At 49.9% G+C, this 70,768-nt stretch overlaps 1 protein-coding gene and 2 long non-coding RNA genes across 4 annotated transcripts; 1 reads left to right on the top strand and 2 right to left on the bottom strand.

Moving 5' to 3' along the window:
• Positions 1-4,158: 4,158 nt before the first annotated feature.
• Positions 4,159-18,179, bottom strand: LOC122369340. Its single transcript, XR_006254391.1, has 4 exons — positions 17,894-18,179; positions 11,699-11,744; positions 9,948-10,049; positions 4,159-4,513 (listed from the first exon to the last, which is right to left on the bottom strand). It is a non-coding gene; the product is annotated as an uncharacterized LOC122369340 (long non-coding RNA).
• Positions 18,180-27,930: 9,751 nt separating this feature from the next.
• On the top strand, positions 27,931-66,041 carry LOC122369332 (methyl-CpG-binding domain protein 6-like). Of its 2 annotated transcripts, none has more exons than XM_043344000.1 (9): positions 27,931-28,082; positions 35,531-35,980; positions 58,279-58,402; positions 61,054-61,189; positions 61,804-61,877; positions 62,428-64,039; positions 64,319-64,422; positions 64,752-64,864; positions 65,189-66,041. In XM_043344000.1, exons 2-9 carry the CDS (start codon positions 35,574-35,576, stop codon positions 65,262-65,264), a joined length of 2,646 nt encoding a protein of 881 aa, XP_043199935.1. In that variant the 5' UTR covers positions 27,931-28,082; positions 35,531-35,573; the 3' UTR covers positions 65,265-66,041. The 2 variants fall into 2 exon arrangements, with proteins under 2 accessions (XP_043199935.1, XP_043199936.1); XM_043344001.1 differs by having other exon boundaries at positions 27,941-28,003.
• A 527-nt stretch (positions 66,042-66,568) lies between these two features.
• Positions 66,569-69,342, bottom strand: LOC122369333. Its single transcript, XR_006254390.1, has 3 exons — positions 69,198-69,342; positions 67,861-67,968; positions 66,569-67,470 (listed from the first exon to the last, which is right to left on the bottom strand). It is a non-coding gene; the product is annotated as an uncharacterized LOC122369333 (long non-coding RNA).
• Positions 69,343-70,768: the final 1,426 nt, after the last annotated feature.

Genomic DNA, 70,768 nt, shown 5'->3' with positions numbered 1-70,768 from the left:
ATAGAACACTTAACCATGTAATTCTGTTAACATTACATGGTTATGCATGAGAACATAAATTTGGCCGGGGCGTCGCAAGTCCATCTACGACACGTCGCAAGTTACGACACATGTCCCGTCGCAAGTTGTGTCGTAGCGAAAAAGGAGGGATGTTGAGGAAAGAGGGGTTTGTCGGAGGATACGACAGAACGTAGCTACGACGAGGCTTAAATACCCGCTTTACTCGAGAATTTAACCCGCGCACCGACGGGGGGGGGCGGATATCCGCCCCCCTGAGGTTTTTCGCGAATAGCGGGAAAACCGTGGCGCGTAGCGCCGCGAAATTTGGTATGACTATTCCCTTATCAATTTTACACATGGTGTGCAAGTTTGAACCTCCTACCTTTCAAGGTCAGGTCACCAGGTCACTTTGAATGACCCAACCTCAAGTCACTTTTTTGCAACTTTGTCACCGTGCCAGAGCTACAGTAGATGTCGGAGGCCTTTGAAAGTCGCAGGATGTTATTAGGTCATTAGTAGCTACAATTTGTATATCTCGGAATTTTGATATCGGTGACCTAAGGTCAGGTCAATTTCGCGACCTCCCCATTATAAGTCAATGGGGGAAAAATCAACTCCCTGTTTTTACCACTAAAACGGGTCGGAATGGCCCCATATACCATACATGACTTCATATACGATCAACCTTCACTACCTTGAGGTCTGTTTTGCTGTTGGGCAGCTGTGAGGTCATGTGACGTCATCAAAGGTCACCAAAGGTTTTTGGCCAATAACTCCGTACAGGAACAAGATACAGACGCGTGGATGGTCTCATTGTGTTCAGCTCGTCAAGACGCATCGAATGATATACATGATGACCTCGAGGTCACGTGACCTGAGGTCAACCTTTGACCTTGACCTTTCGAGGTCAACATATATCATTCGATGCGGATTGACGAGAGGATCACGATGAGGCCCTTAGTTTGTTCCTATCTCGACTAATTCGAAAGTTATTCGAGAAAAACTATCTCCATATTTAGCGCCGCCATTTTGACTTTTTCGACCCCTGTGACGTCATTTGACCTGACCTGAAAATGACCTTAGTAAAAATTGTAGATCTTGACCGTGCGTATCCGATGCCGTTTACCGCTTGTCGCTATCTTGCTTCGTTCTCGAGATCTCAGGGGGGGGGCGGTCATCCGCCCCCCCCCCCGTCGGTACTAAGTTGGCGCAGACCCCCGTCGGTGCGCGGGTTAAAAGGCTACACGATCAGCTGATCCCGTAGTAAACGTCAGTAAGGTCGAAAACTCTATCACGCATAACGGAACATTCGCCTTTCTGGTTTGAGAGCTTATGAGACAGCCAGGTCAAGCATGTTCTCTGATTCTGAAGCTTTGTCTCAACTGGGTGACTTGTGATCGCTAACGCTCACATAATTTGCCATAAAATTTGGGGTCGATCACAGGAGATTCGTGGCTAAAGAGCATCTAGAAGCTATGCTTTAGAAGAAATGAGTTCAGAGAGTTTGAAGTCACAGAGAGGTAAGAGAGTTGAAGTTGGAGGTCACAATTGGAGGTTACAGAGGTCATCTGGGACACGTCAGGTCACAGAAGTCAACTTGGGGACAGTCAGGTCACAGAGGTTAACTTTGGGTCATCACAGAGCTCAATTGGAGGTCAACTGGGACACGTCAGGTCACAAGAGTCAGCTTGGGGTCATCAAAGAGCTCAATTGGAGGTCACGGAGGTCATCTGGGACACGTCAAGTCACAGAGGTCAACTTGGGGTCATCACAGAGCTCAATTGGAGGTCATATGGGTCATCTGAGATACGTCAGGTCACAGAGGTCAACTTGGGGGTTATCACAGAGCTCTATTGGAGGTCATGGGGGTCATATGAGACACGTCAGGTCACAGAGGTCAACTTGAGGTCACCACAGGGCTCAATTGTAGGCCATCTGGGGACACTTCAGGTCACAGAGGTCAACTTGGGGTCATCAGAGACCTCAATTTGAGATCAGCTGGGACACGTCAGGTCACAGAAGTCAGCTTGGGGTTATCAGAGGTCACTTAGAGGTCATAGAGGTCATCTGGGACACGTCAGGTCAGAGAGGTCAACTTGGGGTCATCACAGAGCTCAATTTGAGATCATCTGGGACACGTCTGGTCACAGAGGTCAGCTTGGGCTCATCACAGAGCTCAATTGGGACACGTCAGGTCACAGAGGTCAGCTCGGAGTCATGAGAGAGCTCAATTGGAGGTCATATAGGACTCGTCAGGTCACAGAGGTCAACTTGGGGTCATCACAAAACTCGGAAGTCATCTGAGACACGTCAGGTCACAGAGGTCAGCTCGGAGTAATGAGAGAGCTCAATGGGAGGTCACGGAGGTCATCTGAGACACGGCAGATCACAGAGGTCAACTGGGGTCATCACAGAGCTAAATTGGAGTCATGGGGGCCATCTGAGACACGTCGTTTTTGGAATTGGGAGAATCTTTTGGGGGATGCCCCTCGCAACGTCCAAGATCGCCTTTCTGGACTCGCCAGTAGTTGCTGAATGATATAAGGCTGCTTTGTATCCCTGAATACCCCAATGAATTTGAATATAACATATTATGCACCATTTTTAACACTCGCTGGCACGGATTGAGGCCTCACAGATGACCCGTCGGTTCAAGCTCTATAACTCGCGTTAGCGTCAACGGATTGTAACCAAATTTTAACTCAAGTTCAAACAATTTTACACTAACCATGTAAATTTCGTGACCATGGCCCGAATGACCTGTGACCTGTGACCTCTTCCTCAAAGCAAGGTTAGCTTACGACACAACTTACGACTGCTATTTCAAATTCGTAAGTTGTGTCGCAAATCAGGCAACTTGCGACAGGCTTTACTACTTAAAGGGACTATCCCACCTTTAACATGGGGTTTGAGTTGAGATAGCCAAGTTTGCGGCGAGGTTCAGAAACCTATATCTATCTAGGTTGCAACCCCCGCGGCCTCCTGGTGTTGAAGAAATTCGTTCCCTTCATTTGAAAATGGGCCTTGTACAAGGCCCTATCTTCAACATGGAGCGACCGTTAGTGTGACGTCACCTCGTTTAGTCGTTCTGATTTAAATGGGTTTGTTCGTTGAAAAATCGCTTAAAACTTGGTCTGAACTTTGTTGTGGTGCCTACAAAGTAAAAAGAATCTGCTTTATGACAGTAATGTGGCCTGGGGAAGGAGGTAATTTTGGGCTGTGACGTCACATATTTGAAAGTTTGTGTTTGGAATATGGGAAGTCTAAGATGTTTAATGAAAAATAAATGCCAGAACCGTGTTCCTGGTCATCCAATCTATAAAGTCGGGCACAATTTAACTGGTTTTAATAACATTTTAGAAGGTGGGATAGTCCCTTTAAGTAACGCTACTCATCGATTGATCCCTCCAAAAACGACTTACTACACAACTTGCGACACGTCGCAGTTACGACGAGGCTTACGACGCTCTGGATTCCTCCGGCCAAAAAGATCTTTTCGCTTCATGTCTTGTTAAAGATTTTGAGTTGTCGTTTCGTTAGCACGACGTCCCCTAAACCTGCACCTGTCTACTGCTTTTTTTTTGCCACCCCGAACAAGAACGACTGGGGGGGGGGGGGCTTGATACGACCCCACTTACGTTTCGCTCCCATGGAACTAAAAACAGCAAATTTTCATGGGAAAGGGGCTCATGAGTCCTCGCTCCCTAACTACATCAATATTTAGAGGGTTTGCATGATAAAAGCCAGCATTAAAAATAAAAATGGCGCTTTTCAGCACGAAACGCTACGTGTCTCGAAAAAAAAAACATAAAAGCTAGAACAATTAAGATAGCATTCGATAACTTAGAACAAGCCCTATCGAGCTTTATCAAAATATTTTGTCTCAATACGTTAAGCTCAAGATTTCACCAAAGGAGACGCAGTGAGTGTTGCTTAAATACTTTTTTTGCATATGACATTTCATATGTAACAGATTTAGCAAAATTGCAAACGAGGCCGAGGGTAGACGAGGTTGGGTGGCGGGCGGCGCTTCACGCCGCCATCGCTGCTATTGCAAAAAAAAAAATCACCCATGGGTCGGATTCCCTCCCTCCTCAGACGGACGTGAGTAAAGGCATTCTCGCATGGACAATGCAGTTATTGAGCGATACGCTTATTATCCTGCATCGATCGCAGTGCTTCAATAAATGCATATGAACTCACCTATGCAATTGCCCTCCCACTATAAAACTTCAGGCCGGACTATAGTCTGTTCCATATCAAGCTTGCGGTCGGAGTCCCCTTGGCAGTTCCAGGCAATTCGCTGAGCGCGCTACTCCATTCAATAATTTGAGTCTTAGAATGTAAGATGTATGCACAGAAATCACGCACTGCCTTCAACAGAGCACTTCAGCCGCAAGCTTGACATGGAACACACTATAGATGTAGTGAATGCGCCTCACCTCCTTCATCGTCCTCTTGGCGATCATCAGCCGGACCGCCCTCATTTCAGAGCCTGGCTCGTCGAAGTCCTCTGAAAAACCGTCTCTGTCAGATTTAAGAATATGTGTGATGCAAAATAAGTGCCTGCCATAATGGGCAAGCATTTCTGAAAAAAAACGCTGAACGGAACATATGTGCTACGGTGGTACCCGGACTGCTTTGGCTATCCGCGCTCGTCCTTAATCTGAAGTACAGCACCATGGGTCTGCATATAACCTAGTAGTACCAGTGAACTTTAACGGTCTTACATTGCCTTCGCTCTGTACGATTCTCTTCATGGTGTTATTGCATTGCCTCTTTAACACTACATTGCAAAAATGCTTTAACTGCATGAAATGTCTGCTAAAATGACAGACGAATGGTGATGTTACGATTAGCACATGTACAAACGATTAGTTACCTTCAGTGAGCATCTCCTCCAGGCTCCGTCCGCTAATTTTGAGAGGCATCCTTCGTCCAGCTTCATCATCAGGATGGAGGCACGCGTCAGTTCGTGAGTAGCGTCTGACAGTCTGTAGTACCCACGATGCACGTCTTTGTCATGTCCCATGTGCCGGGTGAGCACCTCCATATCGAATTCACCCATCTCTAGAATCTGGGACGTTGTAGCACAATATTTCCGTAGTTTTGTTGCATGGAAGAGATCTGCCCTGTTTAGTGCCATGTCCGACAACTGCTCTTTAAGCACCACGCCTGCGTTGTAGTGTCCTGTAGTCCTCGCCAGAGGGTTTGCGAACAGATACTTGTTATCCTTGTCAATGTACGTCTCCCGGTTGTCTACCAGTAGCTGCAGCGGAGCCGCGCAGTCGCTCGGTATCAGGGTGGGGACCTTGTTCCCGCACTTGCCGCGGGACATGACGACGTCGAGCTCGTTGAACAACTTCTTTTCTGTTTCACCCATTGACTTGTTCACTTCTTCTACCGTCTCTTGTTTGTACATCTCTCGGTTGATCCATGATTGCAGCAGGATGCTGCTAAGCTCCTTAGGACGGCGTTTGTTGAATACTAGCAAACGGGCGAGAACCGCTTTGCTCAGCCTTGCATAGTCTGTCATGCCATGTATTCCCTTTTCTGTCATTTCTTTCACTCGTTCCTTCATTTTTTCGGTGAAAAGCTTCAAATCGCTGGTAAAGGGCAGCATGTCTTTCTTGTCATACTTGTTCGACTCGCGGTTCTTCAGCGCTACGCTGCTGATCTTCACATTCCAGAATTGGTCCACGTGATACAAGAACGCCTCAGCATCTTTCACTTCGCTTTCTTCTTTCTTGATCAGCGCAATGCCCTTCTTGAGAGCAGCCAGCTGTCGTAGTTCGCCTCCAATCCGCATGGCCTTTGAAGGAGTTTTGTATGTGGGCAGCCCCGTGTGGGCGTTTAGCTTGTCCTGCTCAAACCCACAGACGGATTTGGTGGCACTTACAACCGTATCAAATCCTTCGCCATTGATCAGCTCTTGCATGCTCTTTCCGGCTGCTTGGACAACTTCGCCCATCATCCTTAGGCGCTGGCTTATCTGCGCAAAACCCGACCTTCCAAGTTTCGCGTGCAAGTTGGCACCCCACTTCTTCAGGAGTTCATCGTTCTTTATGGTCTTCGTAACTGCATCGTCGTGCATACGAGACAATATGTCCTTGTGATACCCAGTATTTTCTTCTTGGCCGTCACTCAGGAGCGTCCGGCTCTCTGCCAGCACCGTGGGAATGTCTGGGCATTCTGTTTTGCGAGCCACACAGTGATGTTTTATGTGCTGCATCATGTTGGTTTTAACCACAAAAAGATAGCAGTAAGGACATGGCACGTAGTCGTCCACGGACGCCTGGTCCGACTTCCTTCCCAAGATCATGTCACCTTCACCCCTTTGTAGGACGAGTTTGTTGTGCTCCATGTTGCCTTTGTTGATCATCACGGTGATTTTCATTTTTCGTTCCTGCTCAGAATCACACTCCTGTATATCCTTGACTTCCTTCTCGTCACGGTGGACCGTCTTGATATGGCGCCATATCAGATTTCTCTTTTGCTTGCAATATATGCAAACATTTTTTTTCCGCACTTCGCCGCACGATGCGCCGTTCCTCGCCGACTGAGATGTACGCGACTGAGAACTGTGCTGGGGCGGAGCCACCTCAACACCGTCGCTGACATCAGACTCAGCTCCCTGTTCTCCGTATTCGTTCTCCTCCAAATGGTGGTTCTCGGGAGCCGTGATCTCTGTTTGATTGCACATCAAGTGCTCAGGAAAAGTCCATGTGCCATGGTCCCCTGCATCCTGGACTGAAGCCCTCGAAGTAGAGCAGGTGGGTGACATAAGGTCGTACTCGCTTGCAGAGAACGGCGTCATGTCGATCAGTTCAGTTGGCAGTGCTGTTGAATAAGAGGTTTTTACTGACCCACAAACTCCCGTCTCAGAGGTAGGTGGGGAAACACGAGACGGGGCTCCAACCGTCGCCCCAGTAGTTGTACACAGATGAAGAGCATCCCATCTTCTAGCGTCCGGGGTCGGGACGGGCGGCAGGCCTCCAGCCGCAGTCTCGGAAGTCGCACGCAGATGACGGGCATCAGCCCGCCTTCCCGCTTCAGAGGTCGGGACGGGCGGCGGGGCTCTGGCCGCAGTCTCAGAAGTCTCACGCAGATGATGAGCACCCCACCTTCTAGCGTCCGCGGTCGGGACGGGCGGCGGGCCTCCGGTCGCAGTCTCAGAAGTCTCACGCAGATAAAGAGCATCCCACCTTCCAGCGTCGGGGTCGGGACGGGCGGCGGGGCTCCGGTCGCAGTCTCAGAAGTCTCACGCAGATGAAGAGCATCCCACCTTCTAGCGTCCGGGGTCGGGACGGGCGGCGGGCCTCCGGTCGCAGTCTCAGAAGTCTCACGCAGATGAAGAACATCCCACCTTCAGCGTCCGGGGTCGGGACGGGCGGGGGCCTCCGGTCGCAGTCTCAGAAGTCTCACGCAGATGAAGAGCATCCCACCTTCCAGCGTCAGAGGTCGGGACGGGCGGCGGGGCTGGCCGCAGTCTCAGAAGTCTCACGCAGATGAGCATCCCACCTTCCAGCGTCGGGGTCGGGACGGGCGGCGGGGCTCGGCCGCAGTCTCAGAAGTCTCACGCAGATGATGAGCATCCCACCTTCCAGCGTCGGGGTCGGGACGGGCGGCGGGCTCGGTCGCAGTCTCAGAAGTCTCACGCAGATGAGCATCCCACCTTCCAGCGTCCGGGGTCGGGACGGGCGGCGGGGCTCCGGTCGCAGTCTCAGAAGTCTCACGCAGATGAGAGCATCCCACCTCTAGCGTCCGGGGTCGGGACGGGCGGGGGCTCCGGTCGCAGTCTCAGAAGTCTCACGCAGATGAAGAGCATCCCCCTTCTAGCGTCCGGGGTCGGGACGGGCGGCGGGGCTCCGGTCGCAGTCTCAGAAGTCTCACGCAGATGAAGAGCATCCCACCTTCTAGCGTCCGGGGTCGGGACGGGCGGCGGGGCTCGGTCGCAGTCTCAGAAGTCTCACGCAGATGAAGAGCATCCCACCTTCCAGCGTCCGGGGTCGGGACGGGCGGCGGGGCTCCGGTCGCAGTCTCAGAAGTCTCACGCAGATGAAGAGCATCCCACCTTCTAGCGTCCGGGGTCGGGACGGGCGGCGGGCTCCGGTCGCAGTCTCAGAAGTCTCACGCAGATGAAGAGCATCCCACCTTCCAGCGTCCGGGGTCGGGACGGGCGGCGGGGCTCCGGTCGCAGTCTCAGAAGTCTCACGCAGATGAAGAGCATCCCACCTTCCAGCGTCAGAGGTCGGGACGGGCGGCGGGGCTCCGGTCGCAGTCTCAGAAGTCTCACGCAGATGAAGAGCATCCCACCTTCTAGCGTCCGGGGTCGGGACGGGCGGCGGGCCTCCGGTCGCAGTCTCAGAAGTCTCACGCAGATGAAGAGCATCCCACCTTCCAGCGTCCGGGGTCGGGACGGGCGGCGGGGCTCCGGTCGCAGTCTCAGAAGTCTCACGCAGATGAGCATCCCACTTCTAGCGTCAGGTCGGGACGGGCGGCGGGGCTCTGGCCGCAGTCTCAGAAGTCTCACGCAGATGATGAGCATCCACCTTCCAGCGTCCGGGGTCGGGACGGGGGCGGGCCTCCGGTCGCAGTCTCAGAAGTCTCACGCAGATGAAGAGCATCCCACCTTCCAGCGTCCGGGGTCGGGACGGGCGGCGGGGCTCCGGTCGCAGTCTCAGAAGTCTCACGCAGATGAAGAGCATCCCACCTTCCAGCGTCCGGGGTCGGGACGGGCGGCGGGCCTCCGGTCGCAGTCTCAGAAGTCTCACGCAGATGATGAGCATCCCATTCTAGCGTCCGGGGTCGGGACGGGCGGCGGGCCTCCGGTCGCAGTCTCAGAAGTCTCACGCAGATGAAGAGCATCCCACCTTCCAGCGTCCGGGGTCGGGACGGGCGGGGGCTCCGGTCGCAGTCTCAGAAGTCTCACGCAGATGAAGAGCATCCCACCTTCCAGCGTCCGGGGTCGGGACGGGCGGCGGGGCTCCGGTCGCAGTCTCAGAAGTCTCACGCAGATGAAGAGCATCCCATCTTCTAGCGTCCGGTCGGGACGGGCGGCGGGGCTCCGGTCGCAGTCTCAGAAGTCTCACGCAGATGAAGAGCATCCCACCTTTAGCGTCCGGGGTCGGGACGGGCGGGGGGCTCCGGTCGCAGTCTCAGAAGTCTCACGCAGATGAAGAGCATCCCACCTTCCAGCGTCAGAGGTCGGGACGGGCGGTGGGGCTCTGGCAGTCTCAGAAGTCTCACGCAGATGAGAGCATCCCACTTCTAGCGTCAGGGTCGGGACGGGCGGCGGGGCTGGCCGCAGTCTCAGAAGTCTCACGCAGATGATGAGCATCCACCTTCTAGCGTCGGGGTCGGGACGGGCGGCGGGCTCCGGTCGCAGTCTCAGAAGTCTCACGCAGATGAAGAGCATCCCACCTTCCAGCGTCAGAGGTCGGGACGGGCCGGGGCTCCGGTCGCAGTCTCAGAAGTCTCACGCAGATGATGAGCATCCCACCTTCTAGCGTCCGGGGTCAGGACGGGCGGCGGAGCTCCGTCCATCGCATGGGTAGCCGGTCGCAGCTCATGAGTCATAGTCAAGTCAAGTCCAGGATATTTGTGGTATACATGATACTCAGTGGTGTGAGGAGGGGTTTCATCCACGCGGCCGGCTGACCCAGGAGATGAAGGGAGGACTTCTGGAAAGAAAAGATATGGCAACGCATAAGGAAGCATGGCGGTAGGAGGATGAATGCTGTCTTGATTTTTTAACCATCACCAGTGATTCGGCGAGTGATTTTAAAATGTAGGATCAGGTAGTGAGCCAAAAAAAGAACAATGTCTAAAGAAAAACCAGAAAAACGATTGAATTATGATGTGTTGATTAGCATAGATACAAGTAGATTTGGGTGGACTGAGTAACTGGTAACAACACAAATGTAGGCACCATAGTCACGTCTTACCTCGTCCATTTTTACGTGAGTGACGCTGCGCGCCTTTATGTCTGCCACGGGAGTGGAGAGCAGCAAGCAGCATCCTCTTCCCATATGATCCAGCTATGCGCCCTGTCAAATATTGATAGCTATTAGCTAACATAAAATACTAAAGGAAGTTTCCCAGCCAGCAATTGGTTTGGCTCAAGTCCGTTTTGCCCTAGCGACTCCGGCACGCCAGATTTGGGCCGGTGTAAACGGAACGCCGTCGGAATAAGAGTTTGGGTCGATATGGCTCTATTCCGGTTAACCAGTCTTTGCCGTAGCGTTCCGGAGCTAGTATGGCTTCGGACCGACAAGTCCGGCCGGCACTAGCGAGCGGTGGCCTGACCTGACCTTGCCGGAGGGGCCGTGACGTCACCGGCGGGCGGTCAGAGCGAGTCGGCAGAGCCTCACTCTACGCGGCCCGAGCGAGCAGTGAGGATCGGTGAATAGGACATAGGGGAGGGAGGGGAGGGGAGGGGAGGGGGGGAGAGAGAGGAGAGAGAGAGAGAGAGAGAGAGAGAGAGAGAGAGAGAGAGAGAGAGAGAGAGAGAGAGAGAGGAGAGAGAGGCGGCCGGCCAATAATTAGGCAGCCAACACTGAGTTGAATGAAGCACACGATGCTGACAACGTTACGGAGTTAACTATAAGATAATGTCATGCGTTTAATGTGATTGGATTTTTCACTTAAATGCTTTCTTCCTTTGTGACCCACAACCCCTAATTTGGGGAGGACAAGCTGCCCCAACGGTTCCTGACCTTATGAAAAGTTGTGGGGCACCGCCCCCACGGCCCCAGAGTTGTGGGGGCTAGCTGCCCCACTGCCCCCGGTTCCCGCGCCTATGTATGAATCTATGAAATTATGTTGGTATATTTCCGATTTCGATCCCTCCAGTTGGAGGGGCTCAAATACCTTACGAGCCCCCTTCCCAGCCGAAAAGTTGGAGGGGCTCAGCACCCCCTAGCCCCCCCCCGGCTCCCGCGCCACTGCCCCCCCCCCCAAGGCAAATCATGGGCATCATAGCATTTATTGCCCCCCCCCAAACTAACCGATGAGCCCCCATGGGGGTATGGGGCCCTGGCCCTTATTCGATTATCACGAGGCTCAAGAAACACACGCCAGCTATTCGCACAGCTCCCATACCGGTCTTTGAGGGTCCTACAATGACCTCTGAGGGTCCCTCAGTGGCGGTCATGCGCCCACCTTGACCGCTGAGCCCCCAGCATGACATTAAAAACTCAGACCACCAGCACGGCGCAGGTTAATAGCATCTGCAAATTTGAGCACTCTACTAAGCTATGCCTTCGTCGATTGTATTTACATAAATTTTGAACATGAGACCTAATACAGCTCTGAGGAACCCCAATCAGAACATTTTTCCCACCTTGCCCTTCACCCATTTAGCACTATACGCTGCTGGCGTCCTGTCAACCGGGTCTAGTATATTCCCCTTCATGCCTTGCAGCTTCAATTGCAATACTATCCTTATGTGTGGTACTTTATCAAACGCATTATTGAGGTCAAGGTATGCTACCTACATCAAACTGCTTTCTTTGCCAAAAGTGTTTAGGATCTGTCGCAGCTTCAAAAAAGTCTAGGTAAACTAAACAGCCTTTATTTAACTCATGCTGGATATTGCCTATCACACTTTTCATCCAAAGATTCTACCACTTTCCCCTAGATTATGGATTCCAAATTCTGCAAACCAAGGAATACTTCGACAGTGACTGTAACTCACCTCGTTTGGTATCCATCTGTGATTGGATAGTGGGACTGACGCCAACCTGGAAAACAAGGTTATTGGCAGTCAAGGTGTGAGAGGTGCATCACTAAATATTGCCGCTTGTATCATTGAAACTTTACATCCGTCCGCCCGCTCATTGCCAGCAACACCAACATGACTAGGGATCCAGCAAAAAGTGATTGATGTTCCCTCTCGGTCGAGGGCTGTCAGACGGAGAAGAATCTCCTGTACGAGGAGGTCGGTCGAATAGAATTGTGTCAAGGCCTGGAGACCACTCAATGAGTCAGATGGGCTCCTATGTAGCCACACTTATCTCCATAAAGGACCAATGCGCCGGTTTCTGAGAGACCTTGCCGGCTTCTGAGGGCCCTAGTAACGGCCAATGAGGGATCAGCTGCAATGGCTCCACACCCGTCTGTGATAGCCCCACGGCCCACACCAGTGTTTCTAAAAGCCACCACATCGGCACCTGCGAGGCCCCTCACGCCATCTCCAAGGGACCCACATCAGCGCATCGCCCGTAACCCTCGCCGTATTGTAGTAACATTAACCCTCGCCCGTATTGGTGTTTTTCCAGCCGCGAACGTATAGGTAAGGGGGCGGGGGCCCGTTGCCCCCCCCTTGCCGTTTCGCCTATGATTGAGCTAGAGTTTCGCAGAAAAAAAAACGAGCGTGTTGCCCGTGACGAGAGGAAACCGATGACACCCAATATTAAGGTCCTAGTTCATTGGTTGACCTTCCAGGTCAGGTCAAAGACCCAGAAGTCGGGAAAATCGGGACCTGTTAGAACGTCGTAGTGTGGCAGTGTGGCTGATATGGGGGCTTTCGGGGTGTTGATCACGAATATCATGTTAATTTTGATCACAGATGATGTCCTCATGCATTTTAACTGGGCCGGGTCAGGTCAGGTCAGGTCAACCAGTAGGGGTCCTGCCGGGTCTTCGCAGTAGGTGTCAACCGCCTCTGACAGCTTCGTAACATGTTACGAAGGCACCAAAACTACTTCGTTAATGTTCATATGGTTGCTAAATTCGAATTCAGCTCCAAAAACTAGCCTAGAAACATGTAAAACTCGAAAAAGTGAACCGAGGTCATCAAAGGTCAATGACCTGACCAGACCTTCAGGTGACCTTGACACCCACCCTAATGCATGGGGGCAACATCATATCACATGTTTGAACGCCTGAAACCACGAAAAGACTGGAAACGCGCGGCTAATGCGAGCCGACATACGCCGAACCGCGATTCCGGCCAAACATGGGCTCGAAAAGTAGGTCACAGGTCAAAGGTCATTTAGGTCAGGGTCATGAAATTTTTAGGGTAGGTGTAAAATTGAATAACCCGAGGGTACTGAAAGTTTCGTCGCGATCGGCCGCTTTTTACGCGAGTTATTCGCGAAAAACCGAGGGGGCCGTTCGACCCCTCCCCTACACGAACGTGGGTTAAGGGCCTACATCGGCGGCTCTGAGAGTCCCCAAACCAGCGTCTCTGAGGGCCACGTACCAGTGACTGGGCCAGTACCAGTGATGGCCTCTTACCAGCCTCTGAGTGTCCTTGCCAGTCTTAGTCTATGAACTATGAAAGGCCACTTTCCACTTTCAGGCCACTGTGCAGGGCCACGCACATGCCAATGATGGCCCCACCAGTGTCTCTAAGCCCTAAGGCCCCGCGGCCCGCAACGGCGGCTGTGAGGACTCAACACCAGCGCATCTGACGGCCTTTCACACCGGTGACTGAGGAGCTCGCTTGCTTCGTTTGCTCGTAAAATACCATGCACATTAGGCACACTCCTTGGGCATAAATGGTATTTTTACGTGCCAATTTTTAACATTTTCTCAGGGCAGACCGTTTTAAAGAGGCCTGTCTGCCAGTGGGACCGGACCCACCGTGCCCCCCTCCCATCGAAAGGTCCTGGATACGTCCCTGCCTGGGCTGACCCCGGGCCCCCGGGTGACTCGCGGGCCCCTTCAAGAGCAGGTGATCCCCTCGTGGGCGAAATCCTGGGTACGTGTCTGACGTACATCGTGCATAGTTAATCCAACAACTATTTGTCATGTTGATTTGATTTTTTAAAAATAAATTTAGTCCGAACCTTTTGATGGGAACACGGGCGTAGGAACGTCATGAAAAGTGGGTGGGCCACCCTGTCAAGGGGCCTCCTTTTCCAGGGGGCCTCCTATTTTCAGGGGCCTCCAACTTTTGCCTCGTCCTGCCGGCTGCTTTCAAGTATGACCTCCAAATCTAGCTTCTGAGATCGAGCAGATGTACCCAGGGGCGTAACCGCTTCAGCGAACAGTGCGGGAAGTCCGCACCATTTTTAAAACTTATTCTCCCTCCGATTTTTTTTTAGAATCTATATGCCGCAAACGGTGCATGACCCCTGAAAACCCTTACACAAATGTCTTCCTCGTTTCCCAGGTGCCCCCATTAGCTTTATAGGCGCCCTCTTTGGCATATAAGCGCCCTATGTATAGTCATCAGAGACATCCCTATATGTCCCACAGTCGCCCCGTTGTCGCATACAATGTGCGCTTATCATAGGCGTCTCTCTTTTATGGACACTTGAAGGCGCCTCTCTTTGCCATGCCGGCGCCCCTGTTTCTTATGAATGCACCCTCATGGCATCGATCCATTGCAGTGCAGACCTCTATTGCATGTGGACGCCCATATATGTAGGCCTCAGAGGCACCCCTCTTTCGCATTAAGGCACACCTAAGGGCTTCATAGGCGCCCTTCTATTGCACGTAGGTGCCCTACTGTCTCAGAACCGCTCCCCTTTGGCATGCAGACGCCCATCTTTCGACAGAGGAGCCGCTGTGGTTCTTAAGACGGCATGTTACTCCCAGACGCAGATGGGGCTCTCGGAGTCGGGACCTTCAGTCGATGATGGGTGCCCGCCAGATGTGGACCCTCGGAGACGCCGGTATGGGGCCCTCTGAGATGCCGGTATGTGGCCCTTAGAGACACCGGTGTGGAACCCTCAGATACTTCAGTGTGAAGCCCTTACAATTGCTGGTGTGGAGCTATGAATGCGCTGGCTTAAATCCCTCAGAGGCCGGTACATGGACATTAGAGCTCAGTGAGAGCTTGGCTTGTGTGGTGCCTTCAGTGGCCTTGTGGAGCCGTTAGACATCAACATTCAACATGGTGCTCTCAGGAGCCGGTGAGTCCTCAGAGTCACCGGTGTAGGGCCTTCAGAGCTCCGAGATACTGGTGTGGGGCCCTCAGAGGTGTCGGTGTGGGTCCTTCATATGTACTTATAGAGCCTTGAGATGCACAGGTGTGGTGGCCCACAGAGGCGCCGGTGTGGGGCCCCCAGAGCCACCGATATAGGGCCCTAAGAGACACTAGTATGACCCTCAAAGGCGCCGCTGTGTGGCGCTCATAAACACTGGTGTGGAGCCATCACAGGCGGGTGGAGCCGTTAGAGGCCGGAAAGGGCCCTTAGATGCCTACAAGGAGCCTTCAGAAGCCGGCGTGGCACCCTTATGGGAATAAGCGTGTCTACTTAGGACCCCTTGAGGTGCTCTCATGTGCTCTGTGGGGCTCTACCGAGCCGAAATATGGCCACGGCAAGTTGCCGCCACCTGGCTCTTCGGACTATCATTCTCAGGGGCCTCATCTGCCTAGTTTGAATAGAAGGGCCTCTCAGAAAATCAGTCTCATGGGCCTCCTCTGGCTAGTATAAATAGAAGGGCCTGTTAGACCATCAATCCTAGGGCCTCTTCTGGTTAGTATAAATAGAAGAGCCTCTCAGACCATTAATCTCAGGGGGCTCCTGTGGACAGTATAAATAAAAGGGCCTCTCAGACCATCAGTCTCGGGGGCCTCCCTAGAAAAGTGTAAATGTGGATAGAAGGCCCCCTCAGATTCATTAGGAGTGAACCTCTCTGACTATCAGTCTTAGGGGCCTCTTGTGGCCAGTATGAATATAAGAGCCTCTCAGACCATCGGTCCCAGGGGCCTCTTCTGACTAGTTTGGATAGAGGGCCCTCCCAGACCACCGGTTTCAGGGGCCTCCAGTGGCCAGTTATATGAACAGAAGGGCCTCACAGCCATCAGCCTCGGGGGCCTCTTCTGACTGGTGTGGATATGAGGGCCTCTCATACCATCAGTCTCAGGGGCCTCCTCTGCCTAGTGTGAATATAAGGGCTTCCCAGGCCATCAGTCTCAGGGGACTCTTCAGACTGGTGCCGGATTGAGGGACCTCCCAGTCCCAGACAGAAAGTTTTGGGGGGTCTCCTGTGGCCAGTATGAATAGAAGGGCCTCTCAGTCCATCAGTCTCATGGGCCTCTTCTGCCTGGTGTGATTATAAGGGCCTCTCAGGTCATCAGTCTCAGAGGCCTCCTCTGACTACAGTGTAGATGGATAGGCCTCCCAGACCATCAGTCTCAGGGGCCTCTTCTGACTATTGAGGATAGAGGGGCCTCCTCTGACTAGTGAGGGTAGGGGGCCTCGGCTAGACCGCCAGTGTCAGGGGCCTATTCTGACTAGTGTGGATGGAGGGGAGGGGCCTCCCAGACCACCAGTCTCAGACCTCCGACTAGTGTGGATAAAGGGGCCTCCCAGACCGCCGGTGTCAGTGGCCTCCCCAGACCAGTGTGGATATTGGGGCCTCCTCAGATCCACTAGGGCCTCTCAGGCCATCAGTCTCAGGCGCTTCGACTGTCAAGTATGAATAGAGGGCCTCCTTGGATCCATCACGGCCCCTTGGAGTCCGTGCGTGGGGATTCGTGGAACTTATTTTTACCAAGTTTGTTTATTATGGGAGGTGACGACGTCCTCTCAAATCGAGACGAGGGCCTAGAGTAAAAAGTGGGTGGGCCAAAACACATGGTTGGCCCCCACTCGAAAAGTGGGTGGGCACTTACCCACCTGCCCACCATTGGTGTACCCTATGTTCCAGTGTTGCAAAAGTTGCCGCTGATTGGTGTCTCCAGACACCAAAGATTTTTGTACTCAGTACTCATCATAGAAAAAAATATAATTTTGTACTCACTTTTCAGGGAAACTGAAATCAATGGGTAAACCCCATAACGATAGCATGCCAGTCAAAAGTTAAGTGTCCACTGAGTTAGAAATAAATGTAATGTAACAAAAACAAGCATTACCCAGCCACAGCCCACAACAATCACAAAGTTTAATTCGCCGAAAGTAAAGTCTTTCAATCACTGGAAGAAATTACCCAATCTACAACCACAACCTACAACCTAAAACCTACAATCTACAGCATCACATATGGTAGCTCGTGCTATGTCTGCCCTACCAATGCCAAATTTATAAGCATATAGGGAGTGACCATGTGCTAATTTAGTAAAGGAGAAAATGTAAGCAATTAATTTGTGCAGTAGCATAAGTCACAACTAAGAAATTGGCCAAACATGTCAAAATAGCAATAACAGCAGTGTCCAAGAGCTAAGTGGATTTCTTAAAGGCAATTCCGAGCATTCCGAGCCATTGCTAGATTTTCATTTATCTTCTTTGATGGGGTAAGAAAATACAAATGACATTTTGTAAGCATGATTTCAGAACCTATCCATACAACTTAATGTAAATAATAAAATGATTACAGGCAGTAAAAACAAAATTGTTTAAGTTTTTTAACCATGCAGGTTATCTACGAAGGTAGTCGTAAAGCAGGCGTCACACTTCTTTTTGCAACCAAGGAAAGGCGCTCTACCCAAAGTTGCTTTCTTATCGAACCAAACCAAACCAAACTGAACCTAACCTTACCTACAACCTACAACCTAGAATCTACCACCTAAACCACCTAAAATCTACAACCTAACCTAGTACCTACAGCGCCTCTCCTTGGTTGCGAAAAGAAGTGTGACGCCTGCTCTACTACTACCCCTACGAAGCCCCGAAACATCAATACCCAATAGGTACCCATATCATGCAGATATTATTATCATGTAAAACATTGGACCCAGCCCAATACCATCAAAGGTAAAGTCATTCAATTGTTAACTAGCATACCTACTTAGATTGAATTAAAATATTAAATTCAGTTGGTTTCTATGGAGCATTTAATCAGTAGGTATTTGATTGCATCTGGTTGCTTAGTTTGGTGGGTAAATTTGCAAAGGATGGCTGTCTGCATGGGGATATTGCATAAATTTATTAATATTTTCCGAAGTTGAATTGCGATTGAATCAACATTCAACAATGAAAACCCTAAAACTTACCTGCAACATCAACATAACCTCCACACTGACACCAACTCCACGTCCACACCCTCCGAAGTAATCGAAGTAACTTCACTTCAAAATGGGTGCAAAATGGCACAGTGTATATAAATACAAAATGGCAGATGCATGCTGCATTGCATAACAGGTTGTGCGCCACTTTGGCCTAAGCTGAAAGAGGCCATATAGGGAAATGCCCTGCGCAAATGTTCAAATAAACAGGATATTCAAATCGTGATTTTCAAATATGGTAGCTCTTCATATCAGAACAGCGACGTCTTTCCACTTTGTTCAAAATCTGTGCAAGTCGCGTGAGGTAATAAACCCGATTTATTACAACGTTCTCAGATGTCGCTGTAAATTTTTTTCCCGACCTTTCACGTTAAATCCTGACATTTCAATTTATTGCATCATAAGATGATGTAATAACCTGAAATGTTTTGAAATTCCGGTTTATCGCAACAAAATGATACAATAAATCGGGTTTTACAATGCACCCATAGAGCTTGCACGGTGGGACATTTTATCTGGAACACACAGTCAGTCATTAATGTCAATAGCCAGCTTAGAGGAGGTGCCCAAAGTATGCACCCCTCGCGGACCGCCGACCAGCTGAGCTCCGCTCGATGCCGGGTTTGTCTGACCATTTTCTGCTGATTATCGCCGTCCCATGCTCCGGGTAAAGTATCCTTCTACCACTATTAAATGTACAATTGTCTTCAGCTCACATCTGAACACACCTGTCATTTTGTGAGGCCAGACACTCAAGTACAGTCACGAGAAGTCCGGGCTGTACGACGGGCGGTCGTGCTCGCTTATTCGCAAAACTGCAGGTTTACCAGCTTTGGGGCACGGGAACTCAATGACAGGCGCGGATGTGTGTGGAGAAGCATTCTCTTGTTGAAAAGTGTTGGAGATGCGTGAATTGGTGGTACAAAGCCGGCCAAACGACAGCTGACAGCATCCTCTAGAAGGCGGTACTGTCTCCGGGTCCGCGAAACCAGTGCACTCGAAGGCACTTCCATCAACAATGTCCTTTTCAGATTTTTTTGTTATTCTTAGTGTCTCCGTGCACTCCAAGATCGATCCTTTGCAGGCTCCAGGAAGCCCGTATAACCGTGCTATTGCCTTTGCACATGCGCCATGAACTGAAATTTGTTGTGTTGCAAAGCCATCCAGCTGAGATATTGCATCGTTACACTAAGATGTCCAAAAAGTGTATGCTATAAAACGGATGATATTTACCGTACCTAAGGACAGACTTGAACAATGTTGATAAAAAACAAAATGTCCAAATATCCCTCATGTAAACCAGCACGTGAAATCAAAATATCTTGTCCAATCTTTGCACGTGGCGACTTTCTTTTTGTATCATTCAAAAATGATCACCCGGAACAGGTGATCAGAAAAATTAATTTTGCGGTAGTTAGGCGTATTACGCCCACCTCGTTTTCCACATGTTTTTTTTTTTGCATGATTTATAGAATTCGTTCACCGTCATCTCGCCTATTTCACAACTTATCGACATTTTTAGAAAAATTATGGAGTCTATAGAGAATTCAACCAATGGACGATGGGACCGCGACCGGAATTAGCGCGACATTGGTGGATTTGCCGACCTTTCACAAATTTATTTAAACTGTGTCACATAGTTCAGAAATGTCCATGGACCACGAATCTGCAAATATTTTTCGTCCATGGTGTACAGCGTCCACGCCACATCAGCCCAAACACAAAGTTCCGTGACAAGCATCGTAGACCCGTTTTCGTACGGAGAAAAGTAGCAGCTAATGTAGGCAAGAACAATATATATTAGACGGCTTTATCAATACTTTCGGGGTCTAGCCTGATAGTTTAGACCATGGGCTTTACGATGGAAAGAAAAACTTTTAGCGGAATATATAAATACGCTTCAAGTGCTAAGTTTTCTTAAATGCTTTTCGAGTTAATTTTGCTGTTATAAATATTATGGAATGCCGATATAAAAAATCCCGCTAGGTCCCGCTCTTCTTTTATCTTTATGGTGTTAACCAATCAATTGCCTTTCTGAAAATGTATAGTTCAGCTGCCTCAGCCTGCCACAGCGAAAATGAGGGGCATTTTTTTACTTCAGGTCGCCGGCGCTGGCCGTGCGCGGTTACCGCGAGCCGGCCGGAAGCTGTGAGCAACAGAACCTCAGGGGTTGTACAAGCTTGCCAAGTGCCAACTAAATTTAAGTTTTGTCCGGACATATCCGTACCTGCTTTCCGAGTGTCTGATACACTTTCCTGACCCGTACTTAATTTGTTATATAGTCATGTAGTAGGCCATCAGATTCCCATCATGGTCTTGCTTGGTGGCTACATTATTTGCTTATCGGAATTTCCGGTGTCGTCATGACCTGACCTGACCTGACAGGTGTTGCCATCTTATCACGTGACCGAACCAAGTCGAGGTCAGCGCAGGTCAACTTATTAATTAACTAATTAATTAATTAATTAAATTACTAATTATTGATTAATCAAATTAATCAGAAATTGCTTAGGAAGTACACCGACTACCATTTGTATGATTCTATCATCCCTTTCACGTGAAAAGCGAGCACGAAACACGAAAAAGTACCGATGTCGCGCTAATTTTCGCTCTGGTCCCATTGTGCAATGGTCAGCTTAATTTTACGACGTCTTTTTAACCCTATTCCTGGCGGGGGGGGGGGCCTCAGGAGCCCCCCCCCCCCTGAGGTTTTTTGGTTATTTCTCCCAAACGCGTTGAGCTAGGAAGCTCAAATTTTCTGACTTTTCCTAAAAGGCTTCTACGCAACATGTCTGAAAATTTTGAGTTGATCTGACCTCAGGTCAGGTCACCAGAGGCGGTTTGGTGACCCTACCTCAGAAAAGTTTGCAATCACGCCAGAGCTAGAGTTTTTGACCGATCAATTTCTTCTCTTCAGGCTTTAGTTAGGGTACCAGTATGTGCAATTTGTATATCTCGGAATTTTGATATCGGTGACCTAAGGTCAGGTCAGTTTCGCGACCTCACCATTATAAGTCAATGGGGGAAAAATCAACTCCCTGTTTTTACCACTAAAACGGGTCGGAATGGCCCCATATACCATACATGACTTCATATACGATCAACCTTCACTACCTTGAGGTCTGTTTTGCTGTTGGGCAGCTGTGAGGTCATGTGACGTCATCAAAGGTCACCAAAGGTTTTTGGCCAATAACTCCGTACAGGAACAAGATACAGACGCGTGGATGGTCTCATTGTGTTCAGCTCGTCAAGACGCATCGAATGATATACATGATGACCTCGAGGTCACGTGACCTGAGGTCAACCTTTGACCTTGACCTTTCGAGTTCAACATATAATATCATTCGATGCGAATTGACGAGAGGATCACGATGATGCCCTTAGTTTGTTCCTATCTTGACTAATTCGAAAGTTATTCGAGAAAAACTCTCCATATCTAGCGCCGCCATTTGGACTTTTTCGACCCCTGTGACGTCATCTTTGACCTGACCTGAAAATGACCTTAGTAAAAATTGTAGATCTTGACCGTGCGTATCCGATGCCGTTTACCGTTTGTCGCTGCGATGTGTAGTTTTTGAGATCTGAAGGGGGGGGCCGAATCGGCCCCCCCCCGCCAGTTTCTTGTCCCGGCGGAGCCCGCCAGGAATAGGGTTAATAGGTACGTACTCGTGAGTCAAAGGAAAATATTGAAACGCGCTTCTACCAAATTTAACCGAAAAATATTCACCGATTTTCAAGATATCACACTTTACTTTTGTTTACCTTCTGGGACCTTCGCTGTTCCTGTGACGTCATTTGGAAGCAATAATTTTATATCTTAAAAGTGCGGCACTTGCGGCAGATGTTGCGCGCAAATAGCATATACCTACTACCACTGCTTTGGGGGGGGGGGTCGATGCGACCCCCCTAAGGTTTTTCGAAGATAACGTAAAAACAGCGGCGCGCAGCGCCGCCAAATTTGGCACAGCCTATGAGGCATCTTTTTTACATATGACCTGAAATTTCAGGTCCGGGTGTCCTTGGGTCAGGTCACCAGGTCAGAAAAACCAGTACAAACTACAAGGTCAATGGTCAAATTTCAATTTTCTTTTTGCACGTGTCCAGCTCACAGTTTTGGACTGATTTCCTTCAAACTTTCAGGATGTGCTACGTTCACCGAGTTGTATAACAAATAGTTCGGGTTTTTTGATGTCATTGACCTGAGGTCAGTTAGAGGTCATTACGTCGTCATGTTTGAGGCTTTCGTTACCCACAATGACCTCATGGGTAAAAAGAAGGGAACGGGTGCAGTTTTCGGTTTTAATACTTTCATGTTTATTTGTAACCAAGCGTTTGAGAGGTTTTAGAAGGTTTGGCACAGCATTCGTTCAAAAGAAGAAAGTTTTCACAATATCCTCCGATTCATTTGAAATGGAGAGGTGGTAGAATTATCCTGATCCTAGGTTACCAATATCAGAATTATGAGGCATCGTTTAATTCATGTTATTTCCGTAGCAATCGCTGAAAGTTTCAAAGTGATCGGTCAGTCGGTGTGTCTTTGACGAGCATTAGAACTTTTTCTGAGGCAAGGGCGACCTTAAGTGACCTTAGAAGAGGTCATGTCAACTGACGTGACCTGTTGACCCGACTTTGAAAGAGCGGGACCTGAAAGATTCACAGCATGTTTTTATATGGTTAGGTGCTGCCGTTTTTTTATAGAGATTCGCGACAAATCGCAAGGGACTGGATAAAAAATCGCAAAAGCGCCGCCTTTTTGCAATCAGAATTTGGAATTCCGATTCGGATTTCGGGATTCCGAGTCGGAATTCGGAATTCCGATTCGGATTTCAGAATTTCGATTCGGATTTTGAAGATCGAAAATCGGAGGTCACAATCACTCGCATGACTTAATGACTGGATGTTTGAATGACGTACCTTTTGGACTCCGTAAGTAGGTAGCGATCGCATCCAGATTTGATGTTCATACCTCTCAACAAAACCACTGTCATTATTGCACTTTGTATCGGAACGACTGGCTTCAAGCAGCATCCGCGTGAAAATCCTATGCATCAGATGGCGCAGTTAAGTTGACCCACCTTTGTGAGCAGGGATGATCCGACGTATCCTGCGGTAACTCGGCCGGGCACTGAACCCTCTCGTAGGCGGAGCGAGGGTTAAATACCGGCGGTCCTGGCCTGCGGGCCCGACTGCGCTCACCGTGCGTCGCACGGCGCCTCTCCCGCCGTGCGACGCGGGAGAGGACATTGGACAGCTGATCGGCGCCTCTGCCCGATCAGCTGTCCAATGGACGTTGCCACTTGCCACGGGCGCACAGCCTCTGCCCGATCAGCTATTCAATGGACATCGCCACCGGTCACCCCGGGCACCCGGTCTATGCCCGATCAACTGTCCAACGGACAATACCACCCCGGGCACCCGGTCTCTGCCCGGTCAACTGTCCAATGGACAATACCACCCCGGGCACCCGGTCTCTGCCCGATTAACTGTCCAATGGACAATACCACCCCGGGCACCCGGTCTCTGCCCGATCAACTGTCCAATGGACAATACCACCCCGGGCACCCTGTCTCTGCTCGATCAACTGTCCAATGGACAATACCACCCCGGGCACCCGGTCTCTGCCCGATCAACTGTCCAATGGACAATACCACCCCGGGCACCCGGTCTCGATCAACTGTCCAATGGAACATACCCAGGGCCTCGGCTAAGGAATTTTGACTGGTGGGCCACTTGGGCAGCGACATGGACTGACCTTCGTAGCCATAGCCCCCCCCCCCCATTTTCGATTTCTCCCCAGATTTCGGCCACTTTATTCTGCAAAAAACGTCAGGATGGCATTAAAAAATGTATAAAAAAACGGGGCTCGATCCCCCCCGACTCTTCAGAGAGAGAGAAGAGAGAGTAGGGACCCACAACCCTCTCAGTGGTGATACTCCGGCGGTGCACATAAAATCGCACAAGTATGCACAAAATATAGACGCAGATTATAAAACTTTGGACGATAACTTACGGCCGGTTGGATGTTAAAAATCAGCGAGCCTTGAATGGATCACTCGCCGACAAGTCGGAGATTCGGAAGCGGTCGGACGGGATCGGGCGTTGTCGGGTGGATCGGGAGGAATTGTGAACAGCACGAGTGCAACTTTATATATAAAGTGGGTTGTAGCACGAACCCCAAAAAGGGGTTGTAGCAGGAACCCCAAAAGGGGGTTGTAGCAGCAACCCCAACATCTCTGAAAATGATCATTAAGCCTATTGGTGTCGCATGGAAAAGAATTCACTCAAAAGCCCAAGCGCACTGCGCAACCCTAATATTTTCTTAAAAAAATTATGTACACTTCTGGTGAACAGTGTCCCAAACTTCAGATTTCTCTTGGGTGTCTGAGTGGAAAATTCTAGCCACCCAAAATGTGAGAGTGGAAAATTATCCATTCTTATTCTTGAGTGTCATCTTCAGCCCAAATGAGAAATTTTTGGAACGCTGACTGTGAACGGTTCGAAATTCGTCCAACTGGTCAGATGTGCGACTGCAAGCATCATACCGTTCGTGAAGACGCATAATATCGCTTGCAGACTTCAATCGGCTGGAAGTTGCCGACACTACCTCTAGTTTGACTCTGGCTTATATCGTGTCTATCGGCGAGCCGTCTGAGATCGCTCGCAGGCTTATCCCCGACTGTCTGATCTGGTCTGTTCTTTATTCGTAGTTTTTCTTGTAACCGACTGGTCTGCGGCAGATGCTTATGTGACTGTAACCACTCGATCGATCGGAAAGCTTGCAAGAACTCTCGCAGACCTCGATCGGCTGGAAGCCGCCGACACTATCTGTAATTGACAGAGGCAAACGTCTTTCACGATTATTGCATAAAATTTAAAGCCTCGGTCACACTTAAACGGATTGGACCAACGGACGAAAAACGGACGAGAACTGTCAGCGTCCGGTGATGTCCGTTTGTTTAGTTTACTTTAGTTTATTTTCATAATCATCAACGGGTCGGTGCAACCCAATTATAGATGAAGTCATACGTTGCATAAAACACAGGACGCATAAAATACACATATAAAACACATATACGCCTACAAAAAAATGATGATTGATGATGACGATAAGAATAAAAATATAATAAAATAATGTGAGGGTGGACACTGGATGTAACACTAGAGCACGGTCATAGAGTACATGACAACCTGCTTCCTAAAAACGCCCATCCCTGTGTGCCAGATATCTACGGCCCGAGCGGTGTTAAGGAACTCGTCGCGTTGCAGTGACGAGGTGCTCTCACAATACCGTTCTTCACTGCGTTCACTCTTGCATGTGGCACGTTAAAGAGCATCCTGTTACGGAGTACACGGGGAGGAGCTGCCAGAGGGAATGACGCCAAAAGGAGAGGGGAGTCAATTTTGTTGTTATAAATGTCTCTCAGGAGCCTGATGTCGTACAGCAGTCTCCTTGCAGCGAGAGACGCGAGTCCAAAGTGCCGAAGAAGGGTCTTATCTTCAAGCGAGACGTTTTGAACACGACACCGGTGGTGTCCGGTTGAGCACACCGGACACCACCGGACATGGAACAGATATTAACGAATGAGAAACGGACGTCCAACGGAAACGAACGGACATCCCCCGGACATCAACGGACGCCGTCCGTTTCTCGTCCTTTGGTCCAATCCGGTGAAGTGTGACCGGGGCTTAACCATACGGCTGTCTCAAGAAACCGGGAATGGTGATGGTATTAACCCGCGACCCGCTGGGCTATTCAGCCATATGCGCCCTACTGGAGGGGGGGGGGGGGGGCAGATTCTGCCCCCCTCCCTCCTAACTTCCGAATCGATGGTCGTACAGAATGACGGGGAAAACGGCAATCGAAAGCTCCTAACGAGGCGGATCTTAAGCGGGCAACGACGATCAAGTTCTTACTTTTAATAAATGCAACAATGTAGTAGGGCCTCTGTCTCTGTCTGTATCACAATGTTACCTATGTCGTGATGTAAAATGTGAAAACTTCGATTTTTCAGAAAATTACTGGTGGGCCAAATCTTTGAGGCTGGTGGGCCATTTCGGGTCACTGGTGGGCCATTTGGCCCACCAGTTAACCCGCGCCCCGTAGGGGGGGGCCGAAACGGCCCCCCCTGTCCTTTTCGGTCGATATCTCCTAAACGGCTGGAGATATCGCCACCAAACTTTCAGGACTCCTCTGGGCATCAATTTTACACATTGTGACCAAAATTTTTTTTCAGAGGCTATGATAGGTTGGCCACAAATGACGTCAGAGTGACGTCATGTTCTGTCATTTTCGACCGAAAAAAGACCTTCGCGAGAAGACCTGTCAGGACTACAGCTTTGAAGATACAGAAAAATGATCAAGACATAAAAGGTGTAGAATTGACAGGGCTACAAAACTGCTATCTCGAATTTTTGAAATTTTTGAGTTTTGACCCCTAAAAATCAAAAAAGCATTTTTTTGATATATTCGCCAAATAATCCAAAAAGTTTTTTGAGTTTCAAAAAAACCGGAATATATGTGATAGTGCCTACCATCTTCTATCTACATACCAAATTTCAGATCGATACCTCGTTTTTTGGCCAAGTTATAGCGAAAAAGCTGTTCAAAAATGATGACGTCAAATTTTCAAACTCATTTTTTTTGCAATTTTAGAACTCGTAGAGCAAAACGAAGACCACCATTAAACTCCCCGTGACGAGCTGCATCGAATCGATACCCATTTTATGCAAAAATATCAACTTTGAAATTTGACCTAATTTGACCTAACCTTGACCTGACCTTCACCAAAACGTGACCTAGGCTGGCCCCAAAGGCTGCCTAACCCACATAATCGCATTTGTCATGTAAAATGGACCATAAAACATGTATCACACGACACATTCATATTGTGACCCCCGGTGACCTGACCTCGCTGTGACCTGACCTGGTATCAGTGACCTCAGATAGCAAAGTATGTGTTTGACGAACAATGCACCATCGATGGTTTTCAATAAATTACAAATTTACTCGCTTTCACAGCACATTTCTTGAATTGCCTGTGAACGGTGAAAATCTGACCTTTGACCTGACCTGTGACGTCATCGGTTTGACCTAGGTCAATGAAATTTGGTCACAAGGTAGTTCCCGGGTGGGGCTATCGAACGCCGTTTGAATTTTGAAAATCGGCCGGTAAATTTCCGAGATCTTAGGGGGGGGGGGCCGAAACGCCCCCCCCTTACGGGTGGTAGGGTCCGCCGGTAGCCCTACGGGGCGCGGGTTAACATGTTAGCCGAGGCCCTGAACATACCACCCAGGGCACCCGTTCTCTACCCGATCAGCTGTCCAATGGACAATACCACCCCGGGCACCCGGTCTCAGCCCGATCAACTGTCCAATGGACAATACCACCCCGGGCACCCGGTCTCTGCCCGATCAACTGTCCAATGGACAATACCACCCCGGGCACCCGTTTTCTACCCGATCAGCTGTTTTTACCCGATCACTACAACAGTCAACACTGTAGGGGACCGGTTAGTAGGGTGTCACTGGGCACTGTCCATTGTCCTGCACAAGCTAATTTGAGCCCAGCCAGTTTGTACATACGTGCGCGAGTCAAGGGATCGTTCGCACGAACACTCGTTTATCGCCCCAAGGACCAAAGGTGTTTCGCTATATCTGTCAGTCACCAGCCCTTATTGCTGATTCGCCGGGGTGAGCTACACTTCCTGCCATCTAGCGCCAAGATCCCGAGGCCTGTGTTTGTGTGGCGGCCGCAGCGTCGCTCTCGATGTCGATCAACCAGATCAACGTATGTAGTGTACAATTACGAGCTGTATGCGGCTCGGCAATATAAACACAGATTAAATTGGTATAATAAAAACATCAGTTAGGCTTCGAGTATTACTGTTCCAGATAAATCTTTATCTTCTTTCCAACATTTTTGATAAAAATACCCCAGAGATACCCTACAAAATTGCACTACAGAATAACCTACTGCATATGGTAGCCCTATAGTAGTTTCTGGCTTCAGTTTATTTTCGTTGGATTGCAGTGTGGGAGGGTACGGTGACGGTTTGTGTTGTTTGAGATATACCTGCGATTACCTACTGAAACATAAGGTAGAGTTGGAAAGACATTTGGAGAAATATTTATTCCTTGTCATTTTCTCGGAAATTCTGAAGGTGCGACTACAGCATGGTAAGCTGTTTTACTTTTGTTGTGCTCAGCTGCGCCAAAACTGTCTCTTATGTCAATTTGCTTTTATATTTACTTGTTTTGATAAAATGAAGAAGCCTTATGATAATTTTAAGTGAAGAAATCACACTTCTTATGGGTGTTGTTATAAAAAAAAACATTTTTTAGGCAACTGACGTTATTGAACTTTGGTCTATTGATCTAGCGATGATTCCTTTCCTTGTAGTTGCAAATATGCATTCATACTTTGTATTTTACGCAGAGGTGGGCATCGTTACCTTATTATGGAAACTGCTACCACTACACTCTGCAACATGATGTACCCAAAGCGCAAGTGCAACTACGAAACTATTTTGCAGATTTAGATCATAAATCTGCAACTCACAACCACTGGCGGTCGCAGCCGCTAGCAAAAGGGGGGGGGGGCAAAGTCACACTCGCGGGACATAACATTTGTCAGTCACCGGAGGGGGGGGAGGTGATGGGCTAATTTTTTACGTCCACGAGGCGCCGCGCAGTTGGCATTACTTATGCTTCATCCACCTCATTCTTGCGTGAAATTAAGCTCAATTTAAGGCGAAAGCACCAGTTCCATTTCCCGTCCCACGGTGTTTCCACCGGTCGGGCCACTGCACCATGGTGACGGATCGGTGTAGCATATGTACTGGAAGGTCGGGCACGCGGATTCATGACCTTACCACAATAAAACAATTCGGAAAAGTACAGATACCTCTTGCTTTGAACAAGCATGTGAAACCCAGAGAGCATTTTCAGACTATGACATTTACCATTACCCATATAGTTGTTTGGCGGTGGGAGAGAATAGGCACACCGACCTCTGGAGACCCCCGGCCCCACAGGTTCCTGGTTTTCAAAATTGGCATCTGAGGGCCGCGCGCGACTCGTGCGGGGCCTCGCAACGGCTCTATTGGGGCTCACTCAATCTGCCTTATAGTCCTACTGCTAAAAAGACTGGCCCTGAGCCCTAAGGACTTCATCAGTCTCTGCCAGCCCCAGGACCCACACCGGCTCATGGGGTCCCGACGTCGAAATATGAAGGAATCTGCGCGGGACCATCAGGACGTAAAGTAATCTCGATCAGGACCAACGTACGGCTGTGCAGGAGTCTGCGTGAGCCCTGTGATCTTCAGAAGCCCACCCATGTATGTTTTCACTTAGAGGCCAGTTTAGGGCCCTCGGAGACCAGTACAGGGCCTGCAAACTGTAAAGGCCAGTAGGTTGAGACCATCAGAGACCGAGTTGGGCTCTCAGAGGCTTATGTGGGTCCTACTCATTACAGGCCAACATGGGGCCCTCAGAGGTCAGCGTGGGGCCCTAAAAGATCGGAATGAGCCGTCGTTGGAACCCAGAGGCCAGCAGAGGGCCCTCAAAGGCCAAGATGAGCCCTCCTCAGAGGCCAATGCAGACCCTTAGAGGCCAGCATCGGGTCTTCAGCAGCCAATGCGGGGCCCTCATTGGCACCTAAATGTTCGTCTTGGGACACCAGAGACAGCAATAAGGCCACTAGAGACCAGTGTGAGACCCTCAGACGCCGGTTGGGGCCCCTGAGGCCGGTTAGGGGTCCTCATAGGTCAGATGTGGGGCCTCAGAGGTCGATGTGGGCTCTTAGCGGTCAACGTGGGCGCTTGACCGCCACTGAAGTTCCCTCAGAGGTCAGTGTTGGACGCTCAAAGACCGGTGTGGGAGCTATATTAACCCGCGCCCGGCTGGGGGTCCTGGATTTCCACGCCCTGCTGGGGGGGGGGGGGGGGTGTTTGAACACCCCCCCTTCTAACTCGGCTCCTGGGCCACGTAGCGATACGCGGAAGGCGGCGTTCGAAAGAGCGTCAAAAATAGTGAGGAAATCACTTCGGTCAATTTTTTGGTCAGGTCAAAGGTCAGGTCACCAGAGGTCATTGAAGGCAAAATTTCGCCGATTTCCAGGTCGAATGTCGACAATTTCCAAGAAGCCAACGCATAACTCGGGAACCAATAGAGCTACAGCGCCGCGGAAAAGCGCATTCGATAGCCCTATTAACGCCCTTTCTGAGTAATTCTCTCAGATTTGACCTAACGTCAACGGTTTTGCCTGCAGGGGGCAAAAACTGCAAAAATAGCCCATTTTTTCGGACAGTTTTTCTGCAATAACTTTTGACCCAAGCCTTGTACGAGCTTACTTTTACCGGCATCGTGTTCCTCTCGTCAAGACGCATCGAATGAACTATAAGTTGACCTTGAAAGGTCAACTTGAAAATTTGACCTCAGGTCAAGGTCATGACCTGACCGGAAAGGGTCATGTTGCATATCAGTCGATCCGTATCGTCGAGCTGAACACATCTAAGGCGTTTTCATCGCTCTAGCATGCCTGTATCAAAAGTTATTTGCGAAAAAACTGTTAGATACCATTCGTGACCTAAGATGACCTCAGGGCATAAGCAGGGGTCACGGACACCATTTTCATGTTCAGTGTGTCTAAACCACTTGTAATATAGTGTTTGGGAGTGTTTATAATGTCTTTCGTCCAAAAGCGGAGCATTTCAATTTTCTCCCATTGACTTATAATGGGGAGGTCGCAAAATTGACCTGACCTTAGGTCATCGATATCAAAATTCTGAGATATACATTTTGTACATGCTATTGCTCTTAGCAATCGGTGAAAGTTTCAAAGCGATCGGTCACTCGGTGTAGCTATGACAGACATTGAAACTTTTTATGAGGTGAGGTCACTTCAAGTGACCTGGTGACCTGACCTTGAATGACCTTGGTCTGAAATTTTCACAACATGTGTAGAATTGATGTATGATAAGGTGTACCAAAAACGGCGGCGCTCCGCGCCGCCGTTTTTGAGATATTCGCGAAAAACCACAAGGGGGGGGGGGGTGTTCAAACACCCCCCCCCCCAGCAGGGCGCGGGTTAATAGCTGGGCGTGTTTTGTTAGCCTCGTGACGATCGAATCAGGGCCAGGGTCCCATACACCTATGGGGGCCCATCGGTTGCTTGAGGGGGGGGGGGGGGGCAAATGATATGATGGCCCACTGATGTTAGTTGTCGGACTTTCGTCCCCGTCTTGAGTTGAGATGTTAGTTTCACAACGTTTCGGCCAGTTACTTCTCCGGCCGTCGTCAGGTGTTCTTTGGCCCTTAGAAGGACCTGGATGTTGGTGGCGTTGCGCCGTACGCGTCATACCGTTCGAAAGCTCCTGTAGTCAGCGGGAATCGAACTCGGGTTTCCCCGGTGATAGTCCACGGTTCTAACCACTCCACTATCGAGGCAGACATCGTTATGGAGCTGGAAACTTGGTGTCATTTATCCCCCAGATGTTTTTGTGATTTCCTTAGTAGTGGGAGCCATATTGGGCTGATGTCAACGCTTGGCTTGCTGATGGGGTTGCTAGCCAGCGCCATGTGTGCGGCTTCCTTGATTTTTCTGATTTTCCAGTGTGGCTCCTTGTCGATGATGGTGGTATCATCCCAAGCAGGTCTGTGATCTCCTTCAGACCATGCATGCTCCGCCACACCGGATTTCAGTGTTTCGCCTCGGATGGTGGCCTTCCTGTGTTCTTCGAGCCTGACCGCCAGTGGGCGGCCAGTCTCGCCCTTGTATGACCTGCCGCAGCTGCACGGGATGTCGTATATGCAGTTCTTTGTTTTCTCCTTGGTGGTTGGCGGTCTGACCTTTGTGAGTGACCTGCGGAGGGTGGTGGTACTTCTGAACACCGTCCTGATGTTGTATGCTCCGCAGATTCGCCTTAGCTTCTCTGACAGTCCTCTGTTGTATGGGAGGGATACTGTCGCGATGGGCTTATCCCTTGGTTGTTGTTGGGATGCTTCCTTGGGTTTGTGTTTCATGAAGCTCGTTGGGTATCCGTTTCTCCTGAAGGTGCTGGTGAGGCGTGACATTTCCATCTTTCTGGCTGCTTCGTCTCCACAGATGTTGGTGGCTCGGGTCTGCAGGCATCTTACGATACCTTTCTTGACTGTGTCTGGGTGGTGTGACTTGAAGTTGAGGTAGCGGTCGGTCGCTGTTGGTTTGCGGTAGACCGATGTTCTGAATGCTTCCTCAGATTTCTCCACTTGGACGTCAAGGAATGGTAGTTTGTTGTCGACTTCTGTTTCCATTGTGAATTGGATGGAGGGTCGGAGGCTGTTGAGGTGGTCTAGGAACGGTGTTATGTCCTCGCGATGGTCCCACAGGACGAATGTGTCGTCGACATATCGCAGCCACAGGGATGGTTTCAGTGGTGCTGTTTGTAAGGCCAGTTCCTCGAAGTGTTCCATGTAGATGTTGGCGATCACCGGTGACAGGGGTGAACCCATGGCCATTCCTTCAGTTTGTTGGTAGTAGTCATCGCCCAGTTGGAAGGCGGTGGTGGTGACACAGAATGTCAGGAGTTCCATGATGTCATCAGTCGGGATTGTCGTTCTTTCGGGCAGTGTATCGTCGCTCTCCAGTCTTGTCCTCACTATGCTCAGAGCTTCGGTAGTGGGCACATTGGTGAACAGACTCACCACATCGAAGCTTACCATTTGCATGTTCGGCGAAGGTCGCATGGCCTGAACCAGTGAGACGAAGTGGGCTGAGTTCTTGACATATGTAGGTGTTTTGCCACTCAGTGGGTTGATGATCTTGACGAGGAACTGGCTCAGAGGATGGCAGGCTGAGCCACGGCAGCTTACTATTGGTCTTAGCGGTACATTGGTCTTGTGTACCTTTGGTAGCCCGTACATGTGTGGAAGTTTGCTGTGATGTTGGCTCAGCTTTCTGTACTGGGCGTCCGTGAGTTGTTCCTTGTCCTTGTTCTTCTTAAGGCGCTTTGTTAGTTTGCGTTCACAGGCCGGGGTTGGGTCTTTCTTCAGTTTGGTGTACGATCCATCTGTCACAATGCTGTTCATCTTGTGGTCGTATTCCTTCTTGTCCATGACAACGGTGGTGTTTCCTTTGTCTGCTGGAAGTATGATGATGCTGCCGTCTTGTTTGAGGTTGTTGATTGCTGCCAGTTCCTCTTTGGTGGTATTGGCCTTTGGTGGTTTGGCCCTTTCCAATGCATGCATGCGATAGTGGAGTGGTCGAAGAACACAGGAAGGCCACCATCCGAGGCGAAACACTGAAATCCGGTGTGGCGGAGCATGCATGGTCTGAAGGAGATCACAGACCTGCTTGGGATGATACCACCATCATCGACAAGGAGCCACACTGGAAAATCAGAAAAATCAAGGAAGCCGCACACATGGCGCTGGCTAGCAACCCCATCAGCAAGCCAAGCGTTGACATCAGCCCAATATGGCTCCCACTACTAAGGAAATCACAAAAACATCTGGGGGATAAATGACACCAAGTTTCCAGCTCCATAACGATGTCTGCCTCGATAGTGGAGTGGTTAGAACCGTGGACTATCACCGGGGAAACCCGAGTTCGATTCCCGCTGACTACAGGAGCTTTCGAACGGTATGACGCGTACGGCGCAACGCCACCAACATCCAGGTCCTTCTAAGGGCCAAAGAACACCTGACGACGGCCGGAGAAGTAACTGGCCGAAACGTTGTGAAACTAACATCTCAACTCAAGACGGGGACGAAAGTCCGACAACTAACATCAGTGATACTAACACCTCGTCTCAAGCATTCAGAAGAACTAGATATGATGGCCCCCTTTATGTGCCTTGGGGGGGGGGGCATGGCCCTGATGCCCCCCGCGACCGCCACTGTGTACACATTACATACAGGCCTCTGAAATTAAATACTAGCTTATGCAAACTCTATGCAGGCCCCGGAGATCCCACGCTAATCCTTAAGAAACCAAGCCGGCATACGGCATCACCACCGGGCTTCTGAGGTGCACAGCACCAACCCATGAGGTCTTACTTTAGTGTCGTAGAGCCACGCTCATTTGGCAGGGCCCACCCGCCACTGGGAAGAGGGTCTCATGCCAGCCATTGCTGGGCCTACGAGAGCCTCAAGCAAACCCACGCTGAAATTCCATATAAGATCCTGCCATACTCGTGAACCGGTGCCAGCGACGCTGACCGCCAAATTGACAGAATGCGAAACTGAGCCCACTCATGAGTGAAATTTACGTCCTTTGATGGCGCAAGAAAGAAAATGAAACATGCAAAAAACTTTTCTAGGACTTTTGTTCGATCTGAAAGGTGGGGCCAAAAGATAGTATGGCCCCACCTTTCAGCACCAAAGGGGGGGCCATGGCCCCCGTGGCCCCCCCCCCTGGGACCGCCTATGCTCACAACTCCGCAACTCCACAATTCTGCTACCAACCTCTATAAGGTACCTTTGTTTAATCAGTTTTAGTCCAAAAGTGCAGTGCTATGTTTGATTGGTCTTACTTTTTGAAAGTCACCAGAGGTCAGCAAAGTGAGATTTTGTAACTTTCAGCTTCAGGCACTCTAACTCTAGAACCAGAAGAGCTGGAGTGGTGCGGAAAAAATGATAGCTCATTTACAGCACTATCTGAATTAAGGCATCAGCTTTGACCTCAGGTCAATGGTTTGGCCTCCAGGGGTAAAAAATCGCCAAAATAGCCAATATTGATCAAATTGGTTTTTGGCATAGCTTCTCACACAATAAAGCTACATCAATAATTTCATCACCATTGCATGTCTTTCATCAAGGTGCGGCATTTCAAGGCTATCAATGATATATAAGATGAACTCAAAACCTCAAATTGAAAATTTGACCTCAGGTCAAGGTCACAACAAGACCCAAAAAGGTCATGTTGCGATTAGTCTTGACAAGATAAACACAATTGACTTGTCATGAAACCTGTATCTCGCTTCGATCCTGCTGCTGAATTGCTTAAAGTAAACAGACATCGTAACAGTGTCTATGTTCCTAAGTAAAATATAGAATTAAAAGTGGCTACAGTTCCAGATTTAGTCTATCATCAGTTTTAATCAGGGCTGCAGAGTCGATGGATTTTCGGCGACTCCGACTCCGACTCCGGCTTTCAAAAACCAGCTCCGACTCCGCCTCCGGGCAGAATTGTCGACTCCGACCGACTCCAACTCCCGACTCCGACTCCGCAGACCTAGCAGGGCTGCGGAGTCGACAGATTTTCGGTGACTCCGACTCCGACCCCGGCTCGGGTTTCTAAAATCGACTCCGACTCCGACTCCGACTCCGGTCACAACTGTCGACTCCGACCGACTCCGACTCCGACTCCGACTTCGCAGCCCTGGTTTTAATTGACTCTATTCTATTTGTTTTAGATTTTACCCAGGAATATATTCATTATTATGATGATTTAGTTATCTTTCATCACTGCGATTGACAATGAAACAGCTACATATTGAAACTGATAGCAATGCCATCTCTAAAGACAGTCTCTGAAGCTGATTTTTTATTACAATGCTCATTGCAGTGGTTTGTTATGCATGCCATTCTCCGGAAAGGCAGCTTTTGGTGTTTGATCTCTCTGATGGTCGTGTCTCGTCTTGCAGCGCACAGCGCCGTCGATGGAGGCGCTGCCAGTCTGACCAGGAGATGAGCGCGCCTCCGCCGGGCGGCGGCTGGCCGTCCGGCGCCCCGCCGCCGTCCGCGCCCAGTATCGACTACTGGAAGCAGCTCCAGTACCGGCAGCTGCAGCAGCAGCAGCTGCAGTACCACCAGCAGCAGGCGGCCTGGGCGGAACCTCGGGCCGCCGCCGCCGCCGTATCCGCGGCGACTGGTGACGGCAGCAACTATGTGACGACGGTGATGGTGGGCGGGCTGCCGACGCCCGGCTCGCCGCGCCGCTGCGAGTCCGTGCGCTCGGACGCGGCCGAGTCGTCGTGCAGCTCGCTGAGCCAGGAGAGCCTGTCGCCGCCGGCGCGGCTGGCCGGCGTGCACTCAGTGACGGCACCCGAGGGCTGGAATCGCGTCACCAGCAACGGACTGGTGGTCTACGTCAGGTGAGTACCGACCGCGCCGTCTGCGGCTGTTGGCGCTGCTCCCCGAAGTGATGTGCATTTAGACAGCTCTGCATTGTCCCATGGGCACCTCTAAAACACCCCAGCTTCTATGGCGTGTTTTGTTTGGGATAGCGTTCATAAGTCGGGAGAAAACGGTATTCAGTTGGGCTGACATCGAGACGGATATGTTTGCCCGCTCCCGGCGCATCGAGCAGAGATCGGCGCTGCAGCATGAATCGTAGATGACTGGGAGTCTAAAGGTCTCCTACTGTCTTTTGGTAGGTGACTAGGCCGTTTCGATGTTTTTTACTTGCTGGATACCGCATCGGCTGAACCGGGTTAGATGACGCTCCTTCTGTTAGTAATAATCTAACCGAAGAGGCTGTGCTACGGGAACAAGGCATCTAGGGTCACTAGTGTGGCATGAAGGTGCGGTACCTCTGAGTGCCCCTGCTGTCCAGGCGGTGCGTACAGCGCGCGGCGATGGCCACTGGACGCGCCCACCGGTCGCTCCCTCCTCCCTCCGCCGGTAATGACAGGAAGCCGGCGGCGTGTGCACCGGGACCGCTCCCACCAGGTGGCGGCTGGCCGGCGCGGCTCGTCACGCCGCCAGTGACAGGCGACACGCCCCCGGCCGCCGACCGTGTGACCGTGTGAACACACAGGTCTCCGTGGGGGACTGGGGACCGTCCCGCGGTCTGCGCTCCAATGTCAATCCCCGGCGTCATCGAGGACGCCGGCCGCCGCGTCGGGCCGAGATCTCACTGACGGGTTGTGTGCTGTCAAGACTTCAATGACCATACTGGGAGACTGAGTTACACAATACACATTAACTGAGGTCCCGCCCACGTCGTGTGTGCGGGCTGAGGGCCTGAGGCTAAGGCTCCCTGACCTGCCGATTCGCGGCTCTCTGCCCTGACCCGCTGATTCTGCGGCGGTGACCTCTCGAACCGATGCTAATTTGTACGATTCCCTGACCTGATCCGCCGTTTCTGGGGTCTATGGCTTGCGCTCTTTGATACTCCATTGGCGGATCCAGGGCAAATAACATTAGAGGCAAATGTCCCCCCGCAGCGCCCGAAATCGAGGAAAATTGACGGTTTTTGGAGAATAAATCAAAGGCTTAACAACATTTATGAGCAAAAGTTAGTTGTACCTAAACGGCACAGCAATGCGCAAGGAATCGAAATCCGATGAGTTTTTGGAATTCGGATAATTTTTGGGGTGTGCTCTCCCCCCTACCCCGCGGCGTCCAAGACCGCCAGAAGGATCCACCAGCATGACTCTCTGACTGACCTGCCGTCTAATTCATTCACCTTTCACCACAAACAACTTTACCTAGAGAAGAAATCTACATAAAAGGATCATACGTTAACAATGTCGAGAATGCTCAAGGGACAAGAGACGACACTTCCAAAGAGTAAGAAGACATTGTTTCATGTACACAAACGACAAAACAGTGCAATTCAAATCTTTATATCTACAGGGTGTCTCAAAAGTTCGTTCACACATTTCCCATGCCAATAAAGCATATAAGAACCGGCCAAAAGTATAAGGTTTTGGTGTCTGTGTGTACACTAGACAAATATGCATGCTTTGACAACTGATTAAGAAGGTTGGAAACCAACCCCTTTGCTGTATCTCCAAAAATATTTGCCCATACCGATTTTTGTTGCTCCGTCAGCTGCCGGAGGCTGATAAAAGGCTACCAGCTTTCAAGCTCTTGCAGGGGAATCCCCTGCAGTTTCTGCATCGGATTTAGTTTTGACTAGCTCCCCGGCAACATCTGATTTTCCCTGAAAGCCGACAGCTTGCATCGACACCATTCTTGAGTATTTTGTAGGCATTCTCTGGCGCTAACTCCTTCATGAATGACTGGCGCCGACATCCCAAGCGCCATTTTCCTTTTCAAAACGACCCCATTCCTGAACAAACGGAAAGTACCAGGAGTAAATTTTTCGCATCATATGGTAGCAGAATGTGTCGGACGTCTGTTTCTCAGACACATTGTGCAAATTTTGCAAATTCCAAGCGCTCGTCATTCCCCATGCCAAGACCTTCGCTCGGTTGCGGAGTGTTTTCCTCGGGAGATGTTCTGCTTTGTAAACGGCCCAAACCTGTCCATCGTGTGGTTTTAGCGGGATTTTGTGTTTAAAAGAAAATCATTCGCTGTAGATCTGCCTCTTGAAACTTCGTTAGATAAAATTTTACAATAACTGACACTTTTGGAGGGTCAGGTGTCCTTGGCATTGACGATTTTTGTGTTATTGTCCCCAAAAATTAGCGTTATAGATATTATAAACAATTTTAAATTATTAATTGTCCTTATTTTACGATGACCTGCACTTTTTTAAAATGGGTAACCTCTGTCTGTGACCTTCTTGCCAGTTTTTAATAGTTATGACCGCACTTTCAGCTGCTTTCCGGAACACGAGTCTGCTGTCGTGCGAGGGTCGTTCAAAACGCCGTTAGTCTCGCATGGTTTCGTCCTTCAAAAATTTTAGCCACCATTTTTATGAGATGATCATCATGTTGCACTCATCCTCGCCGACACATAGCCATGTGTCATTTCCGACTTAACCATTCCCATTACTCCTGAAACAGAGAGTTTCACAACATACCCGACTTTGCAACCTACATTTTCGTGCCTGACCCATGGTCAGAGGTGAACCCTTTTTGTGAGCTCATGAAGGGTCGAATGCACTTGAAAACAATGAGACTGCTTGAGGAAGGCTGTCACCAATGCCCATGCAAAATTTCGACTGTTAATTTCTTGTTGATTCAGAATTATTGACAAAAAAGCATGGCTGGTACCTGTGAACGAACTTTTGAGACACCCTGTATGTATATTTCGCAGACGTTCATACGACGTTCAACCCATACGTTCATACGGATTTTTTTTTTCATGTGAACGATTGAACGAATACGAATAGTAATTTATCGAATATTTGTCGAATATCCTATTGAATATGCTATCGAATATGCTAATTAATTAAACATATGTACTAAGTTTCATTTCATTTGCACTGACGAAGACGCCTTGTCGTTGAAACGTCTGCGAAATATAGATATTCAGGAACACTTCTCCACTGGCTAAAATCTTACCTTAGTAACAGATTACAACGAGTACAAATTCGAAATTCCTTTTCTCAACAACGCAAAATTAACGCAGGATGCCCCCAGGGATCGGTACTTGGACCTCTTCTAGCACTAATTTATCTAAACGATCTATCAAAACGCACATACAACGACATTTTATTATTCGCAGACGACACCTCTTTATATGCCTCCCACTCACCAGACACACTACAAAACACCCAAACGACCTTACAAAGAGACTTAGACGAAATTTACAAATACAGGGTGTAACGAAATTATCCGGACATCTTTCTTCGCGCTGTAATTAAGAAGCAAGACATTCTGATATTTTCCCTTTTGAATTATTATATAGCCACCTTTCATAAGAGCGCAGGCCGCAGGTACACATTTTTGGAGCATTCCAGCCACTGGATTTTCCAGCACAGTGGGTTTCATATAGAGTAGCGCCTTACTAACCTGTGCCCGCAGTTGGGCGGCGCTGGTGGCGGGTGTCCCCTCATTCATCTCCTGATGGACAATAGTCCATAATATATCGATGGAATTGCTTGGGAACTATTTCCAAGCCATAGCCCTTTAGCCCAGAAGAACAAAAAGGTCCTCTCGGCATCACTTCTCATTCTGCTAGGGACTTGAAGGTGGTGCGCCGCCCCGTATGAAGACTGCGCGGCTTGAATCAGGCATCGGTACACGTTCAGAAACCGAGCCATCCTGTGCCGTCTGGTTGAGTGGCTCCAACCAATCGCTAGCCAGGATGTTGCGCCGGTAATACTCGTCACTGATAGTGGTTTTCTGTGTCGTCATGAACAGCTTGAATATTACACAGCAGCTGAACATGCTCCAGGTCTGGATTTTGGCCGGATGTTTGACGCCGGCGACGGCCGGCACATTCGAGCTGCTGGCAGCCCACACATGGCCGATTTGACGGTTCAACGGGTATCGCAGCTGGAACAGCTTCCCATCCGACCAGGTCACCTCATTCGTGTCTTCCTTCGACCAGTGGACACGCCCTGGCCTGAAGCCAAAGGTGGTGGACTGGTTGTTTTCCCGTCAATTTCATTGTCTTTTCCAGTTTAAAGGGCAGTAAAACCAAGCTAAAGGGCGGGTAACGGTGAATCATGATTTTGGACCTCTTATTATCTGCCTTGGTAAGAATTCGAGTCAGTATGCGGATTAATTGGTGCCGTTTCCTTGTCGCTATCTTGACAACTCTCCTCACCACTTGGCAAAGGGCGCCTTTTGCGATCGAGGCCGGGCTGAGTCTGCCACCAAGTCCCAGCGTATTACGCCTCAGGCAGATGTGCTACTGGCTGCTGCTGATGTCCAGCTGCTGACAGACCAGCTTCTGGCTCATGCCACCATGCCACCAACACGTAGCCTTACTACGAAACGAGAGACTGTACTCCTTTCTCTCCACTGCCTTTTAAACGAAAACTATCAAATGAACCCGTCGGCGACTCGACTCTTACTCAGAGCAAGAGTCATTTCGCAAGGTCAGGTCACTGCTGAGTTGAGAGCAGATACCAGAGGTATGCATTCATCCAATTTTCCAGCTTCTGACATTAAAAGAGAAACTGTGCGAGCAGATATGGCGAAAAAATAGATGTCCGGATAATTTCGTTACACCCTGTACGGACAAGACTGGGTCATTTCATTCAATTCAGCAAAAACTAGTCAACAAACATTCTCACTTAAAAAGTCACACCGACAGCCGACACTTCACTTTGCTGACACTCCTATACCGAAAGATGAGACTCATAAACACCTTGGACTGACGTTTTCTCACGATCTCCGATTCCACGAACATGTAAACGAAATTATAAGCAAAATAAACAAAAATACCAGCCCATTATATTCAATTGCAAAATATCTTCCTCGACATATCCTAGAACAAATTTACAAAACGTGCATTTTACCTCTTTTTGACTATTGTGACACTGTGTACGACGGACATATCACTTTAAGAGACATTTCTAGACTGGAGACGTTACAAAACAGAATAGCGAGACTGACGACTGGGACCCTGTTTAGAACACCATCTGACAAACTACGCACCGAACTAGGATGGGACAAATTGACAACCAGAAGACAAACACATCGATTGACACTCTATCACAAATTAAGTGGACCTGATAACCACAATATTCCAAATTATATCTCAACTATCATCCCACGTACACGACAATATGACATAAACATGACACTTCGAAACGCTAGACACCACACTTTAGCTCAAACCCGGACAACAACACATCAACGCTCCTTCTTTACTCTCACAGGAAAACAATGGAATACACTGCCAGAGACCACAAAGCAATTGCCCCTCTCAGACTTCAACAAGTGGATCAAAAAACATTATTCGGCATCCAAACCACCCACATATTATTCACACGGTAGCAAAAATCTAAACATTCTTCACACCAGACTAAGGACTAACATGACACAGTTAAATTCTCATTTATACGAAATTCAGAAAACTGACTCTCCAGCTTGTCTGTGCGGTTTCCCTCAAGAAAGCACAGCACACTTTATCTTCTCATGCCCATTATACACACGACAAAGAGACGAAATGAACCAAAATATATCCCGAAGCTTACAATCCAACTTTACACTTCAACCTAAAACCATCCAACTGGAAATCCTCCTGCACGGCTCAGGCCTCGACGGTGTCGGCGGTCGGGCGGTGGCACGCCACTTCCAAAAATTTATACAAGATACTCACAGATTCTCATGCGCTTTCTAACTTCATCCAGGGACCTGGCCGGGCGCGGCCTCCTGGCGGGGCGTGCGGGGGCGGTGGCTGCGGGCGGTGGCCGGCGACGGGGCGGCGGTCGGGCGAACTTCTGACTGAGCGTATGTTCGAAGTATGAGAGATGATGAATGTGTTCAGGCGTGTACGTATATATGTATGTATGTGTATGTATGTACGTATGTGTATGTATGTAAGTATGCATGTATGTGTGTCTGCGCTAGTATTATACCTACATATTTCCGGTGCACTGCATCACGAGAGTTGGCACCTAGACTTAAGCCCTTTGGCTTTTGTGCCTCCTCTTATTTTACTAGGTATATATTATGCGTTTAATTTGTATTACCAATAAACAGTTGGATGGATGGATATAAAGATTTGAACTGCACTGTTTTGTCGTTTGTGTACTTGAAACTTCCAAAGAGCCCTCCCTAAACAGATTATTTATGTAGTCGAAGTAACTCAGGACCAAATCATACATACGATAATGACACGCGGTGTGACACGCCCCTCCCCCTGGGGCCCCTCCGAGTGACCTGAACAGCGTTTAGAGGCGTCCGAACATCAGCCTGGGAGATCAGAGATCCGCAGCTCCGGCAGGTCTGCTCAGCGAGTCAAAGAACCCTTTACGCAGGACCGGCAGTTCAGGTCAGGAAGTCAAAAGAACCCTGACCACAGACTGGGATTGGACTGGGAGGTCCGAGACTCGATAGCCGCAAAACCGGCAGGTTCTGACAGGACAGGAGCAGTACCAAGTAGAATCGCGAAATCAACTGGTGAGAATACGCACCATTTCTGGCAAAATAGGACTTTCGATTTGACACACAAATTGTATGAAATTTCACGGTCATAGAATCGTCACTGTTCTAAATTTGATTTGGTTCCTGGCTCGTTGGTTGTCACGACTCTGGGCTACTCCGAAAGCCTGGCATAAATGGTAACCGACTCCAAGGAGTCTCTCAAGGCAGGTCCCATTGCTAATAGGCGACAAAAATGAGTAGTAAACTGCGACAGTGCGTCACTCCTCCACCAGAGAGCAAACGGTCGACGAATGCCGAACCGACCATTTAAACCTCTGATTTCCTGTGAATGATCTATCACGTTCATGTTATACCTTCCTATTGTCATGCTCAATGTCATGTTCATTGTTCATAGTCGATTCAGGTGTCATTCGCGTTTTTGGAATAACGTTCTTCTTGAGAGTCTTGGTCGCGGCAAGCTTTCAATGGTTACGGCATCGACCGCTGTGAATTTTATTTTTGCGACAACGCTATTCCAATTTCTGACAGCGTGATCCGTGTTGCGATCGAAATATCCACATTACCCTACGCGTTATGCACTACGCTCACCGACTATCCACTACGTCGAGTGCTGCCAACTGCTTGGGCCGTGGCGAGTCAGCCCAGCCAGCGCGGCGCGGTGGAGGGTCAGCGGTCACGTGACCGAGCGTCGAGCCTGTCCGCTGCACGGTGATCCGCATACGGCTGTCGCTGCGCCAGCGGTCCATTCATCATCGGTCTTTGCAGCCACCGAGCCGGAGATTTATGTCGTCACAGATATTTGATATGGGCGGGTATCTCAGTGCGTCCACGGCAGGAGCGGGCTCGTCTCTCGGTACCTAGTCTACCGAACCGATTTACATTTCAGCGACCGCTGCCCGGCCTCACTGCCATCTGAAGGCGAAACTTTCCTCAGTGTGCACCTTGTAGGTCACTGGTCATACTGTGGGTTCAGATAATGTTGGTGCTCCTGATACACCGCTCCCGTTGTCGATGTTCCGGTCATAATCGAGGAGAACAATAACTACAGGTTCATCTGTCTTGCTGCTAGATAAATAAACCGACGAGGCATTGAAAGCTCGCTTGCAAAATATTTTCCTATCGATTGTGTTTGGTGCAGGCTGCCGGCGCCCATTGTGTGACTGTTTGTGTTGAATTCCTTCTCCATTGTTTTGACGTGCTTTGAATGCGGACCGGCTCTGGCGGGTCCGCAAGACTGTGGTAGCTGAGTGACCGCCCTGCTGGTGGCTGCTCGGGGCTGCTGCGGTCGGTGGGACGGCCACTGCTGCGGTCGGTGGGACTGGCTGCCGGCTGTGGCCTCCGTGTGCCCAGCCCCGCCCGGCTTCAGCGCTCCCTCCCTTCCTCCCTGGAGCGGCCATTAGACCACCCTGGGCAGTGCCGGTGTAGAGCGCACACTGCAACCGCTCGGGCCCGGTGCTCCGCGGCCGTGCGGGCCACCGTCTTCTGCGGGTCGGCACCGGTCCGGCCCGCGGCAGTCCTCAATGGGTACCAGCTGGATCGGACGATACATTATTCATGATACGGGCGTGCGGAGTGTACGGCCGGCGGCGGCCGCTTCCGGCCGTGCCGCTCTGTCTGTCGACTAATTGGGCATAGACGGACCTCAATCGGTGCTGCCTTTAAACGGCGCCTCAGCTGTGCCGAACGTCCGGAGCTTTCAGAGGGTAGGCGTGCATTGTGGATGTAATGTATCAAGTTAAATGGGGCGGATAAGGGACTGGCGTTACGGTATCGAATACCTCATTGTGCTTGATGTCATGAACTCAATGCTATGGAAGCTGGTTGCTCGTTGTATGTTTTCTGTGCCCTGGCAGTTGCCAGTTGCCTCATTATCGATTCCTGGCATTGTCCGGTGTGGACGGATTGAACAGAAACTTGAAGCATTTGGGCTACAAAATATTGAAAGTTCATCTGATACTGAAAATGTCATTGCTCTGGTTCTGACTTCATTGCCTTCAGTGTCATTGGTCACCAATAACAGACGACCTGACCTCACCAATTCACCATTTCCGGGGCACATTACCCTCAGTGACTGTTGAGTCACCTTTCGGTCCGCGCTGTCCCCCGGAAGATCCCTTCCGCTCTCCGTCACCGTCTCCGGCCGCATCCGCCGGACGCTCGGTAGTTAAAGGGAATAGTGCACTTTCCTGAAATAAGTTTTTGTAATGGATTTATGATTTTTATGCTCAAAATAAACAGATGATAGAATAAAATTTTATTTGATAAGGATTATTTTCTTTATTTAAATATAGGAAGAACAATATTCTATGTATATAAAATAATGCTTGACGCGGAAACTTATTACGCGTTGGCCAATTATATGGCGTAGATCAAACCTACGCATGCTGCATTGGCTGTAAGGAGCATGCTGATTGACTGGTGATGACACAGTTGCATTCCTCATCGAGACACACATTTCTGATTAAGACACTTTTCGGATCAGGAAATGGAATATATTTGCCTAGAGTGATCGCTGGGCCGTAAAAGCTTCTGATTTGTGCTAGTCTCAGCTCAAGCTACAAAACTGCTATTTCGATTCCCATATGAATTCCCAATGAATTCAGTTCAAACCACCATGTTAAAAGTGAACTACTTCCTTTAATCGCTCGGTGTCTGTCTGTCGTTGGCGGTTTGGTGGTAACAGCCCCGTACCGCTACCCCTCTCAGCCAGGTGAGAGCCGGCCGTGCTGATTGATGTGTCGGTAGGTGCGTCGGTCGGTGGTGAGGGGTGGGGGAGCGCGGCCACCGGCCACCGCAGTGGCGAGGGGCGCCTCTCGCGTGTGAGCCCGCCGACAACACTAACGATAATGAACGACTGCCGGCGGCCAGACGGACTAATTGGGCGTCGGACGGTGGCGGCGGTGTGTTTGCTAATTGCGGCCGATATGCCATTGATCCAACACGGTGACGTTTCATTCGTGAGCCGGGGAGAAGGGGTGACTCAAATGATAACGGTGGGCACGGACGGCAGACTCACTGTCCTGGGATCTTCAGACGGCTCCATCAAACTACATAGCAGGAAGTGAGAGGCGTTCTGCTATACCTGATCCGTGTAGCTTTCCCCTAGCCTGCTCACTATAAACATCGATAGGTATTTGTGAATAGCCAACATCACCGTGGTTCGGACAGCCTGTTGACTATTTGGCTGTTTACGGAGCGAGCGAAGCGAGCGTAGTCTTTCCTTAGATTAACGGAAATTTCTGAGTATGAGCGGCCGGCCGGCCGGCCGGCCGGCCGTGGTCACGCTTTTGCGAGGCTTATATCTCAGCAACCACTTGACCGATTTACACGCGGTAATTTTTGTAGGGTAGCTTCATTCCTTCTACCAAGAATTGGACTATTCCCGATGCATGTGGGTGACCCCTTATGCACGTGCCACGTGCAAAACGAAGAGGTGTCACTTTTGTAATTGTTGCAATATCTCGGTAACTACTTGGCCGATTGCGCTGAAAGTTGGCATGTAGGTAGGCACCCACTAGGCACTGCATATACATGTGCCAGAGTTGGGGTGCTGCTGCACGTGCGCACGTGCAGGGGTCGTTTCCAGATCTCGAGAACGGCTGGACCGATTGCGCTCAAATTTGGTACACGGTTAGGGACCGGTTAGTAGCGTGCCGCGCACAAGTCAGTTGGGACCCATTTTGCACGTGCGCACGTGCAGGGTGCCGCTTCCAGATCTCGAGAACGGCTGGGCCGATTGTGCCCAAATTTGGCACATCGCTAGAGACCAGTTAGTAGGGTGCCGTGCACAAGTCAGTTGGAGGTACCCCCTCGCAATTTCGCACGTGCAAGGCCCACCCTCTCGCTCGCTCCGTTAGTCGCCCCAAAAGGCGTTATACTGGTAAATTAAGTTTTATAAGATCCTATGTTTAAGGGCGTGTGACTTTTAGTGGCGTCCTTGCCGTTCTGTGGCCGCTGTTTCCCGGAGCTGTGCACAGATCCCCGGCGGCTGATTGCCATTCTCCCTGCGCTGCATGGCCGGTAACGAGGCGCCGGGACCGTCCCCGTGCTGACAGGCAGCGGTGCAGATCAGCCGGGCAGCGGTGGTGCATGCAAACAAAGGGCCGGGTGGCAGCCCCTTCACTCCCTGACGTGGCGCGGCTCGAGGCGACACCCGCCCACCGAGCGCCGGCATACCGTGCCTTCCCGGCGCGCCGCCATTACTATCATTATCGTCACAGGATGCGCGACCCTTCACCCGGCGTACCGGCCACCTTCTGCCGGCGTGTTCCGGTGTCGGCCGTCACTGGCAATGGAGCGCACCCACCGGCCAGTGCAGCGCCTTCCCGCTCCGGGCCGCGAGTTACCTAAGTGTGGAACTACAAGTCGATTCTAGGGCTCTGATTGGTGACTTTGGTCGGGGGATGACGCTTATAGCATGACGTCACTCGCGTACTTGGCCGGACCAACGGCGCGGCGCAGGCGCGCCAAGCCAACCCAGAGGCTCTCAAACTCAATTGTACAGATCCTGCGCATTGAATGGCGAAACTTCGGCGAGTTCGCTTGAGTTTGGAAGCCACTGCCAGAGAACTGGAGACGGCCGGATTTGATTTGCTGGACAGTGGGCAGCGCAGATGGCGATTGACGGTGCCAAAAAGATGATAGAGAAAAAGGGGTTGAGACTTGAGCAGTGAATTATAAGCCTGTTGCATAGCTGAGTGGTAAATTGTAAAATACTTAAGGTTTGAAGAGATGCAGTGTAGTTTAGCCGGATTCCCGGATGAAAAGTCAAAACGTTAAAAGTAAACGGATAAAAAGTCAAAGGACATTAAGTCAACAGACAGAAAGTCAACATCGCAAGAAGTCAAAGGACAAAATGTCAAATGAACAAAAAGTCAACCTGCCAAAAAGTCAACACGCCAGAAGTCAACAAGCTAAAAGTCAACACGCAAGAAGTCAAAAGACATAATGTCAAAGAGACAAAAAGCCGACATGTCAAAAAGTCAACGCGCTAAAAGTCAACACGCTAAAAGTCAACACGCATAAAGTCAACACGCAAAATGTCAACGCGCAAAAAGTCAACACGCAAAAAGTCAAGACGCTAAAAGTCAACACGCCTAAAAGTCAACACGCTTAAAGTCAACACGCGAAAGGTCAACATGCTAAAAGTCAACACGCTAAAAGTCAACATGCTTAAAAGTCAACACGCTAAAAGTCAACACACAAAAAGTCAATAAGCAAATAGTAAATAGGTGCGCGAGAAGTTGATGCGCAAAATGTATTCAACAGCAAAAAGTAGTCTTTAACAGCAGTCGTTAACTAAGTCGGTACAAGTACGCCGCAGCCCGCGTCTCCAGTCGGCGACTGACCCGCGCCGGGCCACCTGATCCCCGGCCCCCGCCCGCTGGGCGCCGGCTGCACCGCATAGCGCGTGTCGGCACGCCCCCGTGCGTGCCCCGACACTACAGATAAGAACGCTCCTACCTATTTTTACTTTGCTTTAAAAAGTAGATTGGGAATGTGAACTTATCTATATAAAGTTGGCGTACTGTGCCTGCTGGTGGCGGGGGGGGGGGGGGGGGGAGTTCCGATAAGGAGACGTAGGGCGGAGGCGAAGATGAAGGAGAGGGACAGTAACTGGTGGCCACAATGCGTTATACTCGTACTTGTCACCTGGGGCATTCCACGATAGATCGTACCAGGCCCGTCACCCTCATCTCTCAGATTTTAATGAATATCGGTCCTAGGGGTAATCATAGGCCCCAAAGACGCCTGGCAAAATATCAGACTTCTCAGATCAAAACTTTTTGAGTTATATTGCATTACATTTTTTAACTTCGGTTTGTAACGGTGAGTTTGATGGCCTATAACTCAAGAACAGGTTAAGCAACCAACAAACAGTAAACAACACTAAGCTTGCGATGAATTAAAAATTAATATCACTATTTAAAAATTCCAAAGAAAAATTTTCATTGTTGAGAAAAACCTTAATCTTTTTTCATTTGCCACTAATGACTTTTTGGACCAAAATTTTTCACATTATTATTTTTTTTCAAAATTGTCATTGCAAATCGACTTGCACAAAATAAGAAAGGTGTTCTTTCTATAAGTTCCTCATTTTTCCGCAAACAAAATGGGTTTCGGAGGGGTTGATACGACCCCAGCACGCCGTTTCGCTTCTAATAGAGCTAGAGCCTCGCGGAAAAAACGAGCGTGTGTGCCATTACAAGTCGCAGCGATTGGCACCCGATTTTAATGTCTCAAATTAACCGGTAGGGTCTGAGGTCAGGTCAAGTGACTGAAGTTACGGCTCGGTTTTTAGTAAATAACTTTGCAAAAAATGGCCGCAGAGCCGCGATTTTGGCAGCATTGTGTTCGCCTAGCTCAGGTGCATCGAATGGTATATTTTTTGCTAGGGTGAGGTCAACTTAAGTAGTTGACCTCGGGTCAAGGTCAGGTCAGAGACCCTCAAGTCACGAAGCTGGGCAAAGGGTATCATATGGCATATCATTCGATTCGGAAGGTCTTACCGAGTCCATTGGTGGCTTTCCCGACTCTCTAGCTCCATTTGATCGGGAGTTATTGATGAAAAACTCGTACGACCCTAGTGACGTCATAAATGACGTCACGCAAGGTTAACAATGCAAAAGTGAAGCATCGGACTTTGCAAGGAGTGCATGAAATCACGATACCATGTACGTGAGATAGTTTTAGATCATTCTCGGCGCCAAAATAACAGTTTTTATATTTCCCCATTGACTTATAACAGTGATGTCACGTGACCGACCTGACCTCATGTAACCTTAAAAAATTCCCAGATATACAAGTTGTGAGACCTCTGGAGGACACCATGTATGCGTCCTGTAACTTTCATCTCGGACAGCTATGGTCATTGGCGTCCAAAACAATGTCAGAACCAAACAGCTTTTTTCACACTCGCGCTTATAGGAAAGAGGGTTGGATGAACCCTCTTTTCACTTTTTTTCAGATGACTCAGACTTCAATTGAAATTTCAGTAACCAGTGATGTCACTAGGCAGCTTTACCACGCCATTTGTAAGCTCCCCTCCCGAAATCACTATTCGAAATCGTTATCTTGACGTAAAATAAATACATTTATAGAAAGAACACCTTCCTAATTTTTTGCATACTTAACAATGAGCCAAATATTTTTTTTTAAAGAAATAAAAATTCAGAAAAATTTGGTCCCAAAGTCCAAAAATTACAAATGAAAGAAAACTAGATATGTCATATATCAAAAATTGCGTATTTTTCGAAATTTCAAAAATACCTATTAATCTCTGTTTCATTGCAAGTTCAATGTTATATAACATTTGGCATTTAAATAACCCGTCTTCGAGTTACAGCCCGCCAAACTTAGCGCTGCAAAGCAAGATCTAAAAAATGTTATACACCATAACTCAAAAAATACTTATCTGATAAGCCTAAAATTGTTACAGGTGGATTCAGAGCCCCTGATTACCCCCGCGACCAATTTTCGTCAAACTCCGAGAGATTAGGGTGTCAAATTGGAAAAAAGTGGTACGATCTATCGTGAAATGCCCCACCTCTCTTTGGACGTCACAGCTCCGAGGTCCTAAAAAATTGTGTTTTTAGCAATCGCATCTCGATAACTTAATTGACCTATACATTTCGATGAAAATTGGTCACCTTAATTGTATGCAGTCCGTGAATATTAACAGGTTGTTGTCTGTTGATGCTGATATGAGCGTTCCTTTCAAGGCAGGACAATCCGACAATCACACAATTGCCTCTCGTTCCAACTTCCACCTATCTAAAAGAACGACGCGCTTTACTATTGTACCAATTGTACCATACACTACGCTTGAACTATAATAAAAGTGTGAAATCGCTAATAGAACCCGTGACGGAATCAATTGATGAGAAACGTCTCCCTACACAGTATAGGAAATTTGAACAAGCGAACCTTTCGTATCGATAACATTCCGGGTTACTATATTTGTTGAAATAATTCCAGTAAACTGCGCCTGGGACAGCCAGTTGTCTCGAAGGATCATGTAACGCTGCCTCATGACAACCTTACGATGCGAGCGAGCTCCCATCCAGCACGTAAGTGTTAACGGATGTGTGTCAGATTTCAGCCAAGCATGCCCGTGTGACCAGCTGAGTCGCGGTTGCGGGCCATGGGAATCCCCATCAGTCGTGCAATGGAGGCAGTCTCGCTTCAATGTCCAATGATGCAGGTTATATTGTGCAGCATCCTGCTTAATTGTGTACTGCTGTTTGTAAATGTTATCTCATGTATGTAATGACTGATGATCCAGGTGTCATTGACTTTGTCTCTTTGACTTGTCCTTTTGGGTTTTTCGATTTTGGCTTTTTTCCTTTGGATTTTTCGTAATTTGACTTTATGTCCTGTTGACTTTTCGTCTTTTGACCTTTGTCCTCTTCACATTTTGTCCTTTTGACTATTTGTCCCTTTGATTTTTTGTCCTTTTGACTTTTTGGACTTTGACTATATGTGTTTTTGACTTTTTGACCTTTTGACTTTTTATTTTGACTTCATGCCCGGTTGACTTGTTGTTTTTTTTACTTTTTGTCCTTTTGACTTTCTGTCCTTTTGGTTTCTTTATTTTGACTTTATGTCCTGTTCACTTTTTGTCTTTCGACTTTTGTCCTTTTTACTTTTTGGCAATTTGACTTTTTGCCGTTTTTACTTTTTGTCTTTTGACCTTATGTCCATTTGACTTTTTGTCTTTTGACTTCTATGCTAGTTGACTTTTTGTTCATTGACTTTTTGGCAATTTCACTTTTTATCTTTTGACGTTTTATCCTTTTTGACTTTTTGCCTTTTGACTTTCCTCTTTGTTGACCTTTTACCTGTTGACTTTTAAGATTTTTGACTTCTTGCTTTTGACGTAATGTCTGTTGACTAGTCATCCTTTTACCTTTTATCATTTGACTTTTTGTCCGGAACCCGTTTAGCCGACTCAGGGGCATTCTGCCGAGTTATGTAAGGCGGAAGGGTCGCAACTCGCAAGTCGTTTGTTTACATGATTGCCTGATTAAAATGTAAAGCGTACCTAATGTTTAGTTGGTAATACAGCGAGGTTGGGCATCTGCTCAATCCATTTCTTCTCTGCAATAGTGCATTCGCCACTGTAATCAGACTTGTGCCAAGGTCCCAAAAAGATCCGAGATCCAGGGTTCGCAGAGTCCAAGGTCTGGGACCTTGAAGGATCCTGGACCTTGCATTGTCATTTTTGTCGCGAGACCTTGGAAACCCAGGACCTTAAAACATCCATATGCCGCGAGACCTTGGAATCCCAGGACCTCAACATTTGCATATGTCGCGAGACCTTGGAATCCCAGGACCTCAACATTTGCATATGTCGCGAGACCTTGGAATCCCAGGACCTCAACATTTGCATATGCCGCGAGACCTTGGAATCCCAGGACCTCAACATTTGCATATGCCGCGAGACCTTGGAATCCCAGGACATCAACATTTCATGTCATGAGACCTTAGAAACCCAGGACCTCAACATTTCATATGCCGTGAAACAATGGAAACCCAGGGGTCAGGACCTCAAAATTTTGGTATGTTGCAAGACCCTGCAGAATGCAGACCTTCAGTCCCAGTTTTATAATTTGTCATAGGATCTTAGGAGAGTGGTCTGGACCTACACCATCATTTTGCTGAGGGACCTCAACCTCAAGAATCCTGGAAGCTGGACCATGAGGTTTATGTTGCACATGGGCCACTAAGGACCCTGCACTAGGTTTTGTCTGTAAGCACTTCAATAAATATCTATGGTTGAGCAACCAGCTGCAAGGGGCTAAGATAGATACATGAAGAGAAAACAAACCAGACTGTGTAGACATATATAGAGCCAAATCGTTGTCATGGCTGTGAGGCAGAACCATGGAACAAGAGACCTGGTAGCTTTTTACATCATCAATGTTATGGATTCTGAAACTGTCAAACAGTGGACAGTGGTGGTTTGGAAAATTCTTTTCTAATCTCACCTCACATAATGGTTGTGATATGCCGGGCTTGAAGCTATTTGGAAGCTACCCACTGACCTAAGTGTCAAACTTATTTGTTTTGCAATTCATCAAATCACCATTGAGCAATGAGCAATATAAGCAATGATTCCATGACAGTTCAACTTTTTCGTTTAGCAGGTTTTTGTCGGACAATTTTTCGTCTGCAGATTTTCGTCCGCAGACTTTCGTGACTTCGTCTATGCATTTCTTCGTCGGTGCATATTTAAGTCCGCGCATTTTTTCATAAGGACATTTTCCGCCTCGTCCAGACGAAAAAATGCCGGACAGAAAAATGCTCAGACGAAAAATGCACCAAATCAATTCGTACAGACGAAAAAATGCAAGACGAAAAAGTCAGACGAAAATCTGCCGAGTGCCGACGAATAACCATCTGATACACTGCGTCTGACGAACAAATTATCAGATGGCATTTTGTTCAGAGCCTTCAATCTAATGTGAATGAACAGTAAGTAAGGTTTGCGCTCGCTGATACTCTAATTCTATTGGCTTAGTCGATCAGTTTTTCTGTGAGCGCTCGCGCAAACAAGACTTAGAACATATTTGAGTTTTTATCAGGTAGGTATTAGGCTAGGTATTATCGGTATTATGTAACTGAATGTGCAGAAAATCGAAAGCATATACCTATCCAATTCAACTTTTGCGTTTTTATGAAGCCTGTAAGTTTTATTTCTGTTTTTTTTTTTTATATTGCCTGAAAGAATACTTGAATGTCTGTCTTCAATGACTGTAAGGTGCTATCCTACATTCCTACTGATCAGGTAAGATTGAATTGAAAGGTACATGACAATACAAATTGCAAGGTACCTATTACCTACCTAAATTTTATGAATTTGTCAGGTTAAGGAAGGAGAGATTGATATTATGATTCATTTTTAACTTGTGTTGAAGCTCCCCCTACCTATGTTGGTTAATGATAAAACCACCACAGTCCACAGCCCACAGGTTTGCATAGGTTCTGCCCCTTTCAATTGCAATGTTGCTGGTCATCCGTTGGCAGAATATTTAGAACTAAGTCTGCTCATCAGAACGTAAGTTTGTTTAAGTTGTTGTTGTGGGACCCTGAATACTTTGGATCCTGAGATGTATTCTTGCCGTGGGACCTTGAGGACTGTGGACCCTGAACTCTGAAGTGTGTACTTGTCATGGGACCTTGGGGACTGTGGATCCTGAAATTCACACTTGTCGTGGGACCCTAGGGACTGTGGATCCTGCAATGCATTCTTGTCGTGGGACCTTGGGGACTGTGGACCCTGCAATGTATACCTGCCATGGGACCTTGGAAACCTTGGATTCTAGAAATTGAATTTGCCGTGGGACCTTGGAAACCTTGGATTCTAGAAATTGAATTTGCCGTGGGACCTTGGAAACCTTGATTCTAGAAATTGAATTTGCCATGGGACCTTGGAAACCTTGGATTCTAGAAATTGAATTTGCCGTGGGACCTTGGAAACCCTGGATTCTAGAAATTGAATTTGCCGTGGGACCTTGGAAACCTTGGATTCTAAAAATTGAATTTGCCGTGGGACCTTGAGGATCCTGGATCTTGATTTTTGGTCCCGGCACAAGTCTGACTGTAATTCATTGTAAGAGGCACTGGGCTGCGCCGCCTGTTAATTATTCCGAAACAAATGATCTAAAATTCAGTCATCAATGTCAAGAAGCCCGTAAAAAGTCTCTGAAAATGTTGGGAGTAATATATAGAAACGTTAATTATAAAAGTAAAGACGTTATGAAAAAACTTTATTGTTCTCTTGTTCGTCCACATTTAGAGTATTGTGCACAGGCATGGTACTCGCCCTTTAAAAAAGACGCCAAGTCTCTAGAGCGTGTGCAGAGGAAGGCCACTAGGATGGTGCATGGTTTTCGCGGGATGATTTACAGAGAAAGGCTTGTCTCGTTAAATATGTTTTCACTCCATTACCGGAGAGTGAGAGGTGATTTGATTGAATTGTTCAAAATTTATAGAGGTATTGATAAGCTAGATTTTAAGAGCTTATTCACGATAAGCTCGAACTCTACAAGAGGACATGGATGTAAATTGGTAAATAAATTTTCAAAAACGCGTTTAAGGCAATCCTTTTTTACTAACCGCGTCATTGATATGTGGAATAGCTTACCTCCTTGGGTTATTGATAGTTCCTCCCTTAACAAATTCAAACATAACGTGGATTTGTATTTTACGGAGCGTGGTGCGGTCTTTGACACCATTGAAGACGTAGACAACTCTGATAGGTTTCATTGTTAGGATACACTCATTGCATTCATTGTCATGTAAATCTTGTTCAGTGTGCATGAATGTGTACATCACTGTGTATTTCATCCTTGTTACCTTGTTGGGCTCCTGTAGCCTGTTGTTACATTGTAATATATGTTATGTTATGTTATGAAACCACCAGTGAATTGTCACAGTCACTCACAACAACAATACGAATCGTTCAGTCGTGCGCTGGGGGTCCGCCAAGTTTGAGTGTGCTGCAGAATGCAGACTGGACCGCCGAGAATATAACACTTCCGTCTCCCTGGGCGAGCGGCGCATTGGAGCCGAAGGAAACTGCTTCAGTTTTTTTTTTGTGGGGAAGATACCCATGTTTGAAAATTATGTTCTGGAATGATGCGATAAGGAAAAGGACGGTCTCTTGAATTGAGGGCTGTGGAGAAGAAGCAGATTTTCTCATTTGCTACCCGATACAACGCGAAAAGACGCAAATGTTGCACATTGGGCTTAATAAGTCTAATAAAAGATAAGGGACTTCGTGAATCATGCCTAACTGACCGCGACCCAGTTATTTGCCACTGCAGGTAGGTACTAGGTAGGTAGATACTCATTTGTAAACAGAGCGTTCCACCAACCCTCGCCAGAAATTCAAACAGCAGTTGCTTATCTTAAAACGTTTGAGTGCACCTAACAACCTTTAAAAGTGACGTCCTCCCTTTCAATGGTTCGTTCGAAGACACAAAGCCAGAATCAGCCAAGCAATATCGGAATCCATTGCGCAGTGTGTCGACTGTCGGATGTGCCCATCCACATAGCATAGCACACACTGCTAAATGCAGGTACCCTCACCTACACATTAGGTATTCGAAGGACTTGATAGCTCATACACATGGAAGAAACGCATGAAATGTGATTAATAGCTGCAGCAGAAGTTTGGCGTCCGATGCCTCTTCGCCAAGTTAAGACCATGCCAATCTCGGCCAGTCTGCCGCCGCGCCGGCACTGGCCGTGGTGTGACGTCATCCGGCCGGCTCGGCGCTGGGTAGTTCCACACTTAGGTAACTCGCCTCCGGGCCCACTCCGCCAACAGTCACCGCTCCGCCGGCGGCACTGGAACCCACCCGCGGCTGTAACCACCGCGGCCAACGGAGCTCGATTAATTTCACCGGCCAATTATCTACACGGGCGTAAACGTCATCCGCTGGGGAGGCGCCGGGCCACATTAACCGGCCGATAACTCAGCGTCCCGCAGTGACACCAAGGACAGCGCTACTGCGCGCCCGGAGGGGAGCAGCCGACACGGTGTGCAACCGGACAGCAATTAGGCTGAGTTTCATAACCGTAATGACACTGAAACGGACGCCAGCTGAGCAGCGGAGGCCGTTCGTCATGTAAAACGCTTGATGAGACAGCAGACGCGCTATGGTAGCGTTAGCTCTTTGGTATTCATGTGCTGATATCGTTAATCGTTTCCTACGTAGGTACCGTTACTGAATTATACATCGATTCGGTACGCACTGAATTTGAATTGTTCAATGAGTATTACAATTATTTCATGGTTACTGTCGAAAATGTAAGACAATTGCAGTGTTGACAGCAGCTTCATATTTAACACGCACACTTAATTTAGGAGGCATGCTTGTCGGTCGGCCCAGGTGACGCTGTCAGAGGTGCGTCGTTTTTTTCAATCCTCCAACCTCCGTGGTCTCCCGATAGCGGGCGGCGGTCGCGATTTGCCTGGCCGCTGCGGTATTGACAATCTGCGGGTATCCGACGCGTCTGCCTGGTGCTGTGACCTGTCGCGGAGCCATGACGCCCGGTCAGGACACGCCAGTTCTCCCAGGCGGCGTGTGTTATCCGTCTGGGCAGACTGGGCTTCTCCTGGCGCAGACTGGGCTCTTCCCAGCGTCCGTCTCTTCCCGGTGCAGGTCTGGGCCCCGGCCCTCCCGGCGTGGCGTGGTCTGTCGGGCGGCGGCCGATCGCCGGCCGGGGCCCGTCGGACCGTGACCGTAGCGCCGGTGTGCGAGTGCGTGTTTGTGTCGGCGGGGTGCGGTCGACGTGGACCGGCACCAGTCACCGGAGGATGTGCCGCCCATCCGCTCCCGCCACCGCCCCTGTCGGCGGCTACCCTACCACCAAGGCACTGATGGTGGCTCGCCAGACTGCTCTGGACGCCTCTGTCGACTCACCTGCCCCGATCATCGGTTCTGCGGGGGTAGGTACCCGCTGTGGCTGCGGCCGGCTGCCGGCGGTGGAGCCGTGTTCCCACATGGTGCGGGCTAAAGGTCGCCTCACTCCACCCGTGGGAGGCCCGCTGACCGATGGACTGGGTTTCCCGACCGGCTGCCGGTAATGCCGGGACTATAACTGCCTGGTGCACAATAATTACACGCTGCTCATGTGCACTGTGAATGATAAACTATATCAGAGTGATGCAATCGTGGTCAACATCACCTGACTTAATCGTCAGCAGTAAGGAGTAATAACAACACAACGCCACTAAATAATGTGAAGTGGGATGGCGTTACCGCCTGTCGCTCTGCCCGGCACCGCAAACCACTAACTGTCGCCGACCACATAGTGTTTGCGGCAGCCTGCTGTCAGATACTGGCTCGCCACTGTTTCACTGCTGCTGAGCCGACCACCGGCAGACGAGCCGACCGGCTCCTGACGGCCCCTAATGGCCCCAGTGCCGCCCCGGCGAGCCACTTTCACAGGACCGCGCGGCCGCAGACCGCCCATCGGACGCTAATTGACCCGATAGGGCAGACAGGGGAGGTGTCTGGACTGTCCGCCCAAAGGGAGGTGGCTTGGTTACTCCACCCGGCTGAGAGGGGTGGCGGCGGCTGAGCCAGGATCGGGCCGCCACGGCTGCTGCACTGAAAGGCGTGTACTACAGAAACTATCATCCTCCGGTGTTCGTTAGTGCTAAGGGAGTTTATCCGGAATTGCTTCGGTAGGGATTATCTGCCGAGGGTGTGTTTGTTTGGTGTAGCTTTGTGTCAGTTGGTTCCGTCGAGCGTGTTATCCTGGTGTATCCCTGATGCTCCACTTGTGGTTGTTGCAATGCCGCTGTATCCTGACGCGCCACTCTGTCTGCTCTAGTCCGAATTCTACCGCAGTACCCCGACGCCTCGCCCTATGTCTGTAGCAATCGAGCTGTCTCGGTGTATCGTAGCGCTCCACTGTGTGTCTGTTGCAGTCCCGGTACACCGTGACGTTCCACACTGTCTGTTGCACTCCGAATTCTCCCGTTGAACTCTGACGTCCCATTCTGTGTCTGCTCCAGTCTCGGTTCTCCTGGTATTTCCTGACTCTCAACTCTGTATCTGTTTTGCACTCCGAGTTCCGCCGTTGAACTCTGTTCTGTCTATTCTGTCTCTATTCTCTATTCTGTCTGTTGCCGCCCCGCCGTACCTTGACGCTCCACTCTGTGTCTGTTTCAGTCCGAGCGGAGTGAGCCTCACCTCCCGGGAGGAGGCGCGCCAGTACCTGCGCACCGCCGGCACCTGCAAGTGTGGCCTCGAGTGCCCCATCCTCGTGGAGAAGTCGTTCAACTTCGACCCGAAGGTAAAGTCGCCCACAGCTGACCCGACCCGGCAGTGGCCGGACTTAACTGACTATTAGAGGTGGCAAAATGTGGACCCGAGGACCCGGTCCAAAGAACCAGTCTGGACCCATATGGGTCCAGACCGGTTCCAGGAAATTTTCTGTCGGGTCCAACCGGGTCCTTCCATAAACTATACATATTGCACACTACACATTATTGCAAAATATGAAGTGAATGGAGTGAATGTTTCTTTGCACACAATAGCTCGTGAGTATTCCCAGTGGGAAATAGGCTGTTTTACTTGATGCAACTAACGATACCTACAAGTAGTTTGTATTAATTGACTTTTGGGGAACGGGTCCAACTGGTTCCGATTCCAACTAAGACCGGGTCTGACTGGTTCCAGAAATATCCAGCCGGGTCTGGTTCGAGTCTGGTTCCCAAAATTTTCATCTTTTGCCACCTCTACTGACTATCAACAACGCTTAGCAGGCTTCGCTATTATCCTTGTAACAATTGCATAATGCGCCCTATATTTAACCAGGAATGCTTTTGCAAAAACTTAGAGAAACTTGGGCTAGAAAACTTGGGCCCAATCTCAGCCCAGTAGTCATCAGGAGAGCTTAGCATGCTTCAAGAATGAGTTGATAAATCATTAAAAATCTCCCGAATGAACGCATCATTGAAGCAATACATTAATCTGATTGGTGAAAGAATAGAAATAGAGGGGCAAAGTAAAAAAAAAAAAAAAACTACGCTACTTCTGTTAACAGACCATTACTCAAGTCATTTTTGGGTTAAAACCAAGCGGCGGTTCAGTCTTTTCCTGCCTACCAGCGGCAGTCTGTGAACCGGTTCGATCCTCTGGCTGTGGGGCCGCCCGTAACACAGAATCGGCGCTGACCGCAGATCTGTGATCGGTCCCGATATATCGCTCATTTGTAGTGGACGCCGGCTACCGTGCTGTTTACAAATGGGCCGCGTGTAGGGCCGGCGGCGGCGATCGGAGATCGGACGGGGACCGGTCGGGGCCGAGCTGGCGGCCGAGCTGTCGGCCGCCGGACGGCTGACGTCTCGGGGACACCCGCGGGACGTGTGTCCGGCCGCGTGGGACGTTATCTCCGCCCGCTCCGACCGCCGCCTCCCAACACACGCCGAACGGTGACCCGTATTTCGGAGTCGCGGCGTCTCGCCGTGGAGCCTGTGGGGCCGATAGCGATCGACGTCGGCCGAGTGGCGGCTGCCGGGCGGGCGGGAGCCAGGTGGGGCGGTGGAGCGCCGCCGTGGCTGCTCGGCTGTCGGCCCGGCCCGCCCGGTTATCTGATGAACCCCTCGCATTTCAATGCCCGGCTCTGCTGCGGGGGGGGGGGGGGGGGGGGGGGGGAGATTGTGGCCTCTCGCCGGCCAGTTGTGTAACTAATTATTCCAGTTGGCGTGTTTTTGATCGTGGATGTGGGTGCTGAACAAGCGACTGTTTTGTAATATGTTGTCAGTCGTGTTGGGTCTGAGCGAAGGCGTCCGGGCGGCTCCTGCTAAACGAGTTGGAGGTTTGATGCAGTCAGACCAGTGAAGTGCTTGCTTCGTATCCAGCTAATGCGTGACGCAGTTAAGCTGTTAATAGTGGCGTAATTGTGTGCAGCGGAGCTGAGATGACTGATAAAACGCGAGTGTTTATGGTGTGCATTTCTTAATGTGCATAATATTCTTACACTGAGGCTGGCTTTGGGACGGCGTTGCTAATCAAGCGTGTTTTTTCTTCAAAGCAATGTGTTGAGAAGGGTTTAGGCCCGGTTTCAACGGATCTAACGATGAATTCAGCTGCCTGATTGAATTGCTGACCCCCCCCCCCCTCACTGAGTCATCTCCAACCCGTTTCATTCGCTGTTTTAACTTTTATCGACATCGAACCCCGCTCTCATTCCCATATACTGGGACATCGTTGCTAGCACGACGGGCGATCGCGGTTCTCTCCTTCACGAACCTCGCCGGACCAGGGGACACCAGCCGGATGGGGCTGGGCTGACCCGCTGCCAGTATTGGCCACAAGGCACGCACACATACGCTGTACGCGGCTCCAGCAGCTCGGCAGTCCGCTGGCGGTTTGTTGACAGACGATGATGCGTGAGGTATAGTAGGTGCTTCGGCTCGTTGAACCGAGGAAAGGACGCTGGCGAACGGGTTCAATGGACAAAACCAGTGCGCCACAAACTGGCGAGAGCTGCGCTGTAGTCATGCTTTAAATGCCGGGTCATACCTACTCAGCAAACACATCTGGTTTCGAATTTACGTACCATCCTACTAACTAGTTATATAGTCCCGAGAACCTACTATGCTCACTTTCTGTTGCGTTACAGTATTTATATCCGTATTATTAGTTACATGATTAAGCAATTAACGGCAAGCAATGCATACCTATGCAGTATTTGTTGATGATTTATAATGGGCACTTATCCGGTTGTTCTACGCCAGCTTAAATAGTGTTTTCTTCTATGTTTGCGCGTTCCATGCTGAGATGAAGGATTCTCGTCCTTTGCACCGCTCTGTGTTCGTGTTGAACCATTGATGTCTTCACACCCTGCATGTACCGTTTCTTCCTTTCCATTGTACTGGATCTAAACCCTGGACAATGGTTAGTGGTTAGTGGTGACCACTGGTGACCCCGACCTTACAGGTGATCACCAGGCCGCGGAGCGGCGCTGTCGGAGCGGTCCCCCCGGGCGGCGCCGTCAGTCCCAGTGAGACCACCAAGACGTGCAACCACCGCCGGAAACGGGCTGAGCTACAGCTGCGCCGCGCCACCGGAAAAGGTCAGCGCCGCCGGAGACATCGATTGGGCGGCCGCGGGGGAGGCGGCGGCGGCGCTGCGTGCGCGTGACGCGGGGGTGTGTGTCGCGGCGCGTGACGCCAGCGGGGGGACGGACGGGGTACGCGCCGTGTCGCCGGGCCGGGACAGGTGTGCCACCGGCGGCGGCCCGTTCAAACACAGCTGTTTGGACACCAGACGGTGACAAAAACCGGGAGCCCAGCTCCGGCCGCCGGCACTAACGGCCGCTACGCACGGCGCGTGTTATAACAAAAAATCCGACCGGGGACAACTGTGCACTTATGGTCACGCTAGTAAACTTGGCTTTATAGTCACGCTAGTGAACTATGACTGAAGTAACACAGACAAGCCTTCGTCCTACCTTTTGTACACACGTATGGTGACCGAATCTACGAAAGAAAACTACTGGCGCGCGTTTCGTGATGCTTTGCTCTCGTTCAGCAACTTGTCAGTGTGTTGCTTCCACCTAACCACAAAGGTGTTCTAACACCCCTACCTAGGCGTGGAAGTACACATCTTTACATTACGCCCGCTACGGCTGTAAGTTGACTGTGAGTTGATGCTCATTGATGGAATGTTGTGTTTCTTTGCCGGCAGATGTTCCTCCCACCTTCCAGGAGCAGCGATGTAACCCGCACAACAACCCCTTCTTCCGTGACCAGATGCTTCAGGTGGGTGGCAATGCGACACCGGCTCATCCTTTAAACCACCGTGCCTGCAATCGACTTCAACTGGTTATTTTGAACCGCCCGTCCACACTCAGTACCGTGCCACCCTCAGCGCCCTCTCAGTCCCCCGGCGCCGGACCAGCGTCCACCCCTGTCGTGTCCCGACGCTTCCGGCGGCCTCCATGTTTTACGATGATCGCTTCATTGTTTTTGGGATTAGCTATCAGCCATAATCCGGCCGTAATGCGGCTCCCGCCGCGGGCCGGGGCGCCACTGTCGCGGGGACACGCCGTAATCGGAGCGCGCGCTTATTACGGCGCGCCGGCCGGAAGCCGCTCGACATTGTCGCCGCTCCATCATAGACGAGTGCGGGTCCGGCCTTGAACTGCTTCAGCGGCTATTCCCGCGTAATGGGGCGATTGAATAGCGACCGCCTGATTAGCTGCATTTTTGTGTTCCTGTGAGGGTTACTGAAGAATTAGGACGGAATGATAATGACTTACGGCGAATACAGGCTGACTGGGATGTTAACTCGTTACCGTTTGCCGCGCAGGCGATGGAGCAGATGGGCTACCATCAGCAGCATCAGCATCAGCAGCAGCAGCAGCAGCAGGCGTACCAGCAGTCCCAGCAGCAGCTGTACCACCCCGGCCGGCAGCCGCACCAGCCGCAGTACCAGCCGGGCCCGGTGGTGACGCCCGCCGGGCCGCGGTGGCCGGCCGTGACCACGGGTCGGCTGCCGGCGCCGGCGGCTCCACCTCCCCACCTGCTGCGGGCGCACTGGGACGAGCTGAGGCGGCGGCGGGCGGCCGGCCGCGGCCGACGGCGCGCCTCGCCCTGTCCCAACGTGGAGGTGCGCCAGCTGCCGGGTGCCGGCGGCGACTCGCCTTCCTTCATGGACGATCCCAGCGGCTACCTGGCGCACCAGACCCAGCTGCTCAACGACACCATGCAGGAGGGATTAAGTCCGGTACCGGCCGAGGTGCCCATCCCCAGCACAGTGCCCCTGCCGGCCCGCGTCGGCAAGCACGCGCCACCGGAGACTCCGGCGCCGGCTGAGTCCCCGGGGGCGGCGCCCGACCGGGCCCCCGCGCCCGACTGCACGGCAGGCGACCCGCCGACCGCCGCCGCCGACTCTGCTGAGCAGGCGACTCAGCCGACCGAGCAGCCTGCCGACAGCGCGGAGTCAGAGTCACCGGCCCCGGAGTCGGAGGCAGCACCGCAGCCGGCCGAGTCAGCAGAGTCCAGTCGTTCCGAGTCGCTGTCGACTCCGGCTGAGTCGGAGGCTGAGCGGACTGGAGAGGCAGTCGTCAGCTCAGCCGGGGACACACAGACGCGGGCGGAGGCGGCGCCGGCCTCCACCAGTGCGCCCGGCCCGGCGGCGACTCAGGCACAGCAGACGGTGGTGAGCGGGGACGCCGAGGTGCCGCTGATGCAGTCGCTGCCGGCCGGGCAGATCCTCCTACCCTCCGGACAGCTGATCCTCACGCAGCCGTTCCAGCCGATGCTGCAGTACGTGAACGCGTTCCAGATGCAGCCTCCGCTGGTGGTGTCGGCCGGCGGGGCGCTGCTGCGGCCGCAGCAGGCCGAGCCGACCGACCAGACGCCAGCCGGCCGCAGGAGGCGGCGCCGCCAGACCGCCGGCGGGCCGGCCGCCCCGCAGCGCTCCCAGCAGCAGCAGCAGCAGCAGGCCGGACTGCAGACGCTGCTGCTGCCCGGCGGCGGCGGAGGCGGCGCGGCGGCCGGCGCCGGCAAACAGGCTCCGATGGTGCTGAGCGGCGGCCAGGCGGGCGGAGTGAACTTTCTGCAGCCGCTGCTGCTGCCCGGCGCCGGCGGCCAGCTGTTCATTCAGAGCGTCGGCGGCCCGCTGCTGTCCACCTCCGTGGCTGGCGTGCAGGCCGGCGGCCAGCTCCTGCAGGTGGTGTCTGTGCTGGGTGACCAGTGCCAGAGCTCGCTGTCCGCGCCGCCGCCGCCGCCGCCGACAGCCGAACACCAGACGCGCATGGCGGCCGACTCGAGCACCTCGGACCGCGGCTCGCCGGACGGCGGCGGCGGCGGCGGGCCGGGCAGCTCACCGGGTGCGCGGGACGAACCCGTCAGCTCCACCGGCGAGCCAGCCGACGAGCCGCCGCGACCGGCAAAACGACCCAGGCAGACCGCCGAAGGTATGTCACCGCGTAAACTTGGACCTGATTGTTTCAGTTTGTGGTGCCGGTAAGGCATCAATTTTAAATTTACATAGTTATTATGCAGTCACTAGCATGCTCTTAATGGAGCAAGGCTCTAGGCTGCTGTAGAGGTATGAATCCCCGTATTTGATTAATTTAGTTCAATTTCAACGCCATCTTCTGACCGTCTATCGACCTTGCTCTCAGTCGCCTAGTCGACGCCAGACCGCCCCTGCCGGCTCGCCTCTGAACTAACGTTTCCCGGCGCTCCGACAGATGACGAGTGTGATCCGCCGTTCAGTACCGGTGACATGGTCTGGGGCTCTCACCACGGACTCTGCTCCTGGCCGGGCCAGGTGATCGAGCGCACCGACGTACAGGCAAGTGAGCGCACCAACTCGGTCACGAACGCTGCGTGCAACTTACGTTAAGTTAATTTTAGCACAAAGGTTTTTGTTCAAGATGGATGAGTGCAGCTGGCGTGCGTCTTCTTCAACTAAGTGATCAATATTTCGATCAAGGAATACCTCCCTCAAATGAATGGAGGCTAAGGCCAGCTGAGCATGATGTAATCCTTTTAATAGTATTTTGATGTTTATGAGAGCGTACAATATTAATCAAACCCATCCCATGCTTGCTGAACGACACGCCCACCTGCGGCTGATTATCGCTGACCGCTCCGCTGACTACCATCCGCTACCTCGGACAGGCGTGCGATCCATCGCAGGTATGGGTGCAGTGGTTCGGCGACCACACCATGTCACTGGAGGCCGTCGACCAGCTAAGGAGGCTGCACGGCCAGGGCGCCGGCAAGCGCAACAAGTAAGTGCCGCGTTCACGGTGATAACAATCGTAGTACTCGGTCACTGCAGCTGTGGGTACTTTACAGCAGGGGCCCATTGGTAGCTGGTGTAGGTACCCGTAGGAACCTACCAAGAACGAACACTAGACCTACGTCAGTTCGACTCGCTTGTGGAACACCTTATTTCAACTTTTCTGCTTTTGGGAAGGCCGTTTCTCGTTGTGTTCACCAACACCGGTTCATATTTGAACTCGCAGCACTCAGCTTTCTCGTTTGCTAGATTTATGAACAGATCACCTGGAAATTGTTTCCGTTTCCTTCAATCGTTGTTTTCTTTCCGTCAGATCTCCGGCGGGGAACAGCAGTTTCGAGGAGGCTCTCAAAGAGGCGCTGGCGGCGGTCGAGCGCCAGCGGAAGTAGCAGTTGGTGATTGTGTCAACAGGTGGCAGCTGATACCGAGTGCAGTCGTACAAACCCGAGTCGCACCCGTCGCGGGACTCACTAGTCGTAGGGATCTGATCAAAGGACACCAGTATGGATGTTGGCGCATTGTTTTCCATGCTCTCAAAGAGTTCAAATAGTTTATTTTTACTTGTATTTTTACACAAGGTGGGTTGCTCAGACCCACGTACGTAAGGTGAGATGTTGGTCTAGTTTTAGATTTCTTATTTCGTGGCGTTTCCTCAAGTGACTTGTATTATCCATCGTTTTCCTCTTTCCACCTCTGCTGGCAAACACGGTCGGCACCAGGGCCCGATGCCGGCGTCATTCCGTTGGGTTTTTGGTCCTTGGATATATTCCGCTTCCATAAAGTAACACGATGGCGCCCGATCGAGCGCCGTTCCGCCGGGTTTTGGATCCGCTCCTCCTTCCTCCGTTACTCACCGCGTCCATCGGTTTCCGTCCTCACGCCGCGCCGTAGCGTTATTAGTTGCCGGCTCCCAGCCAGTGGCCGCAGATGCACCAAAGAGTCGGGATCAGCCGGCAGGCCAGTGGCGGCCGCTGTGTGCCTCTCCGGTGGGCTGACCCACACTCAAGTGACCTTAGAGGTTGTTGTGGCCTTTGTACTCGAGCGGGCGGCGGGGTGGATCGTGTCGACGCCCCGCCGTCCGTCCAGAAATGTTTTGTCGAGATCCGATGAGTGATCGCACGCCTTGCACTAACTCCAGTCGGCGACCAATACACTCGGACGCCAGAGGCGGTGGTTTGTTTCGCCGTCTGACCTAGAGCGCCATCTGCACCGCGGGATTTTGCAGATGACAGAATACGGCTGTGAGCCGACATCGGTCTGCACTCGCCAGCGGGCCGACAGTTCTACATGTTGGGTCGGGGTCCGAGAGGTCGTCCAAATATTTCCAGATGAGTCACCTATCCGAAACTCCCTCAGTCCCTTCCAACATGATAGGTTACTAGGTCGAGGGGAAGGTCTAAAGATCGCTTCGTGTCAGCTGTCAAGTAGAAATCGGCTAAACGCCTGACTTCAAACTACATCGATGGAGCATTTTTTTTTTGCTTGCTCCCCTAGCCACGACTTCGGGGCTGTTCATTTCAACGCCGATGACCACTGTAGTCCGCCCCCTCCCTGTTCATTCCAAGCTTAAACACGCGCACATACGTACGGCTCCGATCATCAGCTGGGTTTGTTGGTTCATTTTGTAGAAATCACAACTAATTTGCACATAAGATGCCGTTTACTAATGCAGGAACCATATGAGACATCCTCATAGCTTATGTTGGACATGTATTACGTATGCATCAGTCGTGGACCAGAGCTTTCATAGCGTCGTTGGTCTCATCATTTGGACATGTATCGGCCATTTCAGAGTAAAATCAATCCCTGGAGCGACCGGTGCATCACTGAGGTCACAGCAGCACAGAAGCGTTTGTAGTTCGGATTGCACAACCCGATGAACCTGGTAGGAAAGTATAGCCCGGTGACGGACTGCTCCGGTTGTTTTGCAATAGAAACACACAATTTTAACGAAAACTGTTTGACTGGTTTTCAAATAACCTGCGGTTACGAAACAAAAAGCCAACGAAGCATGCACTAAGCACTGAATAAATATAAATCCACGTAAAACCGTGCCATGGCCCGCAATCAGAATGACATGAAATTTGATAATTTGTAAAATCATGTACCTACCCGACACCCGTGCGATGAAAATGACAAATATAGCCAGTGAGGTACCTCAAAATGCAGTTGAATGTAATCATGACATATTGCGGTTGGCAATCGTCAGCGTACGTAAGCTTACTTCCTGGTTTAATATCATCAGCAAACAAGCACAATACAAATAAGCAACATTAAGGTTGCCTCAAATTCAACAATCACAAAGCATGACAGAATCTACGAGTAGTTAGATGCGTAACAGACATAAAGCTCTATTGAAGAATGGCACACAAGCGAATGTTCATTTGCTCTTGCTGGCTTCCCTCCATTGGGCGATTTTCGGCTTCATGTGTTCTTGGTACATTTGGTAGCAAACGCCTAGCGTCAAACAACTGACAACAAAGCCCTGAGCGCCCACCCGCATGTGGATCAGGTACACCGACAGCTTCATGTCCTTGGGCTTATGCCGCAAGTGGTACAGGTTGTAGCCAACCACGCCAACCAGACCAGCCAAACCTGCGACCAAGCAAAGCATCGATTGTGAAAAAGTTTGGTGGCAGTCAACACACCACTACCATTCACCACTGTTTATTCGCAGTTTTCAATGCTGCTGAAAAATTCAGGTCTTTATGTTTTTTTTTTTATAATCATCCACACTCATTTAATGTGAAATCTTCGATTCTACTATAGTGAAGATGCTAGGTCAATAACTAAAAATGTATGATTTTTTTCTTATTTATGCTGATGACCTAGACGTACTGTGATAAAAGGAAAAAAATATTCAGTAGTGTAAAGTTTTTCTATTAGTTTTTAGTTCACATTGCATTCCCTTGGTAGGTTTATAGCATCTAATGTGTACTCCTCTTCAGGTCAAGGCATGTGAAATTAATGTGCCTTTTGGCTTACCTGCCACCATAAAAGGAGACTCCTTCATTTTTCTGGCTAGTTTTGAGCCCTCAGCCTGCTCAAATGATTCACTTGGAATTTCCCTGGATGGATCCATGTTGTGAAAGCCTGTGAAGAAAAAGATATCATTTCAGAAATGAGCTATTATTATATATTTTCTGTTTCTGTGCCTGACAGGGCCCTCTGTGCCTGAGATTGCCCTCTGTGCCTGAGAGGGCCCTCAATGTGCCTGAAAGGACCCTCTGTGTGCCTGAGAGGATCCTGTTCATTCCAAAGGGCCCTATGTTTACTTCACAAGGTCCCCCATTTGCCTAAAGGCGCCCTCTGATAGTCCTCAAATGGTCCCTAAAAGAGTTCCCCCAATACTTTTTCAGTATGCAAAAAAATGGGAAGTGGTCAAGAGGGCCCTCAAAGTCATTTCATTTTGTTCAGAGTTAATTTTTTTAGGCTCCAGGGAGGGGGGGGGGGTTCAAGGACCCCCAGGACCCCCCTTAGATATGCCACTGAATACTACTTGTTACGTATGTTATTCATGATACAAAAATAACAGGTAGCTACAGTGTGATTCTCTCAAGACAGTTTTTACGTGATGGAGGGTGGCTCTGACTTTTTGCCATTCACAAGGCCAAAGCAAGTAGCAACAATTTCTTAGTTTGGAGGTAATACTTTTTGCATGGGTACTGCTTTTTTCTACCTATTTAAACAAAAATATCAGTCATGATGGGCCTTTTATCCACCGTAATAATACATTTAAAGTCAAAAAGGTAGGTACTACAGGTACCTACCAAAATGAATAAAAAATTGATTCCATGTCCATAAATGGACATGGCTCCTCCCACCAGAATCAAATTATTGGGTCTGTTCCAGTCACACTTCCTAACACCTCTAAACTCCTCCAAGATTGCTTCCCTGTTCCAGTGGCACAAGGCCATATATCAGTGGCAGCTCTAGCCCCTAAAAAGCCAAGGAGGGCCCTGCTCCAACCAATATTCCTATAGATAGCTCCAACCTCCTCTATCTTGCTCTTGGAGGAGTTTAGAGATGTAAGGAAGTGTGACTATTGATGCCTCCATATTTTGATTCCAGAGGTCTAGTTTGCCCAACTGATGGATGGTACACTCTTCTGTGCCAACTGTGGCCACCACCCAGTTTGAGTTAAACTTTTTAGGTGTGCCAAGACCCAATATTACAAAGATTGCTAAGTTGCCAAATAATGCACCAAGAAGGGTCCTATTTGAACTCAATATACAAAAACAAAATTAGTCATGAGAATGTGGTGAACCTCTCTTTTCATTTTGATTTCTTGACATCATTTCACGAATGCAAAGTCAGCTTACCGAGATCGAGGTGTGCAGGTTGCAGCCCAGACGGATGTCAAGATGATACTACGCTTCAAATACTTGTGCCTAGGCCAGGCAGTCTTGATCCGCTATGCACTACTGACCTACGCAATACTTCTACGGCTGTTGCAACGTTGCAACCAGGGGCGGCGCCACGGGTTTTCGATAGGGGGGGACGGGGACCTTGCCTGACCGAAAATCCCAAAAGTAGATACTGATCGTGTATGCAAAAAAAAAAAAACGAGGCACGTAACGCCGCGAAACTTGGCAAAGCCCAAAACACATCGAATGGTGCATCCCGTTTCCAAACTTATCCTAGGACACCTAAGATCGATCACCTTTTCAAGCATCCTTGCCTCTAAAGTCTAAATCAAAATTTGCAGTCTTGCCAACTCAAAGCTGGTTTCCTACAAGCTGCGAATTGCTTAGGTATGAGTAGCAGTGCCAACTATTCTTACGTTTCGTACTTTCAAATTTTCGATCTTACGTCTGGTCAGCTTTATGGCTTCACCATCAAATAGTCATGGAGGAAAAGTGGGAATGTCTTCTGCTCTGACAAGTGCGCCAAAACTGCTATATAATTTCAGAATCATGACATCACCACCTGATCCATATGCAACGGGCAGGGTGCAGCTAATGGCTAGCCGTCAGTGGTCATGTCATCGGTGGTCACTCAAAAGGTCATGCTAGGTCATGGAAGGTCACCAGCCGTTATTTGATCACACTTTCTGATGGATTTTCTTACCAAGAGCTTCGCGGAAAAAACGAGCGCATGCACCGTTGAAAAAAAAAAATTGAGTGAAAGGGTCTCAGGTCCGACGACCTCTGCAGGTGAAATGCCCCAGGTTGGATTCCGGTCCTTGTTGATTAACTTCGTCAAAAATGGCAGTAGAGCTGTGATGTCGGCACCATTGTGTTCGTCATGATCGAGCTGGCACGACCTGCATCGTTCTCATATTCACCCTCCAATCGTAACAACTACAGCAGGGATTGGCAAATGGCGGGGCACCCCCTTTGGGAGGTAATGAAGGTCTCTGGAAACCTCATCCCTCATCTCTTTAGCATTAGTGGCTCTCCTTATGGAACAGGTCTCTTGGCTGGTCTGTTTCACCCCAGAATTCAAAGACTAGTCAAGGTAAAACCGAGCGCACCACAGTGAGCACAATTTGATAAGCTGGTGTAGGTATCTCAATTTTCATGTAGAACCTTTCACGTATCACGTACCTAAAACCCTTTCGTGCACTCATGCAAAAGCAACTGCCATGTTTCAACAGCTGGTAATGGCATTTTCACAGCCGCTGACGTAAGAAGGGGAGGGGGGCTCGATTAGACCCCCAGCCGTTCGGCCGCCCACCGAACTTAGTTTTGAAGAAAAAAAGAGTGCTATCGAACCCCTTGACGAGAGGGAGCCGATGCTACCCAATTATAAGGTCTTGGGCTACTGCGTGCTTTTTGGTCCTGCCTGTAATCTATCCGAACACTTCTCCCCAAGTGCTGGGGTTAAATGGCATAGATTTCAAATGGTTCCTGTGGTAGAACTGCCATGCTTGAATTTGACTTACATATTA

The sequence above is a fragment of the Amphibalanus amphitrite genome, unplaced genomic scaffold, assembly GCF_019059575.1.
Source record: "Amphibalanus amphitrite isolate SeventyFive unplaced genomic scaffold, NRLGWU_Aamphi_draft 001026F_arrow, whole genome shotgun sequence".
NCBI lineage: Eukaryota > Metazoa > Arthropoda > Thecostraca > Balanomorpha > Balanidae > Amphibalanus > Amphibalanus amphitrite.
The sequence above is the reverse complement of the archived record's forward strand: the minus strand, read 5'-3'. Positions and strand labels throughout refer to the sequence as shown.

Coding starts and splice junctions, on each gene's coding strand:
- LOC122369332 (XM_043344000.1), top strand. CDS start 35,574: ATGAGCGCGCCTCCGCCGGGCGGCGGCTGGCCGTCCGGCGCCCCGCCG. Junction 58,403..61,053: donor CGTTCAACTTCGACCCGAAG/GTAAAGTCGCCC, acceptor CCGACCTTACAG/GTGATCACCAGGCCGCGGAG. Junction 61,878..62,427: donor TCCGTGACCAGATGCTTCAG/GTGGGTGGCAAT, acceptor TTTGCCGCGCAG/GCGATGGAGCAGATGGGCTA.